Below are 72,089 nucleotides of genomic sequence, written 5' to 3' on the forward strand. Positions count from 1 at the left end.
ATCTAGTATGACAATCTTAATGTTGTATGATGCTATGGTTCTTGCTTAAAATCTCTTCGCTTATCTTTCCTTTTTGCTTAAAAGCTTGTTTGGCTATTTGATATTTGAGCTCTTTTCTCATGCAATGCTTGAGGAACCAAGATAGCGATTGTGTATGCGGAAACAACTTTGTGACACAAGGGATGATACCAATATATGCAACAATGATGTATGTATGCTATGGGAGGTATGATCACTAATGTGCACAAGTCTCGTTGCCGGCCATACTCAAAGGCTAGTCTCGATGGGTAAGCAACGCAAAGGAGTGAGGCTATGAAGGCTATCAATGTAATGGCAAGAGTGATATGTCCAATACCAAGATGAGGTTACTGTTCTTGCTTACGGTTGAAGGTTTCAAAAGGATGAGATTGTAGTCGTTGTCATAGTGCACAGTCTTCAGTACGTTGGCGAAGATGCCGCTGCACCGTGGGCGGAGTTGTTGAAGTAGCGGAAATCGTCGAAGATGTGCGAACTTTCTGTCTAAGCCAGAAGGTCTGGGCAAGACGGAAGGTCCGGGGTCCGGAGGTTCCGGTGCGGCCGGAAGGTCCGGGGGCCGGAAGGTCCAGCCGTGTCCGGAAGGTCCGGTGGTCGCGAAATTGGCAACAACAAAGAAGTGGGGATCATGGACTTGGGCAGAAAAACTTGAGGAAAAACCCAAATCCGTAGGGGAAAATCAAGGAAATTGGTGGAAAAGAAGGGTGGGAGGCTAGATCTACGAGCCACACACAAAATTGACGGATCAAATCCAACAAAACTTCAACACACCAACAAATCAAAAACAATTGGGGCTATTTTTCGTGGGGATTTTTGGATTAGGACGAAAAACAATAAAATTAGGCTACAAACACAACGGGGAGGCTCCGAAATCATGATCAACGTGGCTCTGATACCAAGATGATGTAGGGTAGAACCCTAATCGCAAGATCTTTCACGAAAGGAGCGGAATCCCGCGATGAACACGAAGAACACAAAGGGGAAAACGAGGGGAAACACAAGGGAAATAGGAGATGAACACTCAAACCAACAAGATAGTCACACACGTGCTAGATTCCCGAATACATAGAGTAAGATACACGATCCACGATCAACTAGGGACGATACATGGTAACCGGTCTTATCCGTGAGGAGGTCTTGATGTTCTTCCCTAAAGAGGTGTCTTGAATCCGCTTGGGGAATCTTCTATGAGGAGGTGCGATCTCCGAGGAGAAGGTGATGAGGACATCAATACCATTGTTACACCCACAACCCCTGCTACTATACATACTGGACCAATTACTAGAGCTCGCGCACGCCAATTGAATTATTAGGTACTTTCGTTTCTTGGTAACAATTCTAATGTTCATGAGAATATGATGCTGCCTAAATTGGATACATTTGTCTTGCTTACAAATGTAGGGCCTAGCTTGGACAAGAAATATGAACCTTGGAACAAGTTCAAGCGTAGAGATGATGGCATGCGCAAGGGGATCCTGAACGGAGTTACAAGTGATGATTTCAGGACTTTGAAGCCGCCATAAGGAGTGCATGAAGCCTTGGACGAAATATACAAGATGCCACTTCATAAATTTCGTCCAGAGGCTATTTTAGGTGCTGCGTCGCCTTATTATTGGGCCAGGCCCATGTATTTTCAAAATACTTAAGTATAGGTTGTTTTCATAGTCCGTATGTGTGGGGAAACAAGAGTTAGGGTTGGTTTCGGGCCCCTCCTCCAAGGGCCACGAAATTTCCCCCTCTTCCTCCATATATACAGCCCTTAGGGCATCGTTTAGACTTTGGGGTTTTGTTTAGATTAAAAGTATGCCATAACTGCAACTTCGCGTACTTCGTTTGTGTCCAACGACCAGACCAAGACGTCATAGAACCCCACCTTGATCAATAAAGCTTTCATCTTATATTCGCAATATCCAGATTGCAATCTCAGTTTCTTGCTTGTTCTTCATTTGCTCGCAGGAAACAGGCCCTCGTGGTCAGGTTGATCGTGCTCCGGCGTGGTCAATAACCCATCGGAGTTGGTTTAGCGATTGCTAAGGCGCGACGTCCTCGCACGTTCGTAGTCGGATCGTCAAAGTCGACTTCCTCTAAAATGATAGCCACCATCTCATCGAAAGATGGGACACCTTTGCCTCTATCAAGTGGTATCAGATTTCCAGGTTGCTCGGTGAGATTTTACAGTTTTTAGTAGTTTAGATCGAGTCTGTTCTTCGTACCTATAGTCCATGAAAAAGCAAAAAAAATTAGGGTTAGTTCATCCTATCCGAACCAATCTGAGCCTTTGCATAATCTTTTCTGTATTTGCTTTGTTGAATTTGCGGTTGCATCGTCGTGTCAAGTTGTTGGTCTTAGCGTCTAGTCCTTTAGAGTTTCGAGTTCGGTTCACAGGTTGTCACGTCGCCGCTGCCATATATCACCACCGCATCATCATCATCGCTGCTGCCATATACCAGCACCACACCAACATCATCGTCGCTGCCATATTCACCACCAATCCGAGTCCATATACGCCACCACATATCCGCCGCCATCACGCCAATCCGTGTCCACCTACAACATATATCCACCACCACATATCCGCCGCCATCACGCCAATCCGAGTCCACCTACAACATATATCCGCCACCAGTCCAATTTCCACCAGATTCATCGCTGCCACCAGTCCGAGATTCCACCAGATTCATCTCCGCCACCAGTCCTAGTCCGAGTCCAGTAATTGTTGCATTGTTTTTGATTTTCGGATCACACGATACTTCGAGTCGTGAGAGAATAGGACTCCTAAGATTCCGTGCTACCCGTAGAAGAAAATTAGTTCCAAACTCCAAAAATAAACTAAGTCTAGAAAATTCTGGCCAGGCAGTTTTTAGACCATTTGTAGACTTTTTCGAAAAAAAATTGTTGTGGAGCAAAAAAAGTGAAAAAAAATTCAGAGCGTGCTCCTCCCTTGTTTACGTGCAGCGCCATGATTTTGTTAGTGTTCTAGGCTCACGTCTCTAGCACGGTCTAGCCTTGGACCAGCACAGTACCGTCATTGAACATTTATTCAACTTTGCATCTCTGAATCGATTATTGCTGACCCTTTTTGCTACCATATTATAAGTGTTCCCAGCTCCATATACATCTATGTCGTGCGTTCGACTCTCCCTGGTAATCGCTCTATCCAAGCTTTGAGATTTTTGACTATGACGGTTGCCGATCACCGCCTGTTGCTGGGTAAGAACTGGTAAGAATTTGAGATTTGCTTGACGGATTTGTGACATCCACCACCACCTCTTGTTAGTAGTCTGTAGGATCATATTCTTGTGTGTTTCTATTGCTGCTAACCACGGCAGGATCACAAGCCGACGACACTGACTGGGAGAACATGACGAATAAGGAGTTGCATGATAAATTTTAGCAAATGATGAGTGGACAGGTGCAAGATGTGCTAAACAGATTTGAAGAGGCCATAGAGACGATAGATGGCATGGAGAAGACGTTCGAAACAAAGCAAGATAACAAGTTTAATGAATTTCTCGCGCGTCTTCTACCACCACCATCGGCTGCCCCTAACGCACCTCTACAATAACAACAACAACAACAACAACAATGTCATTTCCAAATCAAGTGGGACGAGCACAACGCGTTCCCATTGACCCTGGGCAAAATTCTGGTGCCGATGTACATGCTTCTGCCGCTCCTTATGCTACTGCAGAGATGGAGGACCATTACGAGGATGAGGTTTACCAAAATCAAAAGTACGTGCAATCACCAGCAGCACCACCACCAGGTCGTCCTCATGCATATCATCGCAATGGTAGGGATGCACCACCACCTGAGGTACATGACCATCTTCCTAAACTAAAACTGAATATTTCACCATTCGAGGGTAGATATGTTCCTGATATATATCTTACTTGGGAGTTAGAAACGGAACAACGATTTACATGTTTACAATATCCTGAGGAGAGACGTGTGCCTGCTACTATTTGTGCTTTCACTAGCTTTGCATGTGTTTGGTGGTCTGAACATTGTAGATTATATCCTATTCCAGCTACTTGGGCTGCTTTGAAACCATTCTAGAGATTCAAACCATTCTAGAGTATAAGGACTATACTAATATCACTCGTTTATTCCATCTTGCTTGTAAAGCTGAACATGAAGTGCAGGATCGACAGGCATTGGCGCGAACTAACTTTTCTGCAGGTCGATCTTCATCATGGACACCACGTGCATCCTCTACTTCCACTCCACTAGCACCTCCATCAGGTGCCACCTCCAGCCGTGATACAAGAAAGCAGGCACAACCACCACTATCTGCCAAGAGCACACCTGCCGGACCTGCGCAGAGCTCTTCTTCTTCCAAGGCATCAACAGGGCACACAAGTGATATTATTTGTTGTCGTTGTAAGGGAAGAGGACATTTTGCGAGCGAATGCCAATCTCAACGTGTGATGATTGTTACTGAGGATGGTGGGTATGAGTTTTCTAGTGACTATGATGAGGAGACTTTGGCTCTTATTACACATGAAGAACACGGAGGAGAGGATTCTCATCATGAGACCCAATACATGGCTGCAGAAGATGTTGACAGGTATGAATGTTTAGTTGCTCAACGTGTTTTGAGTGTGCAGGTTACACAAGCTGAGCAAAATCAGAGGCATAATTTGTTCCATACAAAGGGAGTTGTGAAGGAATGTTTTGTTTGCGTCATCATAGATGGAGGGAGCTACAATAACTTGGCTAGCATGGAGATGGTGGAGAAGCTATCTCTCACCACAAGACCACATCCACATCCTTACTACATCCAATGGTTCAACAAAGTGGCAAGGTTAAGGTAACATGTACTGTTCGTGTGCATTTTAGTATCTCTACATATGCTGATTATGTTGATTGTGATGTGGTACCTATGCAAGCATGTTCCTTATTACTTGGTAGACCATGGCAATTTGATAGAAATTCTGTACACCATGGAAGAAACAATCAGTATACTCCTGTTCATAAGGATAAAAATATTACTTTGCTTCCTATGACTCCTGATTCCATTTTGAAAGATGATATCAATAGAGCTAATAAAGCAAAACAGGAGAAAAATACAAGTGAAAATCAGATTGTGGCAAAAGAATTTGAGCAACAAATGTAGCCTAATAATAAACCATCTAGTGTTGCTTCTGAAATTAAGTTGAAAAGTGCATGTTTAATGGCCACCAAATCTGATATTGATGATTTAGATTTTAGCAAATCTGTTTGCTATGCTTTTGTGTGGAAAGAGGCATTATTTTCATTCGAGGACGTGCCTTCCTCTTTGCCTCCTATTTTCACTGACATTTTGCAGGAGTTCGCTGGCGTCTTTCCACAAGACGTGCTACCGGGATTACCACCTATTCGAGGGATTGAGCATCAAATTGACTTAATTCCCGGTGCATCATTACCCAACCATGCACCATACCGTACCAATCCAGAGTAGACGCAGGAGATTATGCATCAAGTACAAGAACTGCTCGACAAAGGTTATATACACGAATCCCTTAGTCCTTGTGTTGTTCCTATCATTTTAGTGCCGAAAAAGGATGGTACGTCACGTATGTGCGTTGATTATAGAGGCATTAATAATATTACTATTCGTTATCATCATCCTATTCCTAGGATAGATGATATGCTTGATGAATTGAGTGGCTCTACAATATTGTCCAAAGTTGATTTGCGTATTGGATACCATCAAATTCATATGAAATTGGGAGATGAATGGAAAAATGGCATTTAAAACTAAGTTTGGATTATATGAGTGGTTAGTCATGCCTTTTGGGTTAACTAATGCACCTAGTACTTTCATGAGGTTAATGAACGAAGTTTTACGTGCTTTCATCGGACGATTTGTGGTAGTTTACTTTGATGACATATTGATTTATAGCAAATCTTTGGAGGAACATTTGGAACATTTGCGTGTTGTTTTTATTGCTCTACGTGATGCATGTTTGTTTGGTAACCTTGGAAAGTGCACCTTTTGCACCGACCGAGTATCTTTTCTTGGCTATGTTGTTTCTCCACAGGGAATTGAAGTTGATAAAGCCAAGATTGAAGCTATTGAGTGTTGGCTGCGGCCCAAAACGGTCACACACATGAGGAGTTTCCTTGGCCTCGCTGGTTTCTATAGGCGTTTTGTGAGAGATTTCAGCACCATTGCTGCACCTCTCAATGAGCTTACAAAGATGGATGTGCCTTTTGTTTGGGGTACCGCATAGGAAGAAGCCTTCACGGTATTGAAAGATAAGTTTACACATGCTCCTTTACTCCAACTTCCAGATTTTAATAAGATTTTTGAGCTTGAATGTGATGCTAGTGGAATCGGATTAGGACCTGTGTTATTACAAGATGGCAAACTTGTTGCATACTTTTCTGAAAAATTGAATGTGCCTAGTCTGAACTATTCTACTTATGACAAAGTATTATATGCTCTTGTTCGGACCTTAGAAACATGGCAACATTCTTTATGGCCCAAGGAATTTGTTATACATTCTGATCATGAATCTTTGAAACACATTAAAAGTCAAGCAAAACTGAACCGTAGACATGCTAAATGGGTTGAATTCATTGAGACTTTTCCTTATGTCATTAAACACTAGAAGGGTAAAGAAAATGTTATTGTTGATGCATTGTCTCGTCGTTATACTATGCTTTCACAACTTGACTTTAAAATATTTGGTTTGGAGACCATCAAAGATCAATATGTGCATGATGATGAATTTAAAGATGTATTGCGGAATTGTAAGGAAGGGAGAACTTGGAACAAGTTCGTTCTTAACGATGGATTTGTGTTTCGTGCTAACAAGCTATGCATTCCATCCCCATTCGTCTTTTGTTGTTGCAGGAGGCGCATGGAGGAGGATTAATGGGACACTTTGGCATCAAGAAGACGGAGGATATACTTGCTACAGATTTCTTTTGGCCAAAGATGAGACGGGATGTTGAGCGTTTTGTTGCTCGCTGCACTACATGTCAAAAAGCTAAGTCACGACTCAATCCTCATGGTTTATATATGCCTTTGCCTGTACCTAGTGTTCCATGGAAGGATATATCTATGGACTTTGTTTTAGGTTTACCTCGAACAAAGAAGGGGAGGGATAGCATATTTGTTGTCGTGGATAGGTTCTCGAAAATGGCACACTTTATACCATGTCATAAAAGCGATGATGGTATTAATGTTGCTGATTTGTTCTTTCGTGAAATTATTCGTTTGCATGGTGTGCCAAATACTATTGTTTCAGATCGTGATATTAAATTTCTTAGCCACTTTTGGAGATGTTTATGGGCTAAGTTGGGGACTAAGCTGCTTTTTAGTACTACTTGTCACCCCCAAACTGATGGACAAACTGAAGTAGTCAATAGAGCATTGTCTACTATGCTTAGGGCTGTTTTGAAGAATAACAAGAAAATGTTGGAAGAATGCTTGCCTCATATTGAATTTACTTATAATCGTTCATTGCATTCTACTACTAAGATGTGCCCTTTTGAAATTGTGTATGGTTTCCTACCTCGTCCACTTATTGATTTGTTGCCTCTTCCATCTTCGGAGAATGTTAATTTTGATGCTAAAGAATGTGCTGAATTGATTTTAAAAAAGCATGAGTTAACCAAGAAAAACATTGAGCGTATGAATGCTAAATATAAAGTTGCTGGAGATAAGGGTAGAAAACATGTTGTGTTTGTACCTGGAGATCTTGTTTGGTTACATTTGCGTAAGGATAGATTTCCTAATTTGCGCAAATCAAAGCTAATGCCACGTGCTGATGGTCCTTTTAAGGTGTTAGAGAAAATAAATGATAATGCATATAAACTTGAGCTGCCTGCAGATTTTGGGGTTAGTCCCACTTTTAACATTGCAGATTTGAAGCCTTATTTGGGTGAGGATGATGAACTTTCGTCGAGGACGACTTCATTTCAAGAAGGGGAGGATTATGAGGACATCAATACCATTGTGACACTCATAGCCCCTGCCGCTATACATACTGGGCCAATTACTAGAGCTCGCGCACGCCAATTGAATTATTAGGTACTTTTGTTTCTTGGTAACGATTCTAATGTTCATGAGAGTATGATGCTGCCTAAATTGGATACATTTGTTTTGCTTACAAATGAAGGGCCTAGTTTGGACAAGAAAAATGAACCTTGGAGCAAGATCAAGCATGGAGATGATGGCATGCGCAAGGGAATCAAGAACGGAGTTACAAGTGATGATTTCACGACTTTGAAGCCACCATAAGGAGTGCATGAAGCCTTGGATGAAATGTACAAGATGCCACTTCATAAATTTCGTCCAGAGGCTATTTTAGGTGCTGCGTCACGTCATTATTGGGTCAGGCCCATGTATTTTCAAAATACTTAAGTATAGGTTGTTTTTAGAGTCCGTATGTGTGGGGAAACAAGAGTTAGGGTTGGTTTCGGACCCCTCCTCCAAGGGCCATGAAATCCCCCCCCCCCCTTCCTCCATATATACAGCCCTTAGGAACTTTGGGTTTTGTTTAGATTAAAAGTTAGCCATAGCTGCAATTTCGCGTACTTCGTTTGTGTCCAACAACCACACCAAGGCGTCACAGAACCCCACCTTGATCAATAAAGCTTTCATCTTATATTTGCAGTATCCAGATTGCAATCTCAGTTTCTTGCTTGTTCTTCGTTTTCTCGCAGGAAACAGACCCTCGTGGTCAGGTTGATCGTGCTCCGGCGTGGTCAATAACCCCTCGGAAGTTGGTTTAGCGATTACTAAGGCGCGACATCTCGCACGTTCGTAGTCGGATCGTCAAGGTCGACTCCCATAGAAACGATAGCCACCACGCGCGCCAAAGCTTCTGCTGGCGTCGGTGGTGGCGAAAGCTGCGTGGACTATGGCGCGCTTCGACTTCTAACCATGTTAGAAGGAGCTCTATCATGGCCCAGCGGCTGCGTGCCATTGTTGCCGGCACTTCGGCGGGCAGGCATGCCTCCTTCGTCTCGTAGATGATGAACAGGGCTCTTCCTAGGGCGGTGTCAAGGGTCGCCGGCGTGGTGACTCATAGAGGCGAAGGTGTCCCGATGTTTCGTTGAGAGTCGACCTTGACGATCCGACTATGAACGTCCGAGACGTCGCGCCTTAGCAATCGCTAAACCAACTTCCGAGGGGTTATTGACCACGCCAGAGCACGATCAACCTGACCACGAGGGTCTGTTTCCTGCGAGCAAACGAAAAACAAGCAAGAAACTGCGATTGCAATCTGGATATTGTGAATATAAGATGAAAGCTTTATTGATCAAGGTGGGGTTCTGTGACGCCCTGGTCTGGTCGTTGAACACAAACGAAGTACGCGAAGTTGCAGCTATGTCGAACTTTTAATCTAAACAAAACCCAAAGTCTAAAGGATGCCCTAAGGGCTGTATATATGGAGGAGCGAGGGGGAATTTCGTGGCCCTTGGAGGAGGGGTCCGAAACCAACCCTAACTCTTGTTTCCCCACAAATACGGACTCTAAAAACAGGCTACAATCAAGTATTTCGAAATTACATGGGCCTGGCCCAAAATAAGTTGACGGGGCACCTAGAATAGCCTCTAGACGAAATTTATGAAGTGGCATCTTGTATATTTCGTCCAAGGCTTCATGCACTCATTATGGTGGCTTCAAAGTCATGGAATCATCTCTTGTAACTCCGTTCTTGTTCCCCTTGCGCATGCCATCATCTCCATGCTTGAACCTGCTCCAAGGTTCATCTTTCTTATCCAAGCTAGGCCCTTCATTTGTCAACAAAACAAATGTATCCAATTTAGGCAGCATCATATTCTCATGAACATTTGAATCATTACCAAGAAACGAAAGTACCTGATAATGCAATTGGCGTGTGCGAGCTCTAGTAATTGGTCCAGTATGTACATCAGCAGGGGCTGTGGGTGTAACAATGGTATTGATGTCCTCATCATCATCCCCTTCTTGAAATGAAGTCGTCCTCGATGAAAGGTCCTCTTCCTCACCCAAATAAGGCTTCAAATCTGCAATGTTGAAATTGGGACTAACCCCAAAATCTGCAGGCAGCTCAAGTTTATATGCATTATAATTTATTTTCTCTAACACCTTAAAAGGACCATCAGCACGTGGCATTAGCTTTGATTTGCGCAAATTAGGAAATCTATCCTTATGCAAATGTAACCAAACAAGATCTCCATGTGCAAACACAACATGTTTTCTACCCTTATCTCCAGCAAGTTTATATTTAGCAATCATACGCTCAATGTTTTCCTTAGTTAACTCATGCATCTTTAAAATCAATTCAGCATGTTCTTTAGCATCAAAATTAACCTTCTCCGAAGAAGGAAGAGGCAACAAATAGGTGCACAAGGTAGGAAACCATACACAATTTCAAAAGGGCACATCTTAGTAGTAGAATGCAATGTACGATTATAAGCAAATTCAATATGAGGAAAGCATTCTTCCCACATTTTCTTATTATTCTTCAAACAGCCCTAAGCATAGTAGACAATGTCCTATTGACTACTTCAGCTTGTCCGTCAGTTTGGGGTTGACAAGTAGTACTAAAAAGCAGTTTAGTCCCCAACTTAGCCCATAAACATCTCCAAAAGTGGCTAAGAAATTTAGTATCATGATCTGAAACAATAGTATTTGGCACACCATGCAAGCGAATAATTTCACGAAAGAACAAATCAGCAACATTAACAGCATCATCGCTTTTATGACATGGTATAAAGTGTGACATTTTCGAGAACCTATCCACGATAACAAATATGCTATCCCTCCCTTTCTTTGTTCGAGGTAAACCTAAAACAAAGTACATAGATATATCCTCCCAAGGAATACTAGGTACAGGCAAAGGCATATATAAACCATAAGGATTGAGTCGCGACTTAGCTTTTTGACATGTAGTGCAGCGAGCAACAAACCGCTCAACATCCCGTCTCATCTTTAACCAAAAGAAATGTGTAGCAAGTATGTCCTCCGTCTTCTTCACGCCAAAGTGTCCCATTAATCCTCCTCCATGTGCCCCCTCAACAACAAAAGACGAACGGAGCTAGCTGGAATGCATAGCTTGTTAGCACGAAACATAAATCCATCATTAAAAACGAACTTGTTCCAAGTTCTCCCTTCCTTACAATTCTGCAATACATCTTTAAATTCAACATCATGCACATATTGATCTTTGGTGGTCTCCAAACCAAATATTTTAAAATCAAGTTGTGAAAGCATAGTATAACGACGAGACAATGCATCAGCAATAACATTTTCTTTACCCTTCTTGTGTTTAATGACATAAGGGAAAGTGATGAGGACATCAATACCATTGTTACACCCACAGCCCCTGCTGCTATACATACTGGACCAATTACTAGAGCTCGCGCACGCCAATTAAATTATCAGGTAGTTTCGTTTCTTGGTAATGATTCTGATGTTCATGAGAATATGATGCTTCCTAAATTGGATACATTTGTTTTGCTTACAAATGAAGGGCCTCGCATGACTAAGAGGGATGAACACTGGAGCAAGACCAAGCATGGAGATGATGGCATGCGCAAGGGGATCCAGAACGGAGTTATAAGTGATGATTTTAGGACTTTGAAGCCACCATAAGGAGTGCATGAAGCCTTGGACGAAATATACAAGATGCCACTTCATAAATTTTGTCCAGAGGCTATTCTAGGTGCTGCGTCACCTTATTATTGGGCCAGGCCCATGTATTTTCGAAATACTTAAGTATAGGATGTTTTTAGAGTCCGTGTGTGTGGGGAAACAAGAGTTAGGGTTGGTTTCAGACCCCTCCTCCAAGGGCCACGAAATACCCCCTCTTCCACCGTATATACATCCCTTAGGGCGTCGTTTAGACTTTGGGGTTTTGTTTAGATTAAAAGTTTTCCATAGCTGCAACTTCACGAACTTCGTTTGTGTCCAACGACCAGACCAAGACGTCGCAAAACCCCAACTTCATCAATAAAGCTTTCCTCTTATATTCGCAATATCCAGACTGCAATTTCAATTTCTTGCTTGTTCTTCGTTCTTTGAAGGAAATAGACCCTTGTGGTCAGGTTGATCGTGTTCCGGCGTGGTCAATAACCTCTCGGAGTTGGTTTAGCGATCGGTAAGGTGTCATGTCCTCGCACGTTCATTGTCAGATCGTCAAAGTCGACATCCACCAAAACGATAGCCACCATCTCATCGAAAGATCGGGCCCCTCGCCTCTATGAAGTGGTATCAGATTTCCAGGTTGCTCGGTGAGAATTTACAGTTTTTCATAGTTCAGATCGAGTCTGTTCTTCATACCTATAGTCCACAAAAAAAGCCAAAAAAAATTAGGGTTAGTTCATCATATCCGAACCAATCTGAGCCTTTGCATAGTCTTTTCGGTATTTTGCTTTGTTGAATTTGCGGTTGCATCGTCGTGTCTAGTTGCAGGTCTTAGAGTCTAGTCTTTTAGAGTTTCGAGTTCTGGTCATAAGTTGTCACGCCGCTACCGCACCATCATCATCGCCCCTTCCATCTACCACCACCGCTTATCTGCCATCGATCCATCTCCATATACCATAACCAATCCGTATCCATATACGAGCACTAATCCGTATCTATATACCACCACCAATCCGTACCAATATACCACCACCGCTGCCATATCCTACCACCATATATCCACCACCAATCCGAGTTCCTTTCATATTAGGTTTGTTTTCGAGATCCTTCTATTTTCCGATTCGTGTTTCCTTGCCTGAGTTGGTTTCGGAAAAAAAAGAGTCTGGAGAACCCCGGGCAGTTTTTAGGGCAAAATTTTGGCGACCAAAAATATTTTTTCCCTATCCTATTTTTAGGATTTTCTGAGTCTTTTGAGCCACATGCCAACATAGTAATTTTTTGTCGCACTTTTTCGTCGTCGCTGCCCTGATTTCCGAAAAAAGTAACAAAAATTCTGTGCCCATCCTATAAGTTTGACGAGGGAAGACTTTTCAGACTCTCGCCATTATAGTGATTTTTTGCAAAAAAAGAGGAGCGCCAAAAAAAAGAGGAGCGCAAAAAAACAGAGTGTGTGTTTCCCTTGTTTACGTGCAGCATCGTGATTTTGTTAGTGTTCTAGGCTCATGTCTCTAGCATGGTCTAGCCTAGGACCAGCAAAGTACCGTCGTTGAGCGTTTATTCAACTTTGCATCTCTGAATTGATTATTGCTGACCCTTTTTGCTACCATATTATAAGCCTTCCCAGCTCCACATACATCTACGTCGTGCGTTTAACTCTCCATGGTAATCTCTCTATCCAAGCTTTGAGAGTTTTGACTACAACGGTTGCTGATCACCACCTGCTACTTGGTAAGAACTGGTAAGAATTTGAGATTCGCTTGATAGATTTGTGACACCCACCACCACCTCTTGTTAGTAGTCTATAGGATCATATTCTTGTGTGTTTCTATTGCTGCTAACCATGGCAGGATCACAAGCCGACGAGATTGACTGGGAGAACATGAAGAATAAGGAGTTGCATGATAAATTTCAAGAAATGATGAGTGGACATGTGCAAGATGTGCTAAACAGATTTGAAGAGGCCATGGAGAAGATAGATGGCATTGAGAAGACGTTCGAAACAAAGCTCGATAACAAGTTTAATGAATTGCTCGTGCATCTTCCACCACCACCACCGGCTGCACCTAATGCACCTCTACAACAACAACAACAACAACAACAACGACTACCTCCATGTCGCCAAACAACCCTCCGCCGAGCGAGCCGTCTCCCTCTTGCACCTGGCCAAACTGTTGGTGCTACCGTTGATACTTCTATGGCTCCTGCTGCTGATGCGGAGGAGGATGATTTTGCGGGAGATTACGAGGATGAGGTTGATTAAAATCAGAACTACGTGCAACCACCAGCACCGGAACCACCAGGTCGTCCACATGCAAATAATGGCAATGGTAGGGCTCCCCCTCAGGTACGAGATCATGACCATCTCCCTAAACTGAAATTGAATATTCCACCATTTGAGGGTAGATATGTTCCTGATATATATCTTACTTGGGAGTTAGAAACTGAACAACGATTTACATATTTACAATATCCCGAGGAGAGACGTGTTCCTGCTGCTGTTTGTGCTTTCACTAGTTCTGCATGTGTTTGGTGGTCTGAGCATTGTATATTATATCCTATTCCAGCTACTTGGGCTGCTTTGAAAACTTCTATGCATACTCGTTGGGTTCCACCATATTATCAATGTGAATTACTTCAAAAATTGCAGCGTTTAAGACAAGGAAACAATTCTATAGAAGAATATTATCAGGAATTACAAACTAGCATGATTAGATGTGGTATTGTTGAGGAGAATGAAGCTATGCTTGCACATTTTGTGGGTGGATTGAATAGAGAGATTCAAACCATTCTAGAGTATAAGGAGTATACTAATATCACTCGTTTATTCCATCTTGCTTGTAAAGCTGAACGTGAAGTGCAGGATCGACAGGCATTGGCGCGAACTAATTTTTCTACAGGTCGATCTTCATCATGGACACCACGTGCATCCTCTGCTTCCACTGCACTAGCATCTCCATCAGGTGCCACCTCCAGCCGTGATACAAGAAAGCAGGCACAACCACCACTATCTGCCAAGAGCACACCTGCTGGGCCTACGCAGAGCTCTTCTTCTTCCATGGCATCAACAGGGCACACAAGTGATATTATTTGTCGTTTTTGTAAGGGAAGAGGACATTTTGCGAGAGAATGCAAATCTCAGTGTGTGATGATTACTACTGAGGATGGTGGGTATGAGTCCGCTAGTGACTATGATGAGGAGACTTTGTCTCTTATTACACGTGAATAACACGGTGGAGATGATTCTGATCATGAGACGCAATACATGGCTCCTGAAGATGCTGACGGGTATGAATGTTTAGTTGCTCAACGTGTTCTGAGTGTGCAGGTCACACAAGCTGAGCAAAATCAGAGGCATAATTTGTTCCATACAAAGGGAGTTGTGAAGGAACGTTCTGTTTGCGTCATCATAGATGGAGGGAGCTGCAACAACTTGGCTAGCATGGAGATGGTGGAGAAGCTATCTCTCACCACAAGACCACATCCACATCCTTACTACATCCAATGGTTCAACAACATCGGCAAGGTTAAGGTAACACGTACTGTTCGTGTGCACTTTAGTATCTCTACAGATGCTAATTATGCTGATTGTGATGTGGTACCCATGCAAGCATGTTCCTTATTACTTGGTTGACCATGGGAATTTGATAAAAATTCTGTACACCATGGTAGAAACAATCAGTATACTCTTGTTCATAAGGATAAAAATATTACTTTGCTTCCTATGACTCCTGATTCCATTTTGAAAGATGATATTAATAGAGCTAATACAGCAAAACAAGAGAAAAATCAGAGTGAAAATCAGATTGTAGCAAAAGAATTTGAGCAACAAATAAAGCCTAATAATAAACCATCTAGTGTTGCTTCTGAAATTAAATTGAAAAGTGCATGTTTACTTGCCACCAAATCTGATATTGATGATCTAGATTTTAGCAAATCTGTTTGCTATGCTTTTGTGTGCAAAGAGGCATTATTTTCATTCGAGGACGTGCCTTCCTCTTTGCCTCCTGCTTTCACTAACATTTTGCAGGAGTTTGCTGACGTCTTTCCATAAGACGTGCCACCGGGATTACCACCTATTCGAAGGATTGAGCATCAAATTGACTTAATTCCCGGTGCATCATTACCCAACCTTGCGCCATACCGTACCAATCCAGAGGAGACGAAGGAGATTATGCGTCAAGTATAGGAGCTGCTCGACAAAGGTTATATACGCGAATCCCTTAGTCCTTGTGTTGTTCCTATCATTTTAGTGTCGAAAAAGGATGGTACGTCGCGTATGTGTGTTGATTGTGGAGGCATTAATAATATTAATATTTGTTATCATCATCCTATTCCTAGGCTAGACGACATGCTTGATGAATGGAGTGGCTCTACAATATTCTCCAAAGTTGATTTGTGTAGTGGATACCATCAAATTCGTATGAAATTGGGAGATGAATGGAAAACAACATTTAAAACTAAGTTTGGATTATATGAGTGGTTAGTCATGCCTTTTGGGTTAACTAATGCACCTAGTACTTTCATGAGGTTAATGAACGAAGTTTTATGTGCTTTCATTGGACGATTTGTGGTAGTCTATTTTGATGATATACTGATTTATAGTAAATCTTTGGAGGAACATTTGGAACAGTTACGTGCTGTTTTTCTTGCTCTACGTGATGCACGTTTGTTTGGTAACCTTGGAAAGTGCACCTTTTGCACCGACCGAGTATCTTTTCTTGGCTATGTTGTTACTCCATAGGGAATTGAAGTTGATAAAGCCAAGAATGAAGCTATTAAGAGTTGGCTGCAGCCCAAAACAGTCAGACAAGTGAGGAGTTTCCTTGGCCTCGCTAGTTTCTATAGGAGTTTTGTGAGAAATTTCAGCACCATTGTTGCACCTCTCAACGAGCTTACAAAGAAAGATGTGCCTTTTGTTTGGGGTACCGCAGAGGAAGATGCCTTCACGGTATTGAAAGATAAGTTGACACATGCTCCTTTACTCCAACTTCCTGATTTTAGTAAGACTTTTGAGCTTGAATGTGATGCTAGTGGAATTGAATTAGGAGGTGTGTTATTACAAGATGGCAAACCTACTGCATACTTTTCTGAAAAAATTGAGTGGGCCTAGTCTGAACTATTCTACTTATGATGCAGTATTATGTGCTCTTGTTCGGACCTTAGAAACATGGCAAAATTATTTATGGCCCAAGGAATTTGTATACATTCTGATCATGAATCTTTGAAACACATTAAAAGTCAAGCAAAATTGAACCGTAGACATGCTAAATGGGTTGAATTCATTGAGACTTCTCCCTTATGTCATTAAACACAAGAAGGGTAAAGAAAATGTTATTGCTGATGCTTTGTCTCGTCGTTATACTATGCTTTCACAACTTGACTTTAAAATATTTGGTTTGGAGACCATCAAATAAGATCAATATATGCATGATGCTGAATTTAAAGATGTATTGCAGAATTGTAAGGAAGGGAAAGTTGGAATAAGTTCGTTCTTAATGATGGATTTGTGTTTCGTGCTAACAACCTATGCATTCCAGGTAGCTCCGTTCGTCTTTTGTTGTTACAGGAGGCGCATGGAGGAGGATTAATGGGACACTTTGGCGTCAAGAAGACGGAGGATATAATTGCTACACATTTCTTTTGGCCAAAGATGAGACGGGATGTTGAGCGTTTTGTTGCTCGCTACACTACATGTCAAAAACCTAAGTCATGAGTCAATCCTCATAGTTTATATATATGCCTTTGCCTGTACCTAGTGTTCCTTGGGAGGATATATCTATGGACTTTGTTTTAGGTTTACCTCGAATAAATAAGGGGAGGGATAGCATATTTGTTGTCGTGAATAGGTTCTCGAAAATGGCACACTTTATACCATGTCATAAAAGCGATGATGCTATTAATGTTGCTGATTTGTTCTTTCGTGAAATTATTCGCCTGCATGGTGTGCCAAATACTATTGTTTCAGATCGTGATACTAAATTTCTTAGCCACTTTTGGAGATGTTTATGGGATAAATTGGGGACTAAACTGCTTTTTAGTACTACTTGTCACCCTCAAACTAATGGACAAACTGAAGTAGTCAATAGAACATTGTCTACTATGCTTAGGGCTGTTTTAAAGAATAATAAGAAAATGTTGGAAGAATGCTTGCCTCATATTGAATTTTCTTATATTTGTTCATCGCATTCTACTACTAAGATGTGCCCTTTTGAAATTGTGTATGGTTTCCTACCTCGTGCACCTATATATTTGTTGCCTGTTCCATCTTCGGAGAAGGTTAATTTTGATGCTAAAGAACGTGTTGCATTGATTTTAAAAATGCATGAGTTAACTAAGTAAAACATCGAGCGAATGAATGCTAAATATAAACTTGATGGTGAGAAGGGTAGAAAACATGTTGTGTTTGCACCTGGAGATCTTGTTTGGTTACATTTGCATAAGGATAGATTTCCTAATTTGTGCAAATCAAAGCTAATGCCACGTGCTGATGGTCCTTTTATGGTGTTAGAGAAAAAAAATGATAATGCATATAAACTTGAGCTGCCTACAGATTTTGGGGTTAGTCCCACTTTTAACATTGCAGATTTGAAGCCTTATTTGGGGAGGAAGATGAGCTTTCATCGAGCATGACTTCATTTCGAGAAGGGGAGGATGATGAGGACATCAGTACCATTGTTACACCCACAACCCCTGCTGCTATACATACTGGACCAATTACTAGAGCTCGCGCACGCTAATTGAATTATCAGGTACTTTCGTTTCTTGGTAATGATTCTGATGTTCATGAGAATATGATGCTGCCTAAATTGGATACATTTGTTTTGCTTACAAATGAAGGGCTTGGCATGGATAAGAGGGATGAACACTGGAGCAAGACCAAGCATGGAGATGAGGGCATACGCAAGGGGATCCAGAACGGAGTTACAAGTGATGATTTCAGGACTTTGAAGCCACCATAAGGAGTGCATGAAGCCTTGGACGAAATATACAAGATGCTACTTCATAAATTTCGTCCAGAGGCTATTCTAGGTGCTGCGTCACCTTATTATTGGGCCAGGCCCAAGTATTTTCGAAATACTTAAGCATAGGCTGTTTTTAGAGTCCGTATGTGTGGGGAAACAAAAGTTAGGGTTGGTTTCGGACCCCTCCTCCAAGGTCCACAAAATTCCCCCCTCTTCCTCCATATATACAGCCCTTAGGGCATCGTTTAGAATTTGGGGTTTTGTTTAGATTAAAAGTTCGCCGTAGCTGCAACTTCACGTACTTCATCAATAAAGCTTTCCTCTTATATTCGCAATATCAAGATTGCAATTTCAATTTCTTTCTTGTTCTTTGTTGCTTGCAGGAAATAGATCCTCGTGGTCAGGTTGATCGTGCTCCAGCGTGGTGAATAACCTCTCGGAGTTGGTTTAGCGATTGCTAAGGCGCGACGTCCTCGCACGTTCGTAGTCGGATCGTCAAAGTCGACTTCCACCAAAACGATAGCCACCATCTCATCGAAAGATCGGGCCCTCGCCTCTATCAGAAAGTCTTAATGAATTCAACCCATTTAGCATGTCTACGGTTCAGTTTTGCTTGACTTTTAATGTGTTTCAAAGATTCATGATCAGAATGTATAACAAATTCCTTGGGCCATAAATAATGTTGCCATGTTTCTAAGGTCCGCACAAGAGCATATAATTCTTTATCATAAGTAGAATAGTTCAGACTAGGCCCACTCAATTTTTCAGAAAAGTATGCAACAGGTTTGCCATCTTGTAATAACACACCTCCTAATCCAATTCCACTAGCATCACATTCAAGCTCAACAGTCTTATTGAAATCAGGAAGTTGGAGTAAAGGAGCATGTGTCAACTTATATTTCAATACCGTGAAGGCTTCTTCCTGTGCGGTACCCCAAACAAAAGGCACATCCTTCTTTGTAAGCTCGTTGAGAGGTGCAGCAATGGTGCTGAAATCTCTCACAAAACGCCTATAGAAACCAGCGAGGCCAAGGAAACTCCTCACTTGTGTGACCGTTTTGGGATGCGGCAAACTCTCAATAGCTTTAATCTTGGCTTTATCAACTTCAATTCCCTATGGAGTAACAACATAGTGATGTGGACATCAATACCAATGTTACACACACAGCCCCTGTTGCTATACATATTGGACCAATTACTAGGGCTCGCGCACGCCAATTGAATTATCAGGTACTTTCATTTCTGGGTAACGATTCTAATGTTCATGAAAATATGATGCTGCCTAAATTGGATACATTTGTTTTTATTACAAACGAAGGGTCTAGCTTGGACAAGAAAGATGAACCTTGGAGCAAGTTCAAGCATGGAGATGATGGCATGCGCAAGGGGATCAAGAACGGAGTTACAAGTGATGATTTCAGGACTTTGAAGCCACCATAAGGAGTGCATGAAGCCTTGGACGAAATATACAAGATGCCACTTCATAAACTTCGTCCAGAGCCTATTTTAGGTGCTGCGTCACTTTATTATTGGGCCAGGCCCATGTATTTTCGAAATACTTAAGTATAGGCTGTTTTTAGAGTCCGTATGTGTGGGGAAACTGGAGTTAGGGTTGGTTTCGGACCCCTCCTCCATGGGCCATGAAATTCCTCCCTCTTCCTCCATATATACATCCCTTAGGGCATCGTTTAGACTTTGGGTTTTGTTTAGATTAAAGTTTGCCATAGCTGCAACTTCGCGTACTTAGTTTGTGTTCAACAACCAGACAAAGGCGTCACAGAACCCCACCTTGATCAATAAAGCTTTCATCTTATAGTCGCAATATCCAGATTGCAATCTCAGTTTCTTGCTTGTTCTTCATTTGCCTGCAGGAAACAGACCTTCGTGGTTAGGTTAACCGTGCTCCGGCGTGGTCGATAACCACTCGGAGTTGGTTCAGCGATTGCTAAGGCGCGACGTCCTCGCACGTTCGTAGTCGGATCGTCAAAGTCGACTTCCTCCAAAACGATAGCCACCATCTCATCGAAAGACGGGACACCTTCGCCTCTATCACATAGCCAAGAAAAGATAATCGGTCGGTGCAACAGGTGCACTTCCCAAGGTTACCATACAAACGTGCATCACGTAGAGCAATAAAAACAGCATGTAAATGTTCCAAATATTCCTCCAAAGATTTGCTATAAATCAATATGTCATCAAAGTAAACTACCACAAATCGTCTAATGAAAGGAGGTAAAACTTCGTTCATTAATCTCATAAAAGTACTAGGTGCATTAGTTAACCCAAAAGGCATGACTAACCACTCATATAATCAAAACTTAGTTTTAAATGCTGTGTTCCATTCATCTCCCAATTTCATACGAATTTGATGGTATCCACTACGCAAATCAACTTTGGAGAATATTGTAGAACCACTCAATTCATCAAGCATATCATCTAGCCTAGGAATAGGATGACGATAACTAATAGTAATAGTATTAATGCCTCTACAATCAACGCACATACGTGACGTACCATCCTTTTTCGGCACTAAAATGATAGGAACAGCACAACGATTAAGGGATTCGCGTATATAACCTTTGTCGAGCAGTTCTTGTACTTGACGCATAATCTCATTCGTCTCCTCTGGATTGGTACGGTATGGTGTACGGTTGGGTAATGATGCACCGGGAATTAAGTCAATTTGATGCTCAATCTCTCGAATAGGTGGTAATCCCGGTGGCACGTTCTGTGGAAATACGTCAGCGAACTCCTGCAAAATGTTAGTGACAGCAGGAGGCAAAGAGGATGGCACGTCCTCGAATGAAAATAATGCCTCTTTGCACACAAAATCATAGCAAACAGATTTGCAAAAATCTAGATCATCGATATCAGATTTGGTGGCAAGTAAACATGCACTTTTCAATTTAATTTCAGAAGCAGCACTAGATGGTTTATTATTAGGCTTGATTTGTGGCTCAAACTCTTTTGCCACAATCTGATTTTCACTCTTATTTTTCTCCTGTTTTGCTTTATTAGCTCTATTAATATCATCTTTCAAAATGGAATTGGGAGTCATAGGAAGCAAAGTAATATTTTTATCCTTATGAACAAGTGTATACTGATTCTTTTTACCATTGTGTACAGGAATTATATCAAATTGCCATGGTCTACCAAGTAATAAGGAACGTTCTTGCATAGGTACCAGATCACAATCAACATAATCAGCATATGTAGAGATACTAAAATGCACACGAACAGTACGTGTTACCTTAACCTTGCCGTTGTTGTTGAACCATTGGATGTAGTAAAGATGTGGATGTGGTCTTGTGGTGAGAGATAGCTTCTCCACCATCTCCATGCTAGCCAAGTTATTGCAGCTCCCTCCATGTATGATGACGCAAACAGAACGTTCCTTCACAACTTCCTTTGTATGGAACAAATTATGCCTCTGATTTTGCTCGGCTTGTGTAACCTGCACACTCAAAACACGTTGAGCAACTAAACATTCATACCTGTCAGCATCTTCAGCAGCCATGTAATGTGTCTCATGATCAGAATCATCTCCACCGTGTTCTTCATTTGTAATAAGAGCCAAAGTCTCCTGATCATAGTCACTAGCGGACTCATACTCACCATCCTTAGTAACAATCATCACACGCTGAGATTTGCATTCTCTCGCAAAATGTCCTCTTCCCTTACAATGATGACAAATAATATCACTTGTGTGCCATGTTGATGCCATGGAAGAAGAAGAGCTCTGCGCAGGCCCGACAGGTGTGCTCTTGGCAGATAGTGGTGGTTGTGCGTGCTTTCTTGTATCACGGCTAGAGGTGGCACCTGATGGAGGTGCTGGTGTAGTGGAAGTAGAGGATGCACGTGGTGTCCATGATGAAGATCGACCTGCAGAAAAGTCAGTTCGCGCCAATGCCTGTCGATCATGCACTTCACGTTCAGCTTTACAAGCAAGATGGAATAAACAAGTAATATTAGTATACTCCTTATACTGTAGAGTGGTCTGAATCTCTCTATTTAATCCACCCATAAAATGTGCAAGAATAGCTTCATTCTCCTCAACAATACCACATCTAATCATGCCAGTTTGTAATTCCTGATAATATTCTTCTACAGAATTTTTTCCTTGTCTTAAACGCTGCAATTTTTGAAGTAATTCACGTTGATAATATGGTGGAACCCAACGAGTACGCATAGAAGTTTTCAAAGCAGCCCAAGTAGCTGGAATAGGATATAATCTACATTGCTCAGACCACCAAACACATGCAAAACTAGTGAAAGCACAAACAGCAGCAGGAACACGTCTCTCCTCGGGATATTGTAAACATGTAAGTCGTTGTTAAGTTTCTAACTCCCAATTAAGGTATATATCAGGAACATATCTACCCTCAAATGGTGGAATATTCAATTTCAGTTTAGGGAGATGGTCATGATCTTGTACCTGAGGGGGAGCCCTACCATTGCCATTATTTGCATGTGGACGACCTGGTGGTTGCGGTGCTGGTCGTTGCACGTAGTTATGATTTTGATCAACCTCATCCTCGTAATCTCCCGAAAAATCATCCTCCTCCGCATCAGCAGCAGGAGCCACAGAAGTATCAACAACAACACCAACAGTTTGGCCAGGTGTAAGAGGGAGACGGCTCGCTCGGCGGAGGGCTGTTTCACGACGTGGAGGTAGTCGTCGTCGTTGTTGTTGTTGTTGTTGTTGTTGTTGTTTTTGTTGTTGTTGTTGTTATTAGAGGTGCATTAGGTGCAGCCGGTGGTGGTGGTGGAAGACGCGTGAGCAATTCATTAAACTTGTTATCGAGCTTTGTTTCGAACATCTTCTCCATGCCATCTATCTTGTCCATGGCCTCTTCAAATCTGTTTAGCACATCTTGCACTTGTACATTCATCATTTGCTGAAATTTATCATGCAACTCCTTATTTGTCATGTTTTCCCAGCCAGTCTCGTCGGCTTGTTATCCTTCCATGGTTAGCAGCAATAGAAACACACAAGAATATGATCCTACAGACTACTAACAAGAGGTGGTGGTGGGCGTCACAAATCCATCAAGCAAATCTCAAATTCTTACCAGTTCTTACCCAGCAGCAAGCGGTGATCGGCAACCGTCGTAGTCAAAAACTCTCAAAGCTTGGATAGAGCGATTACCAGGGAAAATCAAACGCACGAAGTAGATGTATGTGGAGCTGGGAAGGCTTATAATATGGTAGCAAAAAGGGTCAGCAAGAATCAATTCAGAGATGCAAAGTTGAATAAACACTCAACGATGGTACTGTGTTGCTCCTAGGCTAGACCGTACTAGAGACGCGAGCCTAGAACACTAACAGAATCATGGCGCTGCACGTAAACAAGGGAAAAGCACACTCTGGAACTTTTTTTTCACACTGTTTTTTGTTTTTGCGCTCCTTTTTTTGCGAAAAATCACTATAATGGCAAGTGTCTCAAAACTCTTCCCTCGTCAAACTGACAAGATGGGAACAAATTTTTTTTGACTTTTTTCGGAAATCAGGGCAGCGACGATGAAAAAGTGCGACAAAAAATCACTATGATGGCACGTGGCTCAAAAGATGCAGAAAACCTAAAAAAGGATAGGGAAAAAATTGCGTGTGAAAATTTTGGCCTAAAAACTGCCTGGGGGTCTCCATACTCTTTTTTTCGATACCTACTCAGGCAAGAAAACACGAATCGGAAGTTAGACGGACCTCGAAAACAAATCTAATATGAAAGGAACTCCGATTGTTGGTGGATATATGGTGGTAGGATATGGCAGCGGTGGTGGTATATGGATACAGATTGGTGGTGGTATATGGATACGGATTGGTGGTGGTATATGGATACGAATTGGTGATGGTATATGGAGACAGATCGATGACGGTTAAGCGGTGGTGGTAGATGGCAGGGGCGATGATGATGGTGCGGCGGCGACGTGACAACTTATGACCATAACTCGAAACTCTAAAGGACTAGACTCTAAGACCAGCAACTAGACACGACGATGCAACCGCAAACTCAACAAAGCAAAATACTGAAAAGACTATGCAAAGGCTCAGATTGGTTCGGATAGGATGAACTAACCCTAATTTTTTTGGCTTTTTTCGTGGACTGTAGGTATGAAGAACAGACTCGATCTAAACAACAAAAAATTGTAAAATCTCACCGAGCAACCTAAAAACTGATACCACTTGATAGAGGCGAAGGTGTCCCGATGTTTCGATGAGACGGTGGATATCGTTTTCTGTGGGAGTCGACCTTGATGATCCGACTACGAACGTGTGAGACGTCGCGCCTTAGCAATCGCTAAACCAACTTCCGAGGGGTTATTGACCACGCCGGAGCACGATCAACCTGACCACGAGGGTCTGTTTCCTGTGAGCAACCGAAAAACAAGAAAGAAACTAAGATTGCAATCTGGATATTCCGAATATAAGATGAAAGCTTTATTGATCAAGGTGGGGTTCTGTGACGCCTTGGTCTGGTCGTTGAACACAAACGAAGTACGCGAAGTTGCAGCTATGTCAAACTTTTAATCTAAACAAAACCCTAAGTATAAACGATGCCCTAAGGGCTGTATATATGGAGGAGAGATGGGGGAATTTCGTGGCCCTTGGAGGAGGGGTCCGAAACCAACCCTAACTCTTGTTTCCCCACACATACAGACTCTAAAAACAGCCTTCAATCAAGTATTTCGTTACATGGGCCTGGCCCAAAATAAGGTGACGCAGCACCTAGAATAGCCTCTGGACGAAATTTATGAAGTGGCATCTTGTATATTTCGTCCAAGGCTCCATGCACTCATTATGGTGGCTTCAAAGTCCTGGAATCATCACTTGTAACTCCGTTCTTGTTACCCTTGCACATGCCATCATCTCCATGCTTGAACTTGCTCCAAGGTTCATCTTTCTTGTCCAAGCTAGCCCCTTCATTTGTAAACAAAACAAATGTGTCCAATTTAGGCAGCATCATATTCTCATGAACATTAGAATCGTTATCAAGAAACGAAAGTACCTGATAATTCAATTGGCGTGCGCGAGCTCTAGTAATTGGTCCAGTATGTATAGAAGCAGGGGCTGTGGGTGTAACAATGGTATTGATGTCCTCATCAGAGCCAAAACACCGGACGTCCGACAAGTACCGGACGACCGGACCCTCACGAGCCACCGGTCGCCCGGTACCTGTCGGACGACCGGCGCCTGTGCGTTGCCATGTGTTGGGCCGCAGCCCAGGTACCCCTTCACTTACCCCTTCGTGGCCCTAGACTATATATACTCCTCCACCTCCACCATATGAGGGTTAGCAAAGAATTAGCTCATATTTCGTGTGAGAGCTTTGCTCATCCACTTGGTTACCTTCTCCTCGGAGATTCGAGCCTCCTACGGAGAACTTCCCCCAAGCGGATTCAAGACCCCTCTTTAGGGAAGAACATCAAGACCTCCTCACAGAGAAGACCGGTTACCATTGTATCGTCCCTAGTTGATCGTGTACCGTGTATCGTTCCATGTATCCGAGGATCTAGCACTTCTGAGACTTGTTCTTGTTAGTTTGAGTGTTCCTCTTATATTTCCCCTTTGTGTTCTTTGTGTTTTTCGCGGGATTCCGCTCCTTTCATGAAAGATCGGGCGATTAGGGTTCTACCCTACATCAACTTGGTATCATGAGCCACGTTGATCACGATTTCGGAGCCTCCCCTCTTCGTTTTCTAGCCTAATTTTGTTGTGTTATTCTCCAATTTCAAAATCCCCACCAAAAATAGCCCCAATTTTTTTGTGATTTATTGGTTTGACGAAGTTTTGATGGATTTGATCCATGGATTTGCATGGTTTCGAGAGGATCTAGCATTTCCCCAAGTTTCCCCATCTTTTACCCACGAAATCTCATCAATTTTGACCCCAAAATCATCATTTTCCGCCCAAAATCACGCCCCGGATCTCGCATCTCGCGTTGACCCCGACCCACCGGACGACCGGCCTTTCACGGACGTCCGGAGCCCCTCGGCCGACCGGACGTCCGACCTTTTCCGGACGACCGGAACCCTAACCCGAGCCAAATTTACGGATTTCCGAGCCGGACCGGACGTCCGGCCCCTGGACATCCGACCTTGTCCGGACGTCCGTAACCTGTAGTTTCAGATTTCAGCTGATTTTTGTTTCGGCCATAACTAATTCATCCAGAGTCTGATTTTGACGTTCTTTAGCTCGTTTTGAAGATCTTGACATCCCCATTCACAAAAATATACCACCAACATCTTTTGACTCCATAAGAAATTGAAAATTTTGGCATCTTTGCCTAGGGCTTCCACCACATCATCCGCTACACCACCACCGACTTCCGCAACCTAACCAATTTTGTTCTCCATCGCATTAGTGGTTGCTTGAGGAGTGATTTCAGTCTCTTAAGGTGTCTAGGCTACTTAGGGACGGTTGCTTCTTCATCAACCACCACCACCACTTTCGCATAGGCTTACCAACCATACACTTCTTCCACCCCGACCTAACCCAATTTTGTTTGTGCTGTGAGTTGTATCTCCTAAGGTGTTATGACTACTTAGGGACCATGGTTCCAACTCCGACACCGTGTATAGTCCACCACTCTACCCTCCATTTCTGCAATCCCATTGAGCTTCCACAAAACCACCACCGTATTCCTGCTACCACCATTTGACATTTGAGATTTTGAGTTTGCGGTTTTTCCGTTTCCTAAGGTGTTTCAGCTACTTAGGGACGAGTCTCCATCATCTTGGTATCTCCATCAAGATCACCGCCACTCATCATCACCACGGACGGTAACCTCCATATCATCTTGGTATCGTGGTATCCCTCCATTGTATATTCCCTTGACATTGCATTCATAACCCCTAGCCCATTTTGCATCACTTGCCTATCGAGACTAGCCATTTGAGTATTGCTGGCAATGTTACTTGTGCACATTAGTGATCTACACCATACATTGCATACATACCATACCATATCGGTATCTTCTTGGTATCATATCATCCTTTGTGCCACAAGTTTGTTCCCGCATATATACAATTGCTATCTTGGTTTGTGCATTGTGCCAAAGTGGCCAAAAAAGAATTAGCTTTTAAGCAAAAGAGAAAGAGCAAAGAAGCTTGTAAGCAATAGCCATAGCATCATACCACATTATCATATCCGATCATCTTGGATCATAACACTGGGAGCCATACATATATAGCATACTTGGGATAGAAAACGCATACATTTTGCATCTTATAGGTTGTGCACAAGTGTCGTATCTGCCTATAGAGCAATCGTGCTAGCGTCTCCCTTGAGTTGTGCAACATGAGCGTTTTCCGTGGATTCCACATTTTGTGCTCATCCTTGGTTGCACGACCCCATTTATCTATCCGTGTGTGTGTTTCTATGTGCCACGTATTTCTATTGGTCTACTTGTTTCACTTGCGAATTTGTGAATCTCTTTCAACATTATTGACTCTTGCTAACATTTTGCATAAAATTTTTTGTGCCACTATCCTCACCGAGCTCCACCATAAGCCTTACTTGTGTAGGTGTGTGAAACCGACAAGAATTGGTACCAATTGTGCTATTTCCTTGTCCACATGGGAGTGATCATTGATCCATTTTCAACTTCGGTCAAGGTACATTTGGTATTCATTCTTCTTTTTCTCCCACTCATATTGGCTTGAGTCTTGTGATGGATAGGCAAGGCATTTCATCTCCGGTACTCCACAACAACGACGGCGTGAACAACTACATCACCAAAGCGGCAATCTTCGATCTACAATGACAAATGCAAGGCACACAATCAAGATTGCAAGAGCGCATCGAGAACCTCTCCATTGACATTAGCCACTCCGAAGCGAGGAAAAGGGACTACATCGACAACAAGCTTTCCGCAGAAAAGAAGGAGCAAGATGCAAGGATGGAGGATATGCGGGCCTCGATCAAGTCTACTTCCCCTTCATCATCCTCAAGGTGGCGAGGTTCAAGTCACAAGTCTTCGGAGCGCAAAAATGATGCAAGTGCAAGTCGTCCACGTCCACATCTCCATGGTGACCACCATCACGTTCATGATCCACCTCGTCATGAAGGGCAAGTCACCTCCAAGCAACGTGTGCACAACGCTGACGAACGACATATACTACGATCTCAAGTGCGACAATGACTCCATCATCATGAAGATGCTCGCCAAGCGCAAATGTACAAGTCCCAACGAGCACCACCACTTTGGCATCTTCGCTAAGTGCTATCAAGGCATCTTCGCCTTTGGATGTACGACATCTTAGCCTACTTCCCATGAGTTCACCTACATCGACATCTTGACCAACGAGGCGACCACCTACGAGCGAGGGCGACACTTCCATCTTCGGAAGCCCCCAAGGAAGATGGCCGAGCATGGGACATTCCCTTTGGTCATGGAGATGAGCTACGAGGTGCCACATCATATGGGCCTCCAACAACAAGACCGCGACAAGACAGTCGACCTAGGGCCATCCCCTTCGACCACGGCGACGAGTGCGAACCTCTTCAACAACATTAAGACGACGCCCATATTGGACTCATACTCCGAGTCAAGCTATGAGACCGCACATGAGATCTTATCTTCGGTCTTAGAGGAGAGTGATGATGGGCCATCTTCGGCCTTCATCCACGGCTACAACTATGACATGATTGAGCATGGAGACATTTGCACCAACATCTCTCCGACACCCACATATAAAGAGATGCCCCAATTCCCATGTGAGGAGAGCCACCCCACCATGAGTGATATGAGTGACTCCACCATTTGTGACATTGAGTGCATTTCCTATGAGAGGATGCGTGTGACCACCACTAGCCCCACACTTGAGAGCATCCAAGAGGGAGTGAGTGAGCCACCACACTTAGTGAGTGAGGTAGTTGACACGGCACGTGAGTCCACTATGATTCCTAACGACTTAACCTCCATTCCAGTGTGTTTTCTTCTTTGGTGCTAGGTCTCCTACATGATGACATGCCTGTCCTCGTTGAGTCCATATCTCCAATGGCAACAATGATGGCCATGGTGGAAGAAGATGCACCCCCACATGGTTCCATCAAGATGAAGATGACCATGACTTGGTCTTCGACACCTCACCTACAACACATGAGCGATGCTCCAAAGGTAACATAGGTGATGGTGCTTCTCTTGTTCCACTAGTGGACTATCTCACCAATGATTGCTTGCATGATGTTGATCCACCTATTCCCATGCTTCATGCTAGTGCGAATTCTTCATGTCATGACTTACCTATTTATGATAAATATGATGATGAGCATGTTGATTTGCCTAGTTGTGATGCTATGCTCCATAGGATATCAGGTGAAAATTCTTTTGGTCACATCATGTTTGACAATACATTAACCTTGTCATATGCTATGAGTGAGATATCCCATATTGCATCATTTCAATCTCAACATAGTGACTATGCATGCCCCATTCAAATAAATCCCATTTGCACTTATGGCATAGATGACGAGATGATGGTCATTTGCTTTTGTTTCTCTTGTGATGATATTGCTATGCTTACTTTGCAAAATTTGCACAATTCATCTCCTATTCCATGCCATGAAAATTATTGTGTATCGCATGATTACATCCCTTGTGTGAACGATATGCATACCATTCATCACAATGCTCTAGATATTTCCCATGATGCATTACATAATTTGAGTCTCCATTATGTTATACATAACAACAAACCTATCATGATGGATGACATGTTTCTATATCACGCATCTCATTTGTTTGAGCATTGGATATTTTGTGCTAACCAACACAAGCATGTGCACATCGTGATGGATGATGTGTACATCTACCACACACACAATTTTCCTTTTGTCCTTGTTTTGTGTAGGTACTCATGTATACTCGTCAACCTCTCAATCCCAAGAGTTGACAAAACGAGCTCTTGAGAGCAAAGATGACTTGGGATCCCGTGAACTATCCTTCCCACCGCTCTCTTCACGCATCGATTACGCGCATCTCTCTCACTTGGATCTCACGCGGCTATGGGCTATATACCGCTTGTTGCTTCATGCTCATTTTACTGTGTTCGCTTTGCATGCTATGCTTACTTGTATGCCTTTTCCATGCAATTGTGACCCTTGCTTGCATCTACACATGATTCACCATTATGCTACTCCTATGTGTATTTGCATGCTTGGTGGAGATCCTTGTTGCTATTGCCTTGTTTATCATGTGCCTCATGCTATTGATGCTATTTTCCTCATATCTTGCCTTCATGCTTGTGATATGTCTTGTGCATTATTCATGGCCACTAATTGCACACATGACATACTTGACGTGATTCCTTCTAGTACGTTGCATCTTCGCACTACTAGCTTGCTTGCCTTGATTCAAAAGATTGCTTGCTTTGTCGCATCACCCATGTTCCACTCTTACTTGCTTTCTTGGGTTGATGATGTATATGTTCATACCTCTCACATGATATATTTTGTTCATTGTCGCTTGCCTCCAATTGTTGCATCTATGCTTATTGATCATGGAGACTTGGACACCTTACTTGTGATGCTTGCTTGCTTGATTACGCCTATTCTATTTGGTTGTTCTCGCATCATATGCCTCCATACTATGAAATGCTCCCTTGTCCTTTCTTATGATGAGCATGATGCATACACTTGTTGGGTATCTTACCACACGAATGATAGGTTTTGCACTACCCCTAACCTTATTTGTTTTTCCGAGTGTTTGTCATGTTCTTTTGTTTTGAAGGATTCACAAGGTGGTACCATCACGAGACAACTTGGTCATGTGAAGGCGTACACGATGCGCGACACCAAAAATGTATGAGGATTGCACTGAATACATACCTTGTGACTCGTCAAGACGCATATTGATTAAAGCAAGATCATCCCCTGCCACATCAAGCTTCCGCTTCAAATCGGCAATCTCCATAGTCCGGGAAGTGGCCAAAGGGGAAGCAGCCTGCGTTCAAGGTTTATCAGGTTAGTCCTCAAACGATCCTTTTTTGATCCTCCGTTTCGCTTCCCAACGGAAGCCAACCCGAGTATCAGGGGCTACTACCTATACACAGGCGTATCTTCACAAATGACACATAGCTGAAAATGTTATGTTACAAACCTCGAAGCCCTTCAGTAGGCTCATGAAGGCTTCATTTAATCCACTCTTCGCGGACGAAATCTTCTTCATCACTGTACCCATCAAGGTACGCTGTTCCCCCGAGACGGATGCTTTCCGCAACATGTCCTGCAACATAACCGGAGTCTTCGGGTTTCCGGAAACTACTCCAACAGCACGATCTTCCTTTGAAGGAATCTGCTCGCCTGCCTCCAAAATCGCTGTCGGCTGTGAACCGGATAGTCCAGGGCCCCCGTTACCATCAGCCCTGGAATCCCGGATGGTCGGAGGTCCACCTTGGGGTACCGCCTCTTCTGTCCCCTGGTCTAAAGGGATCCTCCGCAATGACACTTCAGAGTCATCCGCCTTGATGGGCGAGGAGGTAGGAGGATGCGTCTCGCTCTCCATCATCTCTGGAAGAAGACTCCCCGAAGAAGAGGATCGCCTACAAAAACTTTGTGTCGACGTGTAAAAATGCATGAATGCGTTACAGTAACAGCAACGGAACAGGACGCTATCAAGGCACTCCGGATTCTCTTACGGTTCGGCCAAGGGTTTGTCCCCTTGTTGGAGCTGCTCAACGGCATCGTCTTCCAAACCCAAGCTGGTCGACGGTGGCATCTTGCCCTTATTGAAAGACCGCTCCTCCTCCTCCTCTTCAGAGGCACCCCTTTTCCTCCTGTTGGATAAGGAACACTGGGTCCTTTCCTGCCTCCATCTTCGGGTGAGGAAAGGTTGATTTCTCCGGACTCAGTGTCCGACTTGCCTCCAGAACCAAGGCCATCTTGGGTCTTCTCGCCCTCCCCTGCTGATGCCTGGTATGGCGTCGAGGCCAGCATCCTTGTTAACACAGGAGTAGCTGAGTCTTCGGGAAGGGGAGCCGGACACCTAATCAATTGCACCTTCTTTATCTAGCCCTAAAAAAGGATGATACCGTTGGTTTCTTGCCACTGGATATCTGAGTGTAAGGTATTTGGTAAACATGTACTTACCGGGGTGTCCGGATGGTTGCAGTCTAGGCCGACATCCGTGGCGGTGTTCGTCCATTGCCTTCGTTTTCCGAAGAATAATCTCCACATTCCTTCGTGCGTTGTGCCGAAGAAGTTCTGAAGAGTCCGCGGCCCCTCTGGATTGACCTCCCATAGGCGGAGAGGCCATCGCTGCCACGGCAGGGTCCGACGAACTAGCGTTATATGAACGACGCTGGCTATGTCGATTTCCCTCTCAATGAGGTTCCGGATGCGACTTTGCAGAGTTTGCACATCATTCATTGATCCCCAATCTAGCCCCTTATTAATCCATGATGCAAGTTGAGTTGGAGGGCCGAGTCGAAATACGGGCGTGGTCGCCCACTTGGAGTTGCGGCGCTCGGTGATATAGAACCACCCTTGCTGACACAGATCGGAAGATTTGGCGAAGGATCCTTTCAGCCAAATGGCGCTAGCAAGCTTTCTTACTGCAGCGCCGCCGCACTCGGCCTACTCCCCCTCTACCACTTGCGGCTTCACATCGAAGGTCTTGAGCCACACGCCGAAGTGCAGAGGAGTTCAGAGGAGGGCTTCACACGTGACGATAGACGTCAAGATAAGAAGAATAGAGTCCAGGGCCAAATCATGGAAGTCTAGCCCATATTAATACATGAGCCCTCGGACGAAGGGGTTAAGTGCAAATCCCAACCCGTGGAGGAATTGGGACACGAACACGACCCTCTTGCCGGATCTGGGGGTGGGAATGACCTGCCCCTCGGCAGGAAGCTGATGATGGATTTCAGCGGTCAAGTACCGCGCTGCCCGAAGCTTTGCAATGTCTTCCTCCATGACAGAAGAGGCTACCCACCGGCCTTGACGGTTATATCCGGACATGGTTGGGGCTGGTGGCGACGGAAGCCTGGGAGTTGGAACTCGGGGTAGCAAGAGTTGAGGAAGAGGCAAGCGTGGAAGAAAAAGACGGGTCTGTACTCCTATATAAAGGCTGCAAATATCAAACGTCTCCTCTCGGGCCTCAGAAACTTGCTTGTTTCCAAGGAATTGTACCCAAGCGACGGTTGGGTTACCCACGTTCGGGTCGACGGGAATCCCTCAAAAAAGGGAGGCACGATCACCGTTTGGATAAAATACGCCAATAATGCCACGTTGATAGAGGCAAAGGTGTCCCGTCTTTCGATGAGATGGTGGCTATCATTTTGGAGGAAGTCGACTTTGCGATCCAACTACGAACGTGCGAGGACGTCGCGCCTTAGCAATCACTAAACCAACTCCGAGAGGTTATTGACCACGCCGAAGCACGATCAACCTGACCACGAAGGTCTGTTTCGTGCAGGCAAACGAAGAACAAGCAAGAAACTGAGATTGCAAACTGGATATTGCGAATATGAGATGTACGCGAAGTTGCAGCTATGGCGAACTTTAATCTAAACAAAACCCAAAGTCTAAACGATGCCCTAAGGGCTGTATATATGGAGGAGAGAGGGGGAATTTCGTGGCCCTTGGTGGAGGGGTCCGAAACCAACCCTAACTCTTGTTTCCCCACACATACGGACTCTAAAAACAACCTATACTTAAGTACTTCGAAAATACATGGGCCTGGCCCAATAATAAGGTGACGCAGCACCTAGAATAGCCTCTGGATGAAATTTATGAAGTGGCATCTTGTATATTTTGTCCAAGGCTTCATGCACTCATTATGGTGGCTTCAAAGTCCTGGAATCATCACTTGTAACTCCGTTCTTGTTCCCCTTGCGCATGCCATCATCTCCATGCTTGAACTTGCTCCAAGGTTCATCTTTCTTGTCCAACCTAGGCCCTTCATTTGTAAGCAAAACAAATGTATCCAATTTAGGCAGCATCATATTCTTATGAACATTAGAATCGTTACCAAGAAACGAAAGTACCTGATAATTCAATTGGTGTGCGCGAGCTCTAGTAATTGGTCCAGTATGTATAACAGCAGGGGCTGTGGGTGTAACAATGGTATTGATGTCCTCATCATCTACTAGACTAGCTCGTTAATCAAAGATGGTTAAGTTTCCTAGCCATGGACAATAGTTGTCATTTGATAAACGGGATCACATCATTAGAGAATGATGTGATTGACTATGATCGTTTAGTTTATTGCTATTGCTTTCTCCATAACTTAAACATGTTCTTATGACTATGGGATTATGCAAGTCCCGAATATCGGAGGAACACTTAGTGTGCTATCAAATGTGACAACATAACTGGGTGATTATAAAGATGCTCTAGAGGTATCTCCGATGGTGTTTGTTGAGTTAGCATAGATCAAGATTAGGATTTGTCACTCCGATTGCTGGAGAGGTATCTCTGGGCCCTCTCGGGAATGCACATCACTATAAGCCTTGCAAGCTATGTGACTAATGAGCTAGTTACGGGATGTTGCATTACAGAGCGAGTAAAGAGACTTGCCGGTAACGAGATTGAACTAGATATTGAGATACCGACGATCGAATCTTGGCCAAGTAACATACAAATGACAAAGGGAACAACGTATGTTGTTGTTATGCGGTTTGACCGATAAAGATCTTCGTAGAATATGTGGGAGCCAATATGAACATCCAAGTTCCACTATTGGTTATTGACCGGAGATGAGTCTCGCTCATGTCTACATAGTTCTTGAAACCTCTGGTCAGCACGCTTAACGTTCGATGATGATTGGTATTATGAGTTATGTGATTTGATCTACCGAAGGTTATTTGGAGTCCCGGATGAGAACACGGACATGATGTGGAGTCTCGAAATGGTCGAGACATAAAGATCAATATATTGGAAGGCTATATTCGGACATCGGAAAGGTTCCGAGTGATTCGAGTATTATTCGGAGTACCGGGGAGTTACGGGAATTCACCGGGAGAAGTAATGGGCCTTATTGGGCTTTAGTGGAGAGAGGGGAGAAGGGGCAAGAGGTGGCGCGCGCCTCCCCTTGCCCAAACCAAATTGGACAAGGGGTGGGGCGCGGCCCCCCTTTCCTTCTCCCTCTTCCTCTCTTTCCTTCTCTCCTACTCCGAATAGGAAAGGCGAAGGGAATCCTACTTGGACTGGGGAGTCCTAGTAGGATTGCCCACACCTGGCGCGCCCCTCTAGGGCCGGACACCTCTTCCCTCCCCTCCTTTATATACGTGGCCAGGGGGCACCCCATAGACACACAAGTTGACATTGTTTAGCCATGTGTGGTGCCCCCTCCACCGTAATCCACCTCGGTCATATTGTTGCAGTGCTTAGGCGAAGCCCTGCATCGGTAGCCACATCATCACCGTCATCATGCCGTCGTGCTGAAAAAACTGTCCCTCGACACTCAGTTGGATCTAGAGTTCGCGGGACGTCACCGAGATGAACGTGTGCAGATCGCGGAGGTGCCGTACTTTCGCTGCTAGGATCGATCGGATCATGAAGACGTTCGACTACATCAACCGTGTTGTCATAACGCTTCCGCTTACGGTCCACAAGGGTACGTGGACAACACTCTTCCCCTCTCGTTGCTATGCATCACCATGATAGATCTTGCGTGTGCGTAGGAATTTTTTTGAAATTACTGTGTTCCCCAACAGTGGCATCAGAGCTAGGTCTATGCGTAGATGTTATATGCACGAGCTGAACACAAAGGAGCTATGGGCGTGGTTATATATATATATTGCTTGTCGTCACTTGTTGATTCTTGATTCAGCGGTATTGTTGGATGAAGCGGCTCAGACCGACATTATGCGTACGCTTACGCGAGACTGGTTCTACCGACGTGCTTCGCACACAGGTGGCTGGTGGGTGGCCGTTTCTCCAACTTTAGTTGAATCGGATTCAATGAATAGGGTTCTTTCTGTCGATCAAAAATCAATCACTATACTGTGTTGTGGTTTTTGATGTGTAGGTAAGAACGGTTCTTGCTCAGCCCGTAGCAGCCACGTAAAACTTGCAACAACAAAGTAGAGGACGTCTAACTTATTTTTGCAGGGCTTGCTGTGATGTGATATGGTCAAGACGTGATGATATATAAATTGTTGTATGAGATGATCATGTCTTGTTAAAGTTAACGGCAATTGGCATAAGCCTTATGGTTGTCTCTTTATTGCATAAGATGCAAGCGCCATATAATTGCTTTAGTTTATCGCTATGCGATAGCAATAGTTGCAAAAGCAATAGTTGGCGAGACGACCATGTGACACCACGTTGATAGAGATCAAGATGATAGAGATCATGGTGTCATGTCGGTGACGATGGAGATCATGACGATACTTTGGAGATGGAGATCAAAGGCACAAGATGATGATGGCCATATCATGTCACATATTTTGATTGCATGTGATGTTTATCTTTTATGCATCTTATTTTGATTAGTAACGACGGTAGCATTATGAGATGATCCCTTACTAAAATTTCAAGGTATAAGTGTTCTCCCTGAGTATGCACCGTTGTGACAGTTCTTCGTGTTGGGACACCACGTGATGATCGGGTGTGATAAGCTCTACGTTCACATACAACGGGTGCAAGCCAGTTTTGCACATGCAGAGTACTCAGGTTAAACTTGACGAGCCTAGCATATGCAGATATGGCCTCGGAACACTGGAGACCGAAAGGTCGAACGTGAATCGTATAGTAGATATGATCAACATAGAGATGTTCACCATTGAAGACTACTCCATCTCATGTGATGATCGGACATGGTTTAGTTGATATGGATCACGTGATCACTTATATGATTAGAGGGATGTCTAAGTGGGAGTTCTTAAGTAATATGATTAATTGAACTTTAATTTATCATGAACTTAGTCCTGTTAGTATTTGCATATCTATATTGTAGATCAATTGCTCGCGTATAGCTTCCCCATTTTCTTTATTATATGTTCCTAGAGAAAACTATGTTGAAAGATGATAGTAGCAATGATGCGGATTGGATCTGTGATCTGAGGATTATCCTCATTGTTACACAGAAGAATTATGTCCTTGATGTACCGCTAGGTGACATACTATTGCAGGAGCAAATGTAGACATTATGAACGTGATGCGGAGCATCCCACGACCATCCCCATGGACTCCACCTCAACTATCCAAGCTCCAAGTGGGCCCATGACAAGAGCTAGGGCGCGTGCTATTCAATCCAAGGTGACATCACTCCTACTTGAGTTTCCCTCCTCTTCGAGTGAGACATGGCTACTGCCTAAGTACGGGATGCTATGTGTGATCAGGTACAATGCTCAAGACATGGAGCCGAAGGCTGTAGAAGAAGAGACATGCGTCAACACTCTGGACAGCCCGGAACCTCCGGCTAGAGCCTGGAACCTCCGGCCAGAGCCCGGAACTTCTGGCCCCCGGACCTTCCGGCCGACACGGAGCTTCCGGCCGCCGATGACTTCGACCAGCCCAGGCGTGCCAACTCTCGGGTTAGCCCGGACCCCGTCCCGGACATTCCAGCGCACGGAACCTCCGGCCAGCCCAGACCTTCCGGCCCCCGGATGCCAACACATCTCCACCCGCGCCAACTGTCTGGTTAGCCCGGACCCTCCCCGGAACCTCGGGCGCACGGAACTTCCGACCTCGCCCGGAACTTCCGGCCCTGCCTGCACGCAGCGACTTAGGCCAAGGCCCGTGTAACCTTTCGTCACCTAGACTATAAATACTCTTCTCCTACCTATGTTTTAGGGTTAGCAAAGAGATAGCTCATGATTGTGTGAGAGCTTTGCTCATCCACTTGGTTACCTACTCCTCGGAGATCGCACCTCCACGGAGAAGATTCCCCAAGCGGATTCAAGACCCCTCTTTAGGGAAGAACATCAAGACGTCCTCACGGAGAAGATCGGTTACCGTGTATCGTCCCTAGTTGATCGTGGATTGTGTATCTTACTCTATGTGTTCGGGGATCTAGCACGTGTGTGACTATCTTGTTGGTTTGAATGTTCCTCTTCTATTTCCCTTGTGTTTCCCCTTGTTTTCCCCTTTGTGTTCTTCGTGTTCATCGCGGGATTCCGCTCCTTTCGTGAAAGATCGGGCGATTAGGGTTCTAGACTACATCATCTTGGTATCATGAGCCACGTTGATCACGATTTCGGAGCCTCCCCGTTGTGTTTCTAGCATAATTTTGTTGTTTTCATCCTAATCTGAAAATACCCACCAAAAATAGCCCCAAGTTTGTTTTTTGTGATTTGTTGGTGTGTTGAAGTTTTGTTGGATTTGATCCGTGAACTTTGTGTGTGGCTCGTAGATCTAGCCACCCCACCCTTCTATTCCACCAATTTCCTTGCTTTCCCCCCTGCGGATTAGGGTTTTTCCTCAAGTTTTTCCGCCTAAGTCCACGATCCCCACTTCTCTGTTCTTGCCAATTTCACGACCACTGATAGAGGCGAAGGTGTCCCGATGTTACGATGAGATGGTGGCTATCGTTTCTATGGGAGTCGACCATGACGATCCGACTACGAAGGTGCGAGACGTCGCGCCTTAGCAATCGCTAAACAAACTTCCGAGGGGTTATTGACCACGCCGGAGCACGATCAACCTGACCACGAGGGTCTGTTTCCTGCGAGAAAACAAAGAACATGCAAGAAACTGAGATTGCAATCTGGATATTGCAAATATAAGACGAAAGATTTATTGATCAAGGTGGGGTTCTGTGATGTCTTGGTCTGGTCGTTGGACACAAACGAATTACACGAAGTTGCAGCTATGGCGAACTTTTAATCTAAACAAAACCCAAAGCCCAAACGATGCCCTAAGGGCTGTATATATGGAGGAAGAGGGGGGGGGGATTTCGTGGCCCTTGGAGGAGGGGTCCGAAACCAACCCTAACTCTTGTTTCCCCACACATACGGACTCTAAAAACAACCTATACTTAAGTATTTCGAAAATACATGGGCCTGGCCCAATAATAAGGTGACACAGCACCTAAAATAGCCTCTGGACAAAATTTATGAAGTGGCATCTTGTATATTTCGTCCAAGGCTTCATGCACTCCTTATGGTGGCTTCAATGTCCTGAAATCATCACTTGTAACTACGTTCTTGATCCCCTTGTGCATGCCATCATCTCCATGCTTGATCTTACTCCAAGGTTCATCTTTCTTGTCGAAGCTAGGCCCTTCATTTGTACGCAAAACAAATGTATCCAATTTAGGCAGCATCATATTCTCATGAACATTATAATCATTACCAAGAAACAAAAGTACCTGATTATTCAATTGGCGTGCGCGAGCTCTAGTAATTGGTCCAGTATGTATAGCAGCAGGGGCTGTGGGTGTAACAATGGTATTGATGTCCTCATCAACCACCGGACCTTCCGGCCACGCCCGGACCTCCCGGCCCCCGGACCTTCCGGCCACGCCCGGACCTTCCGGCCCCCGGACCTTCCGGCCACGCCCGGACCTTCCGGCCACACTGGAACCTCCGCACACCGGACCTTCCGGCCGCACCGGAACCTCCGGACCCCGGACCTTCCATCTTGCGCGGACCTTCCGGCTTAGACAGAAAGTTCGCACATCTTCGACGATTCCGCTACTTCGAAAACTCCGCCCACGATGCAGCGACATCTTCACCAACGTACTGAAGACCGTGCACTACGACAACGACTACAATCTCATCGTTTTGAAACCTTCAACTGTAAGCAAGAACGGTAACCTCATGTTGGTATTGGACATATAACTCTTGCCATTACATTGATAGCCTTCATAGCCTCACTCCTTTGCGTTGCTTACCCATCCAGACTAGCCTTTGAGTATCGCCGACAACGAGACTTGTGCAGGTTAGTGATCGTACCTCCCATAGCATACATAAATCATTGTTGCATATATTGGTATAATCCCTTGTGTCACAAAGTTGTTTCCGCATACACAATCGCTATCTTGGTTCGTCAAGCATTGCATGAGAAAAGATCTCAAACATCAAAGAGCCAAACAAGCTTTTAAGCAAAAAGGAAAGATAAGCAAAGAGCTTTTAAGCAAGAACCATAGCATCATAGAACATTAAGATTGTCATATTAGATCATCATGGATCATATCATCGGAACACCTTGCATAGAACATACTTGGGATAGAAGTCGTTGCATTTTTGCTAAGTAGGTTGTGCACAAGTTCTTGTATCCGCCTATTGTGCAATCGTGCTAGCGTCTCTCTAGTGTTGTGCAACACGAGCATTTTTGTGGATACCACATTTTGGCTCATCCTTGGTTGCCCAACCCCACTTATCTTTTTGCGTGTGTGTTTCCGTGTATCTTATATGCTTGGTCTACTTGTTACATTGCATCTTTCGAATCTTTTCCAACATTATTGAAGCTTACTTACAAATTGCATCAAATTTTGTGCCACCATCCTAACCAAGCTCCACCATAAGCTTTTACTTCTGTAGGTCTGAGAAACCGACAAGAATTGGTACCAATCGTGCTATTTCCTTGTCCTACATTGGAGTGATCATCGATCCACTTTCAACTTCGGTCAAGGTACATTGGTATTCGTTCTTCTCTTTCTACAACTCACATTTGTCTTGGAATTATAGATAGGCCAAGTACTTCTACCAACCCACTCGTCATGGAGCAAGACGATGACATGAACTCCTTCGTCACCAAGAGTCACCTATTTTGTGCACAACGTGCTTTGCATCAAGAACAACAAGCCATGAGTGACCGTATCAACAACCTCGCCACCGACTTGTGACTCTCCAAGCAACGTACAAGGGACTACTTCGACCACAAGCTCGACGATCACAAGCAAGAGAATGACGCAATGATGGACGAGATTCGTGCTTTGTTGCTTAACCGCTCTTCTTCCGTTCAAGCCGCCACTCCGACTTCACCCTCGCCGGTCAAGTACACCGACATCGAACACTCTTCGCCGTGCCGCACGCAACGAGCATCAAGCAAACCTCAATCCTCTACGCGACATTGACTCGCAAGAGCACCGACGATGTCAAACCCAAGAAGCCTTTGCACTAGCACGAGAATGGCAACGACAACACCAACATGAAGAGGAAGAACGCACGCGTCTACACCAAAATGCACAAGATGCCGAGGCACAACGTCAAGAACAACAAACTCCGTGACACTCAAGCACTTGAGGCACAACGAGCTCTATGCGATTCAAGTGGAGCCGTAGCCGACCGAGGCCGACAAGCTCGTGAACATGCCGAAGCACTTCGCGAAGAAGTCCGCGAGAGGATTTATCAAGCCCGCGTGCATCGTCAAGTTCCTCGTCGTGCTCGAGAAGCTCCTCCACAAGCACGCCAAGAACAACCTGTTCCTCAAGATCATCAAGACAATGGAGATCACCCACGACAAGAGCAACACGTGGTTGACAACCCTCCTCGCCAAGGGCACCACGAGTTGAACAATCATCAACAACATGGGTGTCATCATCCCCGACCCCAACACAATGAAGAGCAACGCTACGGCAAACTCAAGTTCACCATGCCCAAGTTCAACGGAAGCAATGATCCCGAAGAGTACCTTTCATGGGCATGGAAAGTTGACAAGATCTTCCGTTTGCACAATTATGAAGAAGATAAGAAGATCGCAATGGCATCCCTTGAGTTCCAATACTATGTGCTCATTTGGCGGGAACAAATCATAGAGCGCCGAGAGGCAAGAGGTCAACCACCCGTCAATACTTGGGCGCAAATGAAGGATGTCATGAGAGCACGCTTCGTACCTACCTACTACAACCGCGACCTCTTCAAGAAACTCCAACAACTCAAACAAGGAACCAAGAGCGTTGAAGAATACTATGAGGAGATGGATATTGCAATGATAAGAGCCAATGTCACGGAAGATGATGAGAAAACAATGGCACGCTTATTGAATGGACTCAATCACCCCATCAAGAAGATCGCCGACTTCCAACAATACTCCAATCTCATCGAGCTAGTGCACCAAGCTACCAAAGCGGAACGCCAAGTGCAAGATGTTTTCAAGTATGCCAAGTTCTCATCCAAGTCCTACGGCTTCTCCAACAACCAAGCTTCCACGACCCCAACACCGACTATAAAGCCTTGATCTACCAACATCGACAAGTCGACTTCCAAGAAAGCTTCATCAACTACAAGCCATCCTACTACGAGCAATGTCAAGCCGAGAGCTTCATCATCATCAACCCCAACCGATGAGACCATCAAGACGAGTTCCTTAAAGTGTTTCACTTGCGGAGGCCGAGGCCACAAGTCCTACGAGTGCACCAACAAGCGAACCATGGTCTTCAACGACGATGGCACCTATGACTCCATGAGTGAAGGCGAAATGGAAGCCCTTGAGCAAGTCGCCATGCACCGCCAAGTGAACAATGAAGAAGAACAAGTTTTTTGCAATGAAGACTCAAGTCCCGCACTCGTTGTCTCCAAAGTCTTGACCTTCCAACATCACCAAGAAGAAGACCAAAGATGCAACATATTCCACACCAAGGCCGGCATCAATGGACGATCCGTCAAGGTCATCATCGATGGAGGAAGTTGTCATAATCTCGCAAGCGAAGAGCATTACTCCAAGCTCCAATTGCCCAAGAAGAAGCATCCACATCCATACAAAGTGCAATGGCTTAGTGACTCCGACACCATCCAAGTCGAGCACCGAGTACAAGTCTCCTTCAAAATCGGCGCCTACGAAGACACCTTGGAGTGCGACGTCGTTCAATGTCCGTTTGTCATCTTCTCCTTGGACGGCCATGGCAATTCGATAGAGGAGTCGTCCACAACGGCCGAACGAACCATTACATCTTCAAGATGAAGGGAAAGGAGTATGTACTTCGTCGGATGTCCCCAAGTCAAGTGATCGCCAACAAGCAAGCCACCCATCATGGAGAGAATAGTGAGAGAGCGAGCAACCAAAAAGAGAGTGAGCGCCACAAACCCAAATCGAACACCTCCACGATGAGCGAAAAGAAGAACTTAGTCCTATTTTCCACCAAAAGTGAGATACGAGGAGTGTGTGAGAACCCATCTAGTGTCCTACACTACGTCCTTGTGTGCAAGGACAATCCACCACAAACTAACACTTCTCACAATCTTCCTCTAGTGTTGTCTTCTCTTTTGCAGGAATTTCACGATGTTTTCCCCGACGAGCTACCTCCGGGACTACATCCACTACGAGGCATTGAGCACCGAATCGACCTCATCCCCGGAGCACCGCTTCCGAACAAAGCTCCCTACCGCGTCAACCCCGAAGAAACCAAAGAAATACAAAGGCAAGTAAAGCATCTCATAGACCATGGACATGTGCGTGAAAGTTTGAGCCCTTGTGCCGTACCGGTCATTCTTGTGCCAAAACATGACGGTAGCTTTCGCATGTGCTCCGGTTGTAGACCTATCAATGCTATCACAGTTCGCTATAGGTATCCCATTCCATGCCTAGATGATATGCTATATGAACTTAGTGGTGCCACTGTATTTTCCAAAATTGATCTTAAGAGTGATTACTATCAAATCCGCATACAAGAAGGTGAGGAATGGAAAACCGCCTTCAAAACCAAGTTTGGTTTGTATGAGTGGTTAGTCATGCCTATGGGTCTCTTGGAGGCACCGGGCACTTTTATGCGCCTTATGAATCATGTCTTTCGCCCTTACATTGGTATATTTGTTGTGGTTTACTTCGATGACATTCTTGTGTTTAGCAAATCTATCAAAGAGCATGTCACCCATGTCCGCACCATTTTGCAAACTCTTAGAAAAGAGTGCCTCTATGCTAATATGGAGAAATGCCTTTTTGGTGTTGATAAGCTCGTTTTGTTGGGTTTTGTTATTTCCTCTAAGGGTGTTCATGTTGATGAGTCCAAGATCAATGCTATTAAGACTTGGCCGCAACCAACCAACTTGCATCAAGTGCATAGTTTTCTTGGCCTTGCAGGTTTCTATCGTCGCTTTGTGAAGATTTTAGCACCATTGCTTCGCCTTTACATGCTTTGAGCAAGAAGAATGCGCCTTTCGTTTGGGAACCATCCCAAGATACCGCATTCAATGAGCTTAAGAATTTGCTTACTCATGCTCCCGTGCTTGCTTTACCCAACTTCGACAAGCCTTTTGAGATTCATTGCGATGCTAGTGGTAATGGCATAGGAGGTGGGTTAACGCAAGAGAAGCGCCCCATAGCTTACTTTAGTGAGAAACTTTCCAGAGCACAACTTAATTACCCCATCTATGACAAAGAGCTATATGCTTTAGTCCGCATTTTGCACGAATGGGAACATTACCTTCGTCCCAATGAGTTTATCATTCATACCGATCCTAAGACTTTCAAGTACCTTAAGGGCCAAACCAAGTTGAACATGCGTCATGCTAAGTGGAATGAATTTATTGAGTCTTTTCCTTATGTCATCAAGTACATCAAGGGTAAAGAAAACATCGTAGCGGATGCTCTTTCCCGCATATGCACACTTGTTACACAACTTGAGTTAGATGTCATTGGCTTCGAGCGTATCAAAGACTTGTATGAGCATGATGCAACTTTTGGTACTCCTTATTCCAAGTGTTTGTCGCACACCTCTTTGGAATGCTATTACATCAACAATGGATATCTTATGCGTACTAACAAACTTTGCATCCCCGAGTCTTCTCTTCATTTGTTGCTTTTGCAGGAATCTCATGGAGGAGGCTTAATGGGACATTCGGACGCGACAAGACGTTTGCCACGCTCTCGAAGAACTACTTTTGGCCGAAGATGTTTCGGGACGTCAATCGTTTCACTAACCGATGCTCTACATGTCGCAAAGCTAAGTCCAAAGCTCAATCTCATGGCCTCTATATGCCTCTACCAATTCCATACCAACCATGGGAAGACATTAGCATGGACTTTGTACTTGGTTTGCCTAGGACTCGAAATGGGAAAGATTCCATATTTGTCATTGTGGACCATTTCTCTAAAATGGCACATTTCATTCCTTGCAACAAGATAGACGATGCTTCACATGTTGCTAATCTCTTTTGTAGGGAAATATTGCGTCTACATGGTGTGCCAAAGACTATTGTCTCGGACCGCGACGCCAAGCTCGGTATTAAGCTACTCTTTTCCATGGCTTACCACCCTCAAACCGACGGCCAAACGGAGGTGACCAACCGCACAGTCTCCGCTCTACTTTGAGTACCAATCAAGAGGAACATCAAGGAGTGGGAGGAGTGTCTACCTATCATCGAGTTCGCCTACAATCGGGCAAGACACTCAATAACCGGCAAGTCCCCCTTTGAGGTTCTCTAAGGATTCAACCAATTGTCACCATTGGTTGTTCTTCCTCTACCACTCCAAGAGCGCACCAATTTGGATGCAAGTGCACGAGCGACACATCTCAAGAAGGTGCATGAAGATACAAGAAACACCATCGAGCGCCAAGTACAACGCCTTGCGACCAAGCTCAACGGCAACAAGCAACCTATGGTCTTCAACATTGGTGATCTCGTGTGGCTACACCTTCACAAGGACCGCTTTCCACAAGAACGCGAGTCTAAGCTTCGACCACGAGAAGATGGACCCTTCAAGGTGCTCGCATGCTACAATGCCAACGCTTACAAGATCGACCTCCCGTGAGACAAATACAATGTGAGTGACATCTCCAACATCAAAGATCTCTCTCCCTTCCATGGTGATGAAGAATTCAATCCGAGGATGGATCTTCCCCAAGGGAGGGGAGATGATGCAGAGCATCCCACGACCAACCCCATGGACGCCACCTCAACTATCCAAGCTCCAAGTGGGCCCATGACAAGAGCTAGGGTGAGTGCTATTCAATCCAAGGTGACATCACTCCTACTTGAGTTTCCCTGCTCTTCAAGTGAGACATGGCTACTGCCTAAGTCAGAGATGCTATGTGTGATAAGGTACAACGCTCAAGACACGGAGCCGAGGGCTGTAGAAAAAGAGACAGGCTGTCAGGACCCCGATTCTGAGTCACACTGATCTAGCCTGTAACACCTCATATCACTTTGTGGCCTCACACACGGTATCCCCACGGGTGTCGCCTTACCATGGCCCGGGACCGTTTGCGCCAAAAGGCTCACGTATATGATAGTGTCACTAGCATCCATATGACAGAGAACCTGGGCCGACATGACTAGTCGTGAACCCAAAGTGGCACTAACTTACAGGGACAGGCATACATGAATCAACATCGAGCATGTCGGTCAGCAGTGTGTGAATCCGGGCTGTAGCACTGGGCTAATAGGACTCCGGTGAACCGGGCTGTAGCAGGCTAGGCAGGACTCCGGATGTCACCGCGTGACATTTCCCTGAAGGGACAGACACAGGAACGAAGTGAAACACATGCCGGCCAGTCAAGTGTCCTGAGCAGTAGTGCTGGGATAGCAGGACTCCGGTGAACCGGGCTGTAGCGGACTACTATGGCGACCAAAAATATTTTTCCCTATTCTATTTTTAGGATTTTCTGAGTCTTTTGAGCCACATGCCAACATAGTAATTTTTTGTCGCACTTTTTCGTCGTCGCTGCCCTGATTTCCGAAAAAAGTAACAAAAATTCTATGCCCATCCTATAAGTTTGACGAGGGAAGACTTTTCAGACTCTCGCCATTATAGTGATTTTTTGCAAAAAAAGAGGAGCGCCAAAAAAAAGAGGAGCGCAAAAAAACAGAGTGTGTGTTTCCCTTGTTTACGTGCAGCATCGTGATTTTGTTAGTGTTCTAGGCTCATGTCTCTAGCATGGTCTAGCCTAGGACCAACAAAGTACCATCGTTGAGCGTTTATTCAACTTTGCATCTCTGAATTGATTATTGCTGACCCTTTTTGCTACCATATTATAAGCCTTCCCAGCTCCACATACATCTACGTCATGCGTTTAACTCTCCATGGTAATCTCTCTATCCAAGCTTTGAGAGTTTTGACTACAACGGTTGCTGATCACCACCTGCTACTTGGTAAGAACTGGTAAGAATTTGAGATTCGCTTGATAGATTTGTGACACCCACCACCACCTCTTCTTAGTAGTCTATAGGATCATATTCTTGTGTGTTTCTATTGCTGCTAACCATGGCAGGATCACAAGCCAACGAGATTGACTGGGAGAACATGAAGAATAAGGAGTTGCATGATAAATTTCAAGAAATGATGAGTGGACATGTGCAAGATGTGCTAAACAGATTTGAAGAGGCCATGGAGAAGATAGATGGCATTGAGAAGACGTTCGAAACAAAGCTCGATAACAAGTTTAATGAATTGCTCGCGCATCTTCCACCACCACCACCGGCTGCACCTAACGCACCTCTACAACAACAACAACAACGACTACCTCCATGTCGCCAAACAACCCTCCACCGAGCGAGCCGTCTCCCTCTTGCACCTGGCCAAACTGTTGGTGCTACCGTTGATACTTCTATGGCTCCTGCTGCTGATGCGGAGGAGGATGATTTTGCGGGAGATTACGAGGATGAGGTTGATTAAAATCAGAACTACGTGCAACCACCAGCACCGGAACCACCAGGTCGTCTACATGCAAATAATGGCAATGGTAGGGCTCCCCCTCAGGTACGAGATCATGACCATCTCCCTAAACTGAAATTGAATATTCCACCATTTGAGGGTAGATATGTTCCTGATATATATCTTACTTGGGAGTTAGAAACTGAACAACGATTTACATATTTACAATATCCCGAGGAGAGACGTGTTCCTGCTGCTGTTTGTGCTTTCACTAGTTCTGCATGTGTTTGGTGGTCTGAGCATTGTATATTATATCCTATTCCAGCTACTTGGGCTGCTTTGAAAACTTCTATGCATACTCGTTGGGTTCCACCATATTATCAATGTGAATTACTTCAAAAATTGCAGCGTTTAAGACAAGGAAAAAATTCTATAGAAGAATATTATCAGGAATTACAAACTAGCATGATTAGATGTGGTATTGTTGAGGAGAATGAAGCTATGCTTGCACATTTTGTGGGTGGATTGAATAGAGAGATTCAAACCATTCTAGAGTATAAGGAGTATACTAATATCACTCGTTTATTCCATCTTGCTTGTAAAGCTGAACGTGAAGTGCAGGATCGACAGGCATTGGCGCGAACTAATTTTTCTGCAGGTCGATCTTCATCATGGACACCACGTGCATCCTCTGCTTCCACTGCACTAGCATCTCCATCAGGTGCCACCTCCAGCCGTGATACAAGAAAGCAGGCACAACCACCACTATCTGCCAAGAGCACACCTGCTGGGCCTACGCAGAGCTCTTCTTCTTCCATGGCATCAACAGGGCAGACAAGTGATATTATTTGTCGTTTTTGTAAGGGAAGAGGACATTTTGCGAGAGAATGCAAATCTCAGTGTGTGATGATTACTACTGAGGATGGTGGGTATGAGTCCGCTAGTGACTATGATGAGGAGACTTTGTCTCTTATTACACGTGAATAACACGGTGGAGATGATTCTGATCATGAGACGCAATACATGGCTCCTGAAGATGCTGACGGGTATGAATGTTTAGTTGCTCAACGTGTTCTGAGTGTGCAGGTCACACAAGCTGAGCAAAATCAGAGGCATAATTTGTTCCATACAAAGGGAGTTGTGAAGGAACGTTCTGTTCGCATCATCATAGATGGAGGGAGCTGCAACAACTTGGCTAGCATGGAGATGGTGGAGAAGCTATCTCTCACCACAAGACCACATCCACATCCTTACTACATCCAATGGTTCAACAACATCGGCAAGGTTAAGGTAACACGTACTGTTCGTGTGCACTTTAGTATCTCTACAGATGCTAATTATGCTGATTGTGATGTGGTACCCATGCAAGCATGTTCCTTATTACTTGGTTGACCATGGGAATTTGATAAAAATTCTGTACACCATGGTAGAAACAATCAGTATACTCTTGTTCATAAGGATAAAAATATTACTTTGCTTCCTATGACTCCTGATTCCATTTTGAAAGATGATATTAATAGAGCTAATACAGCAAAACAAGAGAAAAATCAGAGTGAAAATCAGATTGTAGCAAAAGAATTTGAGCAACAAATAAAGCCTAATAATAAACCATCTAGTGTTGCTTCTGAAATTAAATTGAAAAGTGCATGTTTACTTGCCACCAAATCTGATATTGATGATCTAGATTTTAGCAAATCTGTTTGCTATGCTTTTGTGTGCAAAGAGGCATTATTTTCATTCGAGGACGTGCCTTCCTCTTTGCCTCCTGCTTTCACTAACATTTTGCAGGAGTTTGCTGACGTCTTTCCATAAGACGTGCCACCGGGATTACCACCTATTCGAAGGATTGAGCATCAAATTGACTTAATTCCCGGTGCATCATTACCCAACCTTGCGCCATACCGTACCAATCCAGAGGAGACGAAGGAGATTATGCGTCAAGTATAGGAGCTGCTCGACAAAGGTTATATACGCGAATCCCTTAGTCCTTGTGTTGTTCCTATCATTTTAGTGTCGAAAAAGGATGGTACGTCGCGTATGTGTGTTGATTGTGGAGGCATTAATAATATTAATATTTGTTATCATCATCCTATTCCTAGGCTAGACGACATGCTTGATGAATGGAGTGGCTCTACAATATTCTCCAAAGTTGATTTGTGTAGTGGATACCATCAAATTCGTATGAAATTGGGAGATGAATGGAAAACAACATTTAAAACTAAGTTTGGATTATATGAGTGGTTAGTCATGCCTTTTGGGTTAACTAATGCACCTAGTACTTTCATGAGGTTAATGAACGAAGTTTTATGTGCTTTCATTGGACGATTTGTGGTAGTCTATTTTGATGATATACTGATTATAGTAAATCTTTGGAGGAACATTTGGAACAGTTACGTGCTGTTTTTCTTGCTCTACGTGATGCACGTTTGTTTGGTAACCTTGGAAAGTGCACCTTTTGCACCGACCGAGTATCTTTTCTTGGCTATGTTGTTACTCCATAGGAAATTGAAGTTGATAAAGCCAAGAATGAAGCTATTAAGAGTTGGCTGCAGCCCAAAACAGTCAGACAAGTGAGGAGTTTCCTTGGCCTCGCTAGTTTCTATAGGAGTTTTGTGAGAAATTTCAGCACCATTGTTGCACCTCTCAACGAGCTTACAAAGAAAGATGTGCCTTTTGTTTGGGGTACCGCAGAGGAAGATGCCTTCACGGTATTGAAAGATAAGTTGACACATGCTCCTTTACTCCAACTTCCTGATTTTAGTAAGACTTTTGAGCTTGAATGTGATGCTAGTGGAATTGAATTAGGAGGTGTGTTATTACAAGATGGCAAACCTACTGCATACTTTTCTGAAAAAATTGAGTGGGCCTAGTCTGAACTATTCTACTTATGATGCAGTATTATGTGCTCTTGTTCGGACCTTAGAAACATGGCAAAATTATTTATGGCCCAAGGAATTTGTATACATTCTGATCATGAATCTTTGAAACACATTAAAAGTCAAGCAAAATTGAACCGTAGACATGCTAAATGGGTTGAATTCATTGAGACTTCTCCCTTATGTCATTAAACACAAGAAGGGTAAAGAAAATGTTATTGCTGATGCTTTGTCTCGTCGTTATACTATGCTTTCACAACTTGACTTTAAAATATTTGGTTTGGAGACCATCAAATAAGATCAATATATGCATGATGCTGAATTTAAAGATGTATTGCAGAATTGTAAGGAAGGGAAAGTTGGAATAAGTTCGTTCTTAATGATGGATTTGTGTTTCGTGCTAACAACCTATGCATTCCAGGTAGCTCCGTTCGTCTTTTGTTGTTACAGGAGGCGCATGGAGGAGGATTAATGGGACACTTTGGCGTCAAGAAGACGGAGGATATAATTGCTACACATTTCTTTTGGCCAAAGATGAGACGGGATGTTGAGCGTTTTGTTGCTCGCTACACTACATGTCAAAAACCTAAGTCATGAGTCAATCCTCATAGTTTATATATATGCCTTTGCCTGTACCTAGTGTTCCTTGGGAGGATATATCTATGGACTTTGTTTTAGGTTTACCTCGAACAAATAAGGGGAGGGATAGCATATTTGTTGTCGTGAATAGGTTCTCGAAAATGGCACACTTTATACCATGTCATAAAAGCGATGATGCTGTTAATGTTGCTGATTTGTTCTTTCGTGAAATTATTCGCTTGCATGGTGTGCCAAATACTATTGTTTCAGATCGTGATACTAAATTTCTTAGCCACTTTTGGAGATGTTTATGGGATAAATTGGGGACTAAACTGCTTTTTAGTACTACTTGTCACCCTCAAACTAATGGACAAACTAAAGTAGTCAATAGAACATTGTCTACTATGCTTAGGGCTGTTTTAAAGAATAATAAGAAAATGTTGGAAGAATGCTTGCCTCATATTGAATTTTCTTATATTTGTTCATCGCATTCTACTACTAAGATGTGCCCTTTTGAAATTGTGTATGGTTTCCTACCTCGTGCACCTATATATTTTTTGCCTGTTCCATCTTCGGAGAAGGTTAATTTTGATGCTAAAGAACGTGTTGCATTGATTTTAAAAATGCATGAGTTAACTAAGTAAAACATCGAGCGAATGAATGCTAAATATAAACTTGATGGTGAGAAGGGTAGAAAACATGTTGTGTTTGCACCTGGAGATCTTGTTTGGTTACATTTGCATAAGGATAGATTTCCTAATTTGTGCAAATCAAAGCTAATGCCACGTGCTGATGGTCCTTTTATGGTGTTAGAGAAAAAAAATGATAATGCATATAAACTTGAGCTGCCTACAGATTTTGGGGTTAGTCCCACTTTTAACATTGCAGATTTGAAGCCTTATTTGGGGGAGGAAGATGAGCTTTCATCGAGCATGACTTCATTTCGAGAAGGGGAGGATGATGAGGACATCGGTACCATTGTTACACCCACAACCCCTGCTGCTATACATACTGGACCAATTACTAGAGCTCGCGCACGCTAATTGAATTATCAGGTACTTTCGTTTCTTGGTAATGATTCTGATGTTCATGAGAATATGATGCTGCCTAAATTGGATACATTTGTTTTGCTTACAAATGAAGGGCTTGGCATGGATAAGAGGGATGAACACTGGAGCAAGACCAAGCATGGAGATGAGGGCATACGCAAGGGGATCCAGAACGGAGTTACAAGTGATGATTTCAGGACTTTGAAGCCACCATAAGGAGTGCATGAAGCCTTGGACGAAATATACAAGATGCTACTTCATAAATTTCGTCCAGAGGCTATTCTAGGTGCTGCGTCACCTTATTATTGGGCCAGGCCCATGTATTTTCGAAATACTTAAGCATAGGCTGTTTTTAGAGTCTGTATGTGTGGGGAAACAAAAGTTAGGGTTGGTTTCGGACCCCTCCTCCAAGGTCCACAAAATTCCCCCCTCTTCCTCCATATATACAGCCCTTAGGGCATCGTTTAGAATTTGGGGTTTTGTTTAGATTAAAAGTTCGCCGTAGCTGCAACTTCACGTACTTCGTTTGTGTCAACGACCAGACCAAGACGTCGCAGAACCCCACCTTCATCAATAAAGCTTTCCTCTTATATTCGCAATATCAAGATTGCAATTTCAATTTCTTTCTTGTTCTTTGTTGCTTGCAGGAAATAGATCCTCGTGGTCAGGTTGATCGTGCTCCAGCGTGGTGAATAACCTCTCGTAGTTGGTTTAGCGATTGCTAAGGCGCGACGTCCTCGCACGTTCGTAGTCGGATCGTCAAAGTCGACTTCCACCAAAACGATAGCCACCATCTCATCGAAAGATCGGGCCCTCACCTCTATCAGAAAGTCTTAATGAATTCAACCCATTTAGCATGTCTACGGTTCAGTTTTGCTTGACTTTTAATGTGTTTCAAAGATTCATGATCAGAATGTATAACAAATTCCTTGGGCCATAAATAATGTTGCCATGTTTCTAAGGTCCGCACAAGAGCATATAATTCTTTATCATAAGTAGAATAGTTCAGACTAGGCCCACTCAATTTTTCAGAAAAGTATGCAACAGGTTTGCCATCTTGTAATAACACACCTCCTAATCCAATTCCACTAGCATCACATTCAAGCTCAACAGTCTTATTGAAATCAGGAAGTTGGAGTAAAGGAGCATGTGTCAACTTATATTTCAATACCGTGAAGGCTTCTTCCTGTGCGGTACCCCAAACAAAAGGCACATCCTTCTTTGTAAGCTCGTTGAGAGGTGCAGCAATGGTGCTGAAATCTCTCACAAAACGCCTATAGAAACCAGCGAGGCCAAGGAAACTCCTCACTTGTGTGACCGTTTTGGGATGCGGCAAACTCTCAATAGCTTTAATCTTGGCTTTATCAACTTCAATTCCCTATGGAGTAACAACATAGTGATGTGGACATCAATACCAATGTTACACACACAGCCCCTGTTGCTATACATATTGGACCAATTACTAGGGCTCGCGCACGCCAATTGAATTATCAGGTACTTTCATTTCTGGGTAACGATTCTAATGTTCATGAGAATATGATGCTGCCTAAATTGGATACATTTGTTTTTATTACAAACGAAGGGTCTAGCTTGGACAAGAAAGATGAACCTTTGAGCAAGTTCAAGCATGGAGATGATGGCATGCGCAAGGGGATCAAGAACGGAGTTACAAGTGATGATTTCAGGACTTTGAAGCCACCATAAGGAGTGCATGAAGCCTTGGACGAAATATACAAGATGCCACTTCATAAACTTCGTCCAGAGCCTATTTTAGGTGCTGCGTCACTTTATTATTGGGCCAGGCCCATGTATTTTCGAAATACTTAAGTATAGGCTGTTTTTAGAGTCCGTATGTGTGGGGAAACTGGAGTTAGGGTTGGTTTCGGACCCCTCCTCCATGGGCCATGAAATTCCTCCCTCTTCCTCCATATATACATCCCTTAGGGCATCGTTTAGACTTTGGGTTTTGTTTAGATTAAAGTTTGCCATAGCTGCAACTTCGCGTACTTAGTTTGTGTTCAACAACCAGACAAAGGCGTCACAGAACCCCACCTTGATCAATAAAGCTTTCATCTTATAGTCGCAATATCCAGATTGCAATCTCAGTTTCTTGCTTGTTCTTCATTTGCCTGCAGGAAACAGACCTTCGTGGTTAGGTTAACCGTGCTCCGGCGTGGTCGATAACCACTCGGAGTTGGTTCAGCGATTGCTAAGGCGCGACGTCCTCGCACGTTCGTAGTCGGATCGTCAAAGTCGACTTCCTCCAAAACGATAGCCACCATCTCATCGAAAGACGGGACACCTTCGCCTCTATCACATAGCCAAGAAAAGATAATCGGTCGGTGCAACAGGTGCACTTCCCAAGGTTACCATACAAACGTGCATCACGTAGAGCAATAAAAACATCATGTAAATGTTCCAAATATTCCTCCAAAGATTTGCTATAAATCAATATGTCATCAAAGTAAACTACCACAAATCGTCTAATGAATGGAGGTAAAACTTCGTTCATTAATCTCATAAAAGTACTAGGTGCATTAGTTAACCCAAAAGGCATGACTAACCACTCATATAATCAAAACTTAGTTTTAAATGCTGTGTTCCATTCATCTCCCAATTTCATACGAATTTGATGGTATCCACTACGCAAATCAACTTTGGAGAATATTGTAGAACCACTCAATTCATCAAGCATATCATCTAGCTTAGGAATAGGATGACGATAACTAATAGTAATAGTATTAATGCCTCTACAATCAACGCACATATGTGACGTACCATCCTTTTTCGGCACTAAAATGATAGGAACAGCACAACGATTAAGGGATTCGCGTATATAACCTTTGTCGAGCAGTTCTTGTACTTGACGCATAATCTCATTCGTCTCCTCTGGATTGGTACGGTATGGTGTACGGTTGGGTAATGATGCACCGGGAATTAAGTCAATTTGATGCTCAATCTCTCGAATAGGTGGTAATCCCGGTGGCACGTTCTGTGGAAATACGTCAGCGAACTCCTGCAAAATGTTAGTGACAGCAGGAGGCAAAGAGGATGGCACGTCCTCGAATGAAAATAATGCCTCTTTGCACACAAAATCATAGCAAACAGATTTGCAAAAATCTAGATCATCGATATCAGATTTGGTGGCAAGTAAACATGCACTTTTCAATTTAATTTCAGAAGCAGCACTAGATGGTTTATTATTAGGCTTGATTTGTGGCTCAAACTCTTTTGCCACAATCTGATTTTCACTCTTATTTTTCTCCTGTTTTGCTTTATTAGCTCTATTAATATCATCTTTCAAAATGGAATTGGGAGTCATAGGAAGCAAAGTAATATTTTTATCCTTATGAACAAGTGTATACTGATTCTTTTTACCATTGTGTACAGGAATTATATCAAATTGCCATGGTCTACCAAGTAATAAGGAACGTGCTTGCATAGGTACCAGATCACAATCAACATAATCAGCATATGTAGAGATACTAAAATGCACACGAACAGTACGTGTTACCTTAACCTTGCCGTTGTTGTTGAACCATTGGATGTAGTAAAGATGTGGATGTGGTCTTGTGGTGAGAGATAGCTTCTCCACCATCTCCATGCTAGCCAAGTTATTGCAGCTCCCTCCATGTATGATGACGCAAACAGAACGTTCCTTCACAACTTCCTTTGTATGGAACAAATTATGCCTCTGATTTTGCTCGGCTTGTGTAACCTGCACACTCAAAACACGTTGAGCAACTAAACATTCATACCTGTCAGCATCTTCAGCAGCCATGTAATGTGTCTCATGATCAGAATCATCTCCACCGTGTTCTTCATTTGTAATAAGAGCCAAAGTCTCCTGATCATAGTCACAAGCGGACTCATACTCACCATCCTTAGTAACAATCATCACACGCTGAGATTTGCATTCTCTCGCAAAATGTCCTCTTCCCTTACAATGATGACAAATAATATCACTTGTGTGCCATGTTGATGCCATGGAAGAAGAAGAGCTCTGCGCAGGCCCGACAGGTGTGCTCTTGGCAGATAGTGGTGGTTGTGCGTGCTTTCTTGTATCACGACTAGAGGTGGCACCTGATGGAGGTGCTGGTGTGGTGGAAGTAGAGGATGCACGTGGTGTCCATGATGAAGATCGACCTGCAGAAAAGTCAGTTCGCGCCAATGCCTGTCGATCATGCACTTCACGTTCAGCTTTACAAGCAAGATGGAATAAACAAGTAATATTAGTATACTCCTTATACTGTAGAGTGGTCTGAATCTCTCTATTTAATCCACCCATAAAATGTGCAAGAATAGCTTCATTCTCCTCAACAATACCACATCTAATCATGCCAGTTTGTAATTCCTGATAATATTCTTCTACAGAATTTTTTCCTTGTCTTAAACGCTGCAATTTTTGAAGTAATTCACGTTGATAATATGGTGGAACCCAACGAGTACGCATAGAAGTTTTCAAAGCAGCCCAAGTAGCTGGAATAGGATATAATCTACATTGCTCAGACCACCAAACACATGCAAAACTAGTGAAAGCACAAACAGCAGCAGGAACACGTCTCTCCTCGGGATATTGTAAACATGTAAGTCGTTGTTAAGTTTCTAACTCCCAATTAAGGTATATATCAGGAACATATCTACCCTCAAATGGTGGAATATTCAATTTCAGTTTAGGTAGATGGTCATGATCTTGTACCTAAGGGGGAGCCCTACCATTGCCATTATTTGCATGTGGACGACCTGGTGGTTGCGGTGCTGGTCGTTGCACGTAGTTATGATTTTGATCAACCTCATCCTCGTAATCTCCCGAAAAATCATCCTCCTCCGCATCAGCAGCAGGAGCCACAGAAGTATCAACAACAACACCAACAGTTTGGCCAGGTGTAAGAGGGAGACGGCTCGCTCGGCGGAGGGCTGTTTGACGACGTGGAGGTAGTCGTCGTCGTTGTTGTTGTTGTTGTTGCTGTTGTTGTTGTTGTTGTTGTTGTTATTAGAGGTGCGTTAGGTGCAGCCGGTGGTGGTGGTGGAAGACGCGTGAGCAATTCATTAAACTTGTTATCGAGCTTTGTTTCGAACATCTTCTCCATGCCATCTATCTTGTCCATGGCCTCTTCAAATCTGTTTAGCACATCTTGCACTTGTACATTCATCATTTGCTGAAATTTATCATGCAACTCCTTATTTGTCATGTTTTCCCAGCCAGTCTCGTCGGCTTGTTATCCTTCCATGGTTAGCAGCAATAGAAACACACAAGAATATGATCCTACAGACTACTAACAAGAGGTGGTGGTGGGCGTCACAAATCCATCAAGCAAATCTCAAATTCTTACCAGTTCTTACCCAGCAGCAAGCGGTGATCGGCAACCGTCGTAGTCAAAAACTCTCAAAGCTTGGATAGAGCGATTACCAGGGAAAATCAAACGCACGAAGTAGATGTATGTGGAGCTGGGAAGGCTTATAATATGGTAGCAAAAAGGGTCAGCAAGAATCAATTCAGAGATGCAAAGTTGAATAAACACTCAACGATGGTACTGTGTTGCTCCTAGGCTAGACCGTACTAGAGACGCGAGCCTAGAACACTAACAGAATCATGGCGCTGCACGTAAACAAGGGAAAAGCACACTCTGGAACTTTTTTTTCACACTGTTTTTTGTTTTTGCGCTCCTTTTTTTGCGAAAAATCACTATAATGGCAAGTGTCTCAAAACTCTTCCCTCGTCAAACTGACAAGATGGGAACAAATTTTTTTTGACTTTTTTCGGAAATCAGGGCAGCGACGATGAAAAAGTGCGACAAAAAATCACTATGATGGCACGTGGCTCAAAAGATGCAGAAAACCTAAAAAAGGATAGGGAAAAAATTGCGTGTGAAAATTTTGGCCTGAAAACTGCCTGGGGGTCTCCATACTCTTTTTTTCGATACCTACTCAGGCAAGAAAACACGAATCGGAAGTTAGACGGACCTCGAAAACAAATCTAATATGAAAGGAACTCCGATTGTTGGTGGATATATGGTGGTAGGATATGGCAGCGGTGGTGGTATATGGATACAGATTGGTGGTGGTATATGGATACGGATTGGTGGTGGTATATGGATACGAATTGGTGATGGTATATGGAGACAGATCGATGACGGTTAAGCAGTGGTGGTAGATGGCAGGGGCGATGATGATGGTGCGGCGGCGACGTGACAACTTATGACCATAACTCGAAACTCTAAAGGACTAGACTCTAAGACCAGCAACTAGACACGACGATGCAACCGCAAACTCAACAAAGCAAAATACTGAAAAGACTATGCAAAGGCTCAGATTGGTTCGGATAGGATGAACTAACCCTAATTTTTTTGGCTTTTTTCGTGGACTGTAGGTATGAAGAACAGACTCGATCTAAACAACAAAAAATTGTAAAATCTCACCGAGCAACCTAAAAACTGATACCAATTGATAGAGGCGAAGGTGTCCCGATGTTTCGATGAGACGGTGGATATCGTTTTCTGTGGGAGTCGACCTTGATGATCCGACTACGAACGTGTGAGACGTCGCGCCTTAGCAATCGCTAAACCAACTTCCGAGGGGTTATTGACCACGCCGGAGCACGATCAACCTGACCACGAGGGTCTATTTCCTGTGAGCAAACGAAAAACAAGAAAGAAACTAAGATTGCAATCTGGATATTCCGAATATAAGATGAAAGCTTTATTGATCAAGGTGGGGTTCTGTGACGCCTTGGTCTGGTCGTTGAACACAAACGAAGTACGCGAAGTTGCAGCTATGTCAAACTTTTAATCTAAACAAAACCCTAAGTATAAACGATGCCCTAAGGGCTGTATATATGGAGGAGAGATGGGGGAATTTCGTGGCCCTTGGAGGAGGGGTCCGAAACCAACCCTAACTCTTGTTTCCCCACACATACAGACTCTAAAAACAGCCTTCAATCAAGTATTTCGTTACATGGGCCTGGCCCAAAATAAGGTGACGCAGCACCTAGAATAGCCTCTGGACGAAATTTATGAAGTGGCATCTTGTATATTTCGTCCAAGGCTCCATGCACTCATTATGGTGGCTTCAAAGTCCTGGAATCATCACTTGTAACTCCGTTCTTGTTACCCTTGCACATGCCATCATCTCCATGCTTGAACTTGCTCCAAGGTTCATCTTTCTTGTCCAAGCTAGGCCCTTCATTTGTAAACACAACAAATGTGTCCAATTTAGGCAGCATCATATTCTCATGAACATTAGAATCGTTATCAAGAAACGAAAGTACCTGATAATTCAATTGGAGTGCGCGAGCTCTAGTAATTGGTCCAGTATGTATAGAAGCAGGGGCTGTGGGTGTAACAATGGTATTGATGTCCTCATCAGAGCCAAAACACCGGACGTCCGACAAGTACCGGACGACCGGACCCTCACGAGCCACCGGACGCCCGGTACCTGTCGGACGACCGGCGCCTATGCGTTGCCATGTGTTGGGCCGCAGCCCAGGTACCCCTTCACTTACCCCTTCGTGGCCCTAGACTATATATACTCCTCCACCTCCACCATATGAGGGTTAGCAAAGAATTAGCTCATATTTCGTGTGAGAGCTTTGCTCATCCACTTGGTTACCTTCTCCTCGGAGATTCGAGCCTCCTACGGAGAAGTTCCCCCAAGCGGATTCAAGACCCCTCTTTAGGGAAGAACATCAAGACCTCCTCACAGAGAAGACCGGTTACCATTGTATCGTCCCTAGTTGATCGTGTACCGTGTATCGTTCCATGTATCCGAGGATCTAGCACTTTTGAGACTTGTTCTTGTTAGTTTGAGTGTTCCTCTTATATTTCCCCTTTGTGTTCTTCGTGTTTTTCGCGGGATTCCGCTCCTTTCATGAAAGATCGGGCGATTAGGGTTCTACCCTACATCAACTTGGTATCATGAGCCACGTTGATCACGATTTCGGAGCCTCCCCTCTTCGTTTTCTAGCCTAATTTTGTTGTGTTATTCTCCAATTTCAAAATCACCACCAAAAATAGCCCCAATTTTTTTGTGATTTATTGGTTTGACGAAGTTTTGATGGATTTGATCCATGGATTTGCATGGTTTCGAGAGGATCTAGCATTTCCCCAAGTTTCCCCATCTTTTACCCACGAAATCTCATCAATTTTGACCCCAAAATCATCATTTTCCTCCCAAAATCACGCCCCGGATCTCGCATCTCGCGTTGACCCCGACCCACCGGACGACCGGCCTTTCACGGACGTCCGGAGCCCCTCGGCCGACCGGACGTCCGACCTTTTCCGGACAACCGGAACCCTAACCCGAGCCAAATTTACGGATTTCCGAGCCGGACCGGACGTCCGGCCCCTGGACATCCGACCTTGTCCGGACGTCCGTAACCTGTAGTTTCAGATTTCAGCTGATTTTTGTTTCGGCCATAACTAATTCATCCGGAGTCTGATTTTGACGTTCTTTAGCTCGTTTTGAAGCTCTTGACATCCCCATTCACAAAAATATACCACCAACATCTTTTGACTCCATAAGAAATTGAAAATTTTGGCATCTTTGCTTAGGGCTTCCACCACATCATCCGCTACACCACCACCGACTTCCGCAACCTAACCAATTTTGTTCTCCATTGCATTAGTGGTTGCTTGAGGAGTGATTTCAGTCTCTTAAGGTGTCTAGGCTACTTAGGGACGGTTGCTTCTTCATCAACCACCACCACCACTTTCGCATAGGCTTACCAACCATACACTTCTTCCACCCCGACCTAACCCAATTTTGTTTGTGCTGTGAGTTGTATCTCCTAAGGTGTTATGACTACTTAGGGACCATGGTTCCAACTCCGACACCGTGTATAGTCCACCACTCTACCCTCCATTTCTGCAATCCCATTGAGCTTCCACAAAACCACCACCATATTCCTGCTACCACCATTTGACATTTGAGATTTTGAATTTGCGGTTTTTCCGTTTCCTAAGGTGTTTCAGCTACTTAGGGACGAGTCTCCATCATCTTGGTATCTCCATCAAGATCACCGCCACTCATCATCACCACGGACTGTAACCTCCATATCATCTTGGTATCGTGGTATCCCTCCATTGTATATTCCCTTGACATTGCATTCATAACCCCTAGCCCATTTTGCATCACTTGCCTATCGAGACTAGCCATTTGAGTATTGCTGGCAACGTTACTTGTGCACATTAGTGATCTACACCATACATTGCATACATACCATACCATATCGGTATCTTCTTGGTATCATATCATCCTTTGTGCCACAAGTTTTTTCCCGCATATATACAATTGCTATCTTGGTTTGTGCATTGTGCCAAAGTGGCCAAAAAAGAATTAGCTTTTAAGCAAAAGAGAAAGAGCAAAGAAGCTTGTAAGCAATAGCCATAGCATCATACCACATTATCATATCCGATCATCTTGGATCATAACACTGGGAGCCATACATATATAGCATACTTGGGATAGAAAACGCATACATTTTGCATCTTATAGGTTGTGCACAAGTGTCGTATCTGCCTATAGAGCAATCGTGCTAGCGTCTCTCTTGAGTTGTGCAACATGAGCGTTTTCCGTGGATTCCACATTTTGTGCTCATCCTTGGTTGCACGACCCCATTTATCTATCCGTGTGTGTGTTTCTATGTGCCACGTATTTCTATTGGTCTACTTGTTTCACTTGCGAATTTGTGAATCTCTTTCAACATTATTGACTCTTGCTAACATTTTGCATAAAATTTTTTGTGCCACTATCCTCACCGAGCTCCACCATAAGCCTTACTTGTGTAGGTGTGTGAAACCGACAAGAATTGGTACAAATTGTGCTATTTCCTTGTCCACATGGGAGTGATCATTGATCCATTTTCAACTTCGGTCAAGGTACATTTGGTATTCATTCTTCTTTTTCTCCCACTCATATTGGCTTGAGTCTTGTGATGGACAGGCAAGGCATTTCATCTCCGGTACTCCACAACAACGACGGCGTGAACAACTACATCACCAAAGCGGCAATCTTCGATCTACAATGACAAATGCAAGGCACACAATCAAGATTGCAAGAGCGCATCGAGAACCTCTCCATTGACATTAGCCACTCCGAAGCGAGGAAAAGGGACTACATCGACAACAAGCTTTCCGCAGAAAAGAAGGAGCAAGATGCAAGGATGGAGGATATGCGGGCCTCGATCAAGTCTACTTCCCCTTCATCATCCTCAAGGTGGCGAGGTTCAAGTCACAAGTCTTCGGAGCGCAAAAATGATGCAAGTGCAAGTCGCCCACGTCCACATCTCCATGGTGACCACCATCACGTTCATGATCCACCTCGTCATGAAGGGCAAGTCACCTCCAAGCAACGTGTGCACAACGCTGACGAACGACATATACTACGATCTCAAGTGCGACAATGACTCCATCATCATGAAGATGCTCGCCAAGCGCAAATGTACAAGTCCCAACGAGCTCTACTTCACGTCAAGGCCAAGCCTCAAGAGCACAAGACAAGACCGCGAGACGAGCACCACCAAGACGGAGCTACGACTACCACCACCACTTTGGCATCTTCGCTAAGTGCTATCAAGGCATCTTCGCCTTTGGATGTACGACATCTTAGCCTACTTCCCATGAGTTCACCTACATCGACATCTTGACCAACGAGGCGACCACCTACGAGCGAGGGCGACACTTCCATCTTCGGAAGCCCCCAAGGAAGATGGCCGAGCATGGGACATTCCCTTTGGTCATGGAGATGAGCTACGAGGTGCCACATCATATGGGCCTCCAACAACAAGACCGCGACAAGACAGTCGACCTAGGGCCATCCCTTTCGACCACGGCGACGAGTGCGAACCTCTTCAACAACATTAAGACGACGCCCATATTGGACTCATACTCCGAGTCAAGCTATGAGACCGCACATGAGATCTTATCTTCGGTCTTAGAGGAGAGTGATGATGGGCCATCTTCGGCCTTCATCCATGGCTACAACTATGACATGATTGAGCATGGAGACATTTGCACCAACATCTCTCCGACACCCACATATAAAGAGATGCCCCAATTCCCATGTGAGGAGAGTCACCCCACCATGAGTGATATGAGTGACTCCACCATTTGTGATATTGAGTGCATTTCCTATGAGAGGATGCGTGTGACCACCACTAGCCCCACACTTGAGAGCATCCAAGAGGGAGTGAGTGAGCCACCACACTTAGTGAGTGAGGTAGTTGACACGGCACGTGAGTCCACTATGATTCCTAACGACTTAACCTCCATTCCAGTGTGTTTTCTTCTTTGGTGCTAGGTCTCCTACATGATGACATGCCTGTCCTCGTTGAGTCCATATCTCCAATGGCAACAATGATGGCCATGGTGGAAGAAGATGCACCCCCCACATGGTTCCATCAAGATGAAGATGACCATGACTTGGTCTTCGACACCTCACCTACAACACATGAGCGATGCTCCAAAGGTAACATAGGTGATGGTGCTTCTCTTGTTCCACTAGTGGACTATCTCACCAATGATTGCTTGCATGATGTTGATCCACCTATTCCCATGCTTCATGCTAGTGCGAATTCTTCATGTCATGACTTACCTATTTACGATAAATATGATGATGAGCATGTTGATTTGCCTAGTTGTGATGCTATGCTCCATAGGATATCAGGTGAAAATTCTTTTGGTCACATCATGTTTGACAATACATTAACCTTGTCATATGCTATGAGTGAGATATCCCATATTGCATCATTTCAATCTCAACATAGTGACTATGCATGCCCCATTCAAATAAATCCCATTTGCACTTATGGCATAGATGACGAGATGATGGTCATTTGCTTTTGTTTCTCTTGTGATGATATTGCTATGCTTACTTTGCAAAATTTGCACAATTCATCTCCTATTCCATGCCATGAAAATTATTGTGTATCGCATGATTACATCCCTTGTGTGAACGATATGCATACCATTCATCACAATGCTCTAGATATTTCCCATGATGCATTACATAATTTGAGTCTCCATTATGTTATACATAACAACAAACCTATCATGATGGATGACATGTTTCTATATCACGCATCTCATTTGTTTGAGCATTGGATATTTTGTGCTAACCAACACAAGCATGTGCGCATCGTGATGGATGATGTGTACATCTACCACACACACAATTTTCCTTTTGTCCTTGTTTTGTGTAGGTACTCATGTATACTCGTCAACCTCTCAATCCCAAGAGTTGACAAAACGAGCTCTTGAGAGCAAAGATGACTTGGGATCCCGTGAACTATCCTTCCCACCGCTCTCTTCACGCATCGATTACGCGCATCTCTCTCACTTGGATCTCACGCGGCTATGGGCTATATACCGCTTGTTGCTTCATGCTCATTTTACTGTGTTCGCTTTGCATGCTATGCTTACTTGTATGCCTTTTCCATGCAATTGTGACCCTTGCTTGCATCTACACATGATTCACCATTATGCTACTCCTATGTGTATTTGCATGCTTGGTGGAGATCCTTGTTGCTATTGCCTTGTTTATCATGTGCCTCATGCTATTGATGCTATTTTCCTCATATCTTGCCTTCATGCTTGTGATATGTCTTGTGCATTATTCATGGCCACTATTTGCACACATGACATACTTGACGTGATTCCTTCTAGTACGTTGCATCTTCGCACTACTAGCTTGCTTGCCTTGAGTCAAAAGATTGCTTGCTTTGTCGCATCACCCATGTTCCACTCTTACTTGATTTCTTGGGTTGATGATGTATATGTTCATACCTCTCACATGATATATTTTGTTCATTGTCGCTTGCCTCCAATTGTTGCATCTATGCTTATTGATCATGGAGACTTGGACACCTTACTTGTGATGCTTGCTTGCTTGATTACGCCTATTCTATTTGGTTGTTCTCGCATCATATGCCTCCATACTATGAAATGCTCCCTTGTCCTTTCTTATGATGAGCATGATGCATACACTTGTTGGGTATCTTACCACACGAATGATAGGTTTTGCACTACCCCTAACCTTATTTGTTTTTCCGAGTGTTTGTCATGTTCTTTTGTTTTGAAGGATTCACAAGGTGGTACCATCACGAGACAACTTGGTCATGTGAAGGCGTACACGATGCGCGACACCAAAAATGTATGAGGATTGCATTGAATACATACCTTGTGACTCATCAAGACGCATATTGATTAAAGCAAGATCATCCCCTGCCACATCAAGCTTCCGCTTCAAATCGGCAATCTCCATAGTCCGGGAAGTGGCCAAAGGGGAAGCAGCCTGCGTTCAAGGTTTATCAGGTTAGTCCTCAAACGATCCTTTTTTGATCCTCCGTTTCGCTTCCCAACGGAAGCCAACCCGAGTATCAGGGGCTACTACCTATACACAGGCATATCTTCACAAATGACACATAGCTGAAAATGTTATGTTACAAACCTCGAAGCCCTTCAGTAGGCTCATGAAGGCTTCATTTAATCCACTCTTCGCGGACGAAATCTTCTTCATCACTGTACCCATCAAGGTACGCTGTTCCCCCGAGACGGATGCTTTCCGCTACATGTCCTGCAACATAACCGGAGTCTTCGGGTTTCCGGAAACTACTCCAACAGCACGATCTTCCTTTGAAGGAATCTGCTCGCCTGCCTCCAAAATCGCTGTCGGCTGTGAACCGGATAGTCCAGGGCCCCCGTTACCATCAGCCCTGGAATCCCGGATGGTCGGAGGTCCACCTTGGGGTACCGCCTCTTCTGTCCCCTGGTCTAAAGGGACCCTCCGCAATGACACTTCAGAGTCATCCGCCTTGATGGGCGAGGAGGTAGGAGGATGCGTCTCGCTCTCCATCATCTCTGGAAGAAGACTCCCCGAAGAACAGGATCGCCTACAAAAACTTTGTGTCGACGTGTAAAAATGCATGAATGCGTTACGGTAACAGCAACGGAACAGGACGCTATCAAGGCACTCCGGATTCTCTTACGGTTCGGCCAAGGGTTTGTCCCCTTGTTGGAGCTGCTCAACGGCATCGTCTTCCAAACCCAAGCTGGTCGACGGTGGCATCTTGCCCTTATTGAAAGACCGCTCCTCCTCCTCCTCTTCAGAGGCACCCCTTTTCCTCCTGTTGGATAAGGAACACTGGGTCCTTTCCTGCCTCCATCTTCGGGTGAGGAAAGGTTGATTTCTCCGGACTCAGTGTCCGACTTGCCTCCAGAACCAAGGCCATCTTGGGTCTTCTCGCCCTCCCCTGCTGATGCCTGGTATGGCGTCGAGGCCAGCATCCTTGTTAACACAGGAGTAGCTGAGTCTTCGGGAAGGGGAGCCGGACACCTAATCAATTGCACCTTCTTTATCCAGCCCTAAAAAAGGATGATACCGTTGGTTTCTTGCCACTGGATATCTGAGTGTAAGGTATTCGGTAAACATGTACTTACCGGGGTGTCCGGATGGTTGCAGTCTAGGCCGACATCCGTGGCGGTGTTCGTCCATTGCCTTCGTTTTCCGAAGAATAATCTCCACATTCCTTCGTGCGTTGTGCCGAAGAAGGTCTGAAGAGTCCGCGGCCCCTCTGGATTGACCTCCCATAGGCGGAGAGGCCATCGCTGCCACGGCAGGGTCCGACGAACTAGCGTTATATGAACGACGCTGGCTATGTCGATTTCCCTCTCAATGAGGTTCCGGATGCGACTTTGCAGAGTTTGCACATCATTCGTTGATCCCCAATCTAGCCCCTTATTAATCCATGATGCAAGTTGAGTTGGAGGGCCGAGTCGAAATACGGGCGTGGTCGCCCACTTGGAGTTGCGGCGCTCGGTGATATAGAACCACCCCTGCTGACACAGATCGGAAGATTTGGCGAAGGATCGTTTCAGCCAAATGGCGCTAGCAAGCTTTCTTACTGCAGCGCCGCCGCACTCGGCCTACTCCCCCTCTACCACTTGCGGCTTCACATCGAAGGTCTTGAGCCACACGCCGAAGTGCAGAGGAGGGCTTCACACGTGACGATAGACGTCAAGATAAGAAGAATAGAGTCCAGGGCCAAATCATGGAAGTCTAGCCCATATTAATACATGAGCCCTCGGACGAAGGGGTTAAGTGCAAATCCCAACCCGCGGAGGAATTGGGACACGAACACGACCCTCTTGCCGGATCTGGGGGTGGGAATGACCTGCCCCTCGGCAGGAAGCTGATGATGGATTTCAGCGGTCAAGTACCGCGCTGCCCGAAGCTTTGCAATGTCTTCCTCCATGACAGAAGAGGCTACCCACCGGCCTTGACGGTTAGATCCGGACATGGTTGGGGCTGGTGGCGACGGAAGCCTGGGACTTGGAACTCGGGGTAGCAAGAGTTGAGGAAGAGGCAAGCGTGGAAGAAAAAGACGGGTCTGTACTCCTATATAAAGGCTGCAAATATCAAACGTCTCCTCTCGGGCCTCAGAAACTTGCTTGTTTCCAAGGAATTGTACCCAAGCGACGGTTGGGTTACCCACGTTCGGGTCGACGGGAATCCCTCAAAAAAGGGAGGCACGATCACCGTTTGGATAAAATACGCCAATAATGCCACGTTGATAGAGGCAAAGGTGTCCCGTCTTTCGATGAGATGGTGGCTATCATTTTGGAGGAAGTCGACTTTGCGATCCAACTACGAACGTGCGAGGACGTCGCGCCTTAGCAATCACTAAACCAACTCCGAGAGGTTATTGACCACGCCGAAGCACGATCAACCTGACCACGAAGGTCTGTTTTGTGCAGGCAAACAAAGAACAAGCAAGAAACTGAGATTGCAAACTGGATATTGCGAATATGAGATGTACGCGAAGTTGCAGCTATGGCGAACTTTAATCTAAACAAAACCCAAAGTATAAACGATGCCCTAAGGGCTGTATATATGGAGGAGAGAGGGGGAATTTCGTGGCCCTTGGTGGAGGGGTCCGAAACCAACCCTAACTCTTGTTTCCCCACACATACGGACTCTAAAAACAACCTATACTTAAGTACTTTGAAAATACATGGGCCTGGCCCAATAATAAGGTGACGCAGCACCTAGAATAGCCTCTGGATGAAATTTATGAAGTGGCATCTTGTATATTTTGTCCAAGGCTTCATGCACTCATTATGGTGGCTTCAAAGTCCTGGAATCATCACTTGTAACTCCGTTCTTGTTCCCCTTGCGCATGCCATCATCTCCATGCTTGAACTTGCTCCAAGGTTCATCTTTCTTGTCCAACCTAGGCCCTTCATTTGTAAGCAAAACAAATGTATCCAATTTAGGCAGCATCATATTCTTATGAACATTAGAATCGTTACCAAGAAACGAAAGTACCTGATAATTCAATTGGTGTGCGCGAGCTCTAGTAATTGGTCCAGTATGTATAACAGCAGGGGCTGTGGGTGTAACAATGGTATTGATGTCCTCATCATCTACTAGACTAGCTCGTTAATCAAAGATGGTTAAGTTTCCTAGCCATGGACAATAGTTGTCATTTGATAAACGGGATCACATCATTAGAGAATGATGTGATTGACTTGACCCATCCATTAGCTTAGCACTATGATCGTTTAGTTTATTGCTATTGCTTTCTCCATAACTTAAACATGTTCTTATGACTATGGGATTATGCAAGTCCCGAATATCGGAGGAACACTTAGTGTGCTATCAAATGTGACAACATAACTGGGTGATTATAAAGATGCTCTAGAGGTATCTCCGATGGTGTTTGTTGAGTTAGCATAGATCAAGATTAGGATTTCTCACTCCGATTGCTGGAGAGGTATCTCTGGGCCCTCTCGGGAATGCACATCACTATAAGCCTTGCAAGCTATGTGACTAATGAGTTAGTTACGGGATGTTGCATTACAGAGCGAGTAAAGAGACTTGCCGGTAACGAGATTGAACTAGATATTGAGATACCGACGATCGAATCTTGGCCAAGTAACATACAAATGACAAAGGGAACAACGTATGTTGTTGTTATGCGGTTTGACCGATAAAGATCTTCGTAGAATATGTGGGAGCCAATATGAACATCCAAGTTCCGCTATTGGTTATTGACCGGAGATGAGTCTCGCTCATGTCTACATAGTTCTTGAAACCTCTGGTCAGCACGCTTAACGTTCGATGATGATTGGTATTATGAGTTATGTGATTTGATCTACTGAAGGTTATTTGGAGTCCCGGATGAGAACACGGACATGATGTGGAGTCTCGAAATGGTTGAGACATAAAGATCGATATATTGGAAGGCTATATTCGGACATCGGAAAGGTTCCGAGTGATTCGAGTATTATTCGGAGTACCGGGGAGTTACGGGAATTCACCGGGAGAAGTAATGGGCCTTATTGGGCTTTAGTGGAGAGAGGGGAGAAGGGGCAAGAGGTGGCGCGCGCCTCCCCTTGCCCAAACCAAATTGGACAAGGGGTGGGGCGCGGCCCCCCTTTCCTTCTCCCTCTTCCTCTCTTTCCTTCTCTCCTACTCCGAATAGGAAAGGCGAAGGGAATCCTACTTGGACTGGGGAGTCCTAGTAGGATTGCCCACACCTGGCGCGCCCCTCTAGGGCCGGACACCTCTTCCCTCCCCTCCTTTATATACGTGGCCAGGGGGCACCCCATAGACACACAAGTTGATATTGTTTAGCCATGTGTGGTGCCCCCCTCCACCATAATCCACCTCGGTCATATTGTTGCAGTGCTTAGGCGAAGCCCTGCGTCGGTAGCCACATCATCACCGTCATCACGCCGTCGTGCTGACAAAACTGTCCCTCGACACTTAGTTGGATCTAGAGTTCGCGGGACGTCACCGAGATGAACGTGTGCAGATCGCGGAGGTGCCGTACTTTTGCTGCTAGGATCGATCGGATCATGAAGACGTTCGACTACATCAACGGTGTTGTCATAACGCTTCCGCTTACGGTCCACAAGGGTACGTGGACAACACTCTTCCCCTCTCGTTGCTATGCATCACCATGATAGATCTTGCGTGTGCGTAGGAATTTTTTTGAAATTACTGTGTTCCCCAACAGTGGCATCAGAGCTAGGTCTATGCGTAGATGTTATATGCACGAGTTGAACACAAAGGAGCTATGGGCGTGGTTATATATATATTGCTTGTCGTCACTTGTTGATTCTTGATTCAGCGGTATTGTTGGATGAAGCGGCTCAGACCGACATTATGCGTACGCTTACGCGAGACTGGTTCTACCGACGTGCTTCGCACATAGGTGGCTGGTGGGTGGCCGTTTTTCCAACTTTAGTTGAATCGGATTCAATGAATAGGGTTTTTTCTGTTGATCAAAAAGCAATCACTATACTGTGTTGTGGTTTTTGATGTGTAGGTAAGAACGGTTCTTGCTCAGCCCGTAGCAGCCACGTAAAACTTGCAACAACAAAGTAGAGGACGTCTAACTTATTTTTGCAGGGCTTGCTGTGATGTGATATGGTCAAGACGTGATGATATATAAATTGTTGTATGAGATGATCATGTCTTGTTAAAGTTAACGGCAATTGGCATAAGCCTTATGGTTGTCTCTTTATTGCATAAGATGCAAGCGCCATATAATTGCTTTAGTTTATCGCTATGCGATAGCAATAGTTGCAAAAGCAATAGTTGGCGAGACGACCATGTGACACCACGTTGATAGAGATCAAGATGATAGAGATCATGGTGTCATGTCGGTGACGATGGAGATCATGACGATACTTTGGAGATGGAGATCAAAGGCACAAGATGATGATGGCCATATCATGTCACATATTTTGATTGCATGTGATGTTTATCTTTTATGCATCTTATTTTGATTAGTAACGACGGTAGCATTATGAGATGATCCCTTACTAAAATTTCAAGGTATAAGTGTTCTCCCTGAGTATGCACCGTTGTGACAGTTCTTCGTGTTGGGACACCACGTGATGATCGGGTGTGATAAACTCTACGTTCACATACAACGGGTGCAAGCCAGTTTTGCACATGCAGAGTACTCAGGTTAAACTTGACGAGCCTAGCATATGCAGATATGGCCTCGGAACACTGGAGACCGAAAGGTCGAACGTGAATCGTATAGTAGATATGATCAACATAGAGATGTTCACCATTGAAGACTACTCCATCTCATGTGATGATCGGACATGGTTTAGTTGATATGGATCACGTGATCACTTATATGATTAGAGGGATGTCTAAGTGGGAGTTCTTAAGTAATATGATTAATTGAACTTTAATTTATCATGAACTTAGTCCTGTTAGTATTTGCATATCTATATTCTAGATCAATTGCTCGCGTATAGCTTCCCCATTTTCTTTATGATATGTTCCTAGAGAAAACTATGTTGAAAGATGATAGTAGCAATGATGCGGATTGGATCTGTGATCTGAGGATTATCCTCATTGTTACACAGAAGAATTATGTCCTTGATGTACCGCTAGGTGACATACTATTGCAGGAGCAAATGTAGACATTATGAACGTGATGTGGAGCATCCCACGACCATCCCCATGGACTCCACCTCAACTATCCAAGCTCCAAGTGGGCCCATGACAAGAGCTAGGGCGCGTGCTATTCAATCCAAGGTGACATCACTCCTACTTGAGTTTCCCTCCTCTTCAA

Source organism: Triticum aestivum, chromosome 2A, assembly GCF_018294505.1.
Source record: "Triticum aestivum cultivar Chinese Spring chromosome 2A, IWGSC CS RefSeq v2.1, whole genome shotgun sequence".
In the NCBI taxonomy this organism is placed as follows: Eukaryota; Viridiplantae; Streptophyta; class Magnoliopsida; order Poales; family Poaceae; genus Triticum; species Triticum aestivum.